Source organism: Sorex fumeus, unplaced genomic scaffold, assembly GCF_029834395.1.
Source record: "Sorex fumeus unplaced genomic scaffold, SorFum_2.1 ptg000129l, whole genome shotgun sequence".
NCBI lineage: Eukaryota > Metazoa > Chordata > Mammalia > Eulipotyphla > Soricidae > Sorex > Sorex fumeus.
Window position 1 is genome coordinate 8173359 of NW_026606186.1, and position 63401 is coordinate 8236759.

The window sequence follows — 63401 nt, forward strand, 5'->3', positions numbered from 1 at the left end:
TGGCTCTTAGAAAAGATGAAGTCATGAACTTTACATACAAGTGGTACAATATGGAAAGTATCATGCTAAGCGAAATGAGTCAGAAAGAGAGGGATAGACATAGAAAGATTGCATTCATCTGGGGGATATAAAGTAACAAAGTATGAGATTAATACCCAAGAATAGCTGAGATCAGCACCAGGAGGATTACTCCATAACTTAGAGGCCAGCCGGGTATCCTAGAGGAAAGGGCAGTTCAGATAGAGAAGGGAGCACCAAATAAAGGATGTTTGGAGGATCCTCCCAGGAGGGGAGATGCATGTCGAAAGTAGACTATGGACTGAACATGTTTGCCACTCAATGCCTCTTTTGCAGACCACAACACCCAAAAGGAGAGAGAGAACACAGGGGATTGCCCTGCCACAGAGACAGGGGGGATGGGGGGATGGGGGTGGGAGGGATATTATCCATGGTGGTGGAAAATGGGCACTGGTGGAGGGATGGGTATCTGATCATTGTATAATTGAAACCAAAGCACAAAAAATTGTAAATCTACAACTTTAAAAAAAATAAAATAAAATAAGGGGGGAAAAAAATAAATGCATGTGGGAAAAAAAAATACAATAAAGTAAAGTAAAGGCCCTCCCGTTGATCATCGATTTGCTCGAGCGGGCCCAGTAACGTCTCCATTGGAGACTTTGTTGTTACTGTGTTTGGCATATCAAATACATCATGGGGAGCTTGCCAGGCTCTGCCGTGCGGGCGAGATACTCTCGGTAGCTTGCCGGGCTCTCCGAGAGGGGCGGAGGAATCGAACTCGGGTCGGCCATGTTGGCTGCGTGCAAGGCAAATGCCCTACCGCTGTGCTATCGCTCCAGCCCAAATACAATAAAGGGGAAAAAAAAAGAAAGATAGCATTCATCTGGGGGATATAAAATAATAAAATATGAGATTAATACCCAAGAATAGCTGAGAGCAACACCAGGAGAATTACTCCATAACTTAGAGGCCAGTTGGGTATTCTAGGGGAAAGGACAATTCAGATAGAAAGGGGAACACCAAGTGGAGGGTGTTTGGAGGATCCTTCCAGGAGGGGAGATGCAGGTTGAAAGTAGACTGGACTGAACATGTTCGCCACTCAATGCCTCTTTGGCTGGTCACAACACCCAAGAGGAGAGAGAAAACAAAAGGGAATGTCCTGCCACAGTGGCAGGGGGGGATGGGGGGATGGGAGGATGGGGGGGGTGGGATATTATCTTGGTGGTGGAAAATGGGCACTGGTGGAGGGATGGGTATTTGATCGTAGTATGACCTAGATCCAAGCACAAAAATTTGTAAATCTACAACTGTACCTCATGGTGTTTCACTAATAAAAAAAAATAAAAAATAATAGACTGGCTTTATGTAGAACCGACATTTCAATGCAAGGGTTTTCATGCCCATCTATAGAATAATTAGTCAAGGCAGTGTTTGTTTAATGTAAAGTGTGATGTCTAAATGAGTGTCTTCTGTTCATCTAAGTGATCCAGCTGGGTTGGTCTATATTTTCATGTTACCTGAAGGATAATGAGGCAAATAACCCTGTCAAGAATCTATTTCAGCAAGAGCTAGCCAGCAACAACTTGAGATTATCATAAAAATTCTGGTGGTTGAGGACGTCAAAACCATGGTGGTCATTGGTGTTCCATGATATAGTAATGACAGCAACTGTGCACATCAAAGTGAGCTCAGAGGACAGCACAGTTCATAGAGTCTTGAGTTTCTAGAAGCAAGAGGATGTGAGACTTTTAGAAGATTTGTGGATTTTAGAAGAGTCTGTAAGGAGTCCAATGGGGACCCATTTTCTTGAGAAACTAGGGAGGTGGAGTCCTTGGAAATTATTTTTTATGAAATGGATGTCACTATATTCTTACAAGTTAAGAGGGTCAAAAATTACAGCATAGTTTTTCTCATGTCCATTTATGTATATCTGTGCTTGAACTTGTTTATTAGGTATGGGTAAGGAACTCAGAGGGCATGGCTAAAGACTTGTCCTCTGGGTGTTAGTAAGATTGGTTTTTAGGGGTTTCTGGAATGAGGGGAACTTTCCTTTGGAGGCTCTTCAAATGCCTTTAGTTATAGATCTGGTATCTTGAGATCCTAAGATCAAGTAGAGACAATAAACTGATTTTCATATATATATATATATATATATATATATATATATATAGCTTAAGTGATACAGAAGACTTAAGGTAGTCTGGTGTTCATAAACCAACCAACAGTTACATAGTTTAGGAGCATTACAATCACCTACCATTCCTTCTTTCATGGATGTGTTGGTAGATGGTTAGAGCAGACACAATCAAGTCCATGCAAACTCATGGGAAGGATACCTAACCCCAGCTTTTGCTAGGAAGCAAGCCAAAAACATGTACCCATGTTTACAAACAGTGCATTTATAACTGTGTAAACAAGTTTATTGAGTATATGGGTGATGTGTATTTGTATGTTGATATATAAAAAAGTATATTTGAATTTTGATACTTATAAAATTTCCAGTACTCATACTGTGTACAAGTACATATAGTATCATCAGATACTATAACATCTAAGTTCTCATAGTGTCAAAGGGTCACTAAATCAGATGCTACCATATTTAAGTATATTAAAGAACTCTGTGACATTATTTTGTTGCTAGCCTCATTTCTCCAATCTGATTCTTCTGATGTCTTTATTTGAGAATTTGCATAACTCTAAGTACAAAGGATTTTATGATGCATTCATGATTTCCCAATTTGATTCCATAATTTCCAGATTTGATAAATTAGATTAAATTATATTAGATTCCTGTATTCTTTTCCTATACTTTTGACTGGGCTGGAGCGATAGCACAGCTGGTAGGGCGTTTACTTTGCAAGTGACCAACATGGCCGACCCGAGTTCGATTCCTCTGCCCCTCTTGGAGAGTCCGGCAAGCTACCGAGAGTATCTCACCTGCACGGCAAAGCCTGGCAAGCTCCTCGTGTCATATTTGATATACCAAACACAGTAACAATTGTCACAATGGAGACGTTACTGGACCCACTCGAGCAAATCAATGAACAATGGGAGGACAGTGACAGTGACATACTTTTGACTATCAAGATGAGAAGCTTAGAAATATAAATACAATAGATAACCTCAAAGTGATCACAACAAAAAGATAAAACACTCAAAGAGACATTCATCAAAAGCAGCATGTGCAGTGAATCTAGGTTTTCTCTTGCAAGTATTTAAATGTCTGTCCTTGTAAATGGAGACAACTTTTCTGGTCTACTTATCTATCTGAATAAACCATACCAAGAGAAAAAAAAATTGCTCTCCACCAATAATTATCAGGAAGATGCAAATATAAACAATGAGATATCATGTCACACCACAGAGACTGTCACACATCATAAAGTACAAGAACAATTAGTGCTGGTTCAGATGCAAGGAGAGAGGGACTCTCTTTGATTATTGAAGGGAATGACAACTGGTCTGGCCTTTTTGAAAAACAATATAGACATTACTCAAAAAATCTAGAATTTGGCCAAGCAATAACACTTCTGGAAATATATCCTAGAGATCCAAAAACACGCAACAGAAACACCATATGCACTTCTGTGGTCATTGCAGCACTATACAAAATAACCGGAATCTGGAAACAACCGGAGGGCCCCAGAACAGACGACTGGATAAAGAAACAGTGGTACATCTGCACAATGAAACACTGTGCATTGGTTAGGGAAAGTGAAGTCGTAAAATTTGATTATAAATTGTAAATTGATGGACATGGAGCATATCATACTGCAAAATGAGTCAGAATGAGAGGGACGGACGTAGAATGATTGTGTTCATTTGTGGAATATAAAAAAAGCAAAGTACTATGAGACTAATATCTATGGCCAGAGAAAACAGGGCCCAGGAGGCTGGCCAATGGCTGGAAGTTTGCCATAAGAGTGGGGAAGGGGATGGCAGGACAAAGGGCAGTTAGAAGAGAGAAGGGATCAGTATGACAATAATCATTTGAAATGATCACTCTGAACAAGGATTGAATGTTGAATGTAGGTAAATGAATGTAAATGACGGCCTTTAAATATCTGCATTGCAAAACATAGCACTCAAATGAAAAGAGACAGACAGACAGACAGACAGAGGACAAAAACAGAGACGGAGACAGAGACAAAGAGAAGAGAAGTGCCTGCCAAAGAGACATCAAGGTGGAAGGAGGGGAATTGGGGACAATTAGTAGTAGAAAATGGACTCTAGTTAAGGTATGGGGTTCTAACAGTGTATGACTGAATCATAAACAACTTTGTAACTGTGTATCTCACTGCAATTCACTGTCACTGTCACTGCCCTCCCATTGTTCATCGATTTGCTCCAGCGGGCCTAGTAACATCTCCATTGTGACAATTGTTACTGTGTTTGGGATATTGAATACTTCACGGGTAGCTTGCCAGGCTTTGCCGTGCGGGCGAGATACTCTCGGTAGCTTGCCGGGCTCTGCAATTCAATTGAAAAAAATTTTTAATGTGGTAGAATTACTCATTTATTTAAATTTATTCCACTATCATTTTATGCTATATAAATAAAATAGAACAAAGGTTTGAACTAAGTAAAATCATTTGTTTCTATTATCTCCCTCTTTTCATGAAAACAGCTAAAAGAAATGAAATAAATGGCATTCGGGAAGAGGCATCAGGGTTGAGAACTCAGTGGACCTTCTCTCTAGACCAAATGAGCCACAACTACAAATCTGACATCCCAATACGGCTCCTGAATATTCAAGCTAGTGCTACGTGATTGGGGAGTGAGGGGGAAATTAATTTCATAACTTCTCTTAAAGTGCATTATGTGAGCAGACATAATAAAGAAGTTTCTTTTACACTGAAAGACATATTAATGTGTCACAATAACTGGGGATGGGAGTGAGTTGAACAAATTGTGTTGAAGGAAAACTTGAGAACGATCATGTACTTAGAACCTCTTTCTGAGAAGAGTGAATGAAACTCTGATCTGCCTCTGACAATAAGGTGTGTGTTAATGCTTGTTAAATACTTGTTAAATATTGGAGGGGATGTTATTGTGCTGATGATTTACTGAATGTTTGTGTCACATAGATGTGCTGTTGTATGAGGACAGCATAAGTAACTCAGCAGTTAACAAATGAAGATTATATTAATCAATTGGCAGCTCCATTCAATCACTATCAATTCTGAATCAATAGCAGTGACTAAGGTATTGAATGATCTTTTGCTAAAATTTGTGAAATTTATTATAACAGTGGACCTATATTGTATGCCTATGTTTCTTAGCTTACATGATCTAATAAAACAATAATAAAAGTTTATAATGACAGAAATCATTGTCTAAAGTACACTTCTCTCAGCTTTCTGAAACAAGGCTGAGGGAAGTTACTTTACCTCTTTAGGGACAATTAGGAGTGTCTGGTAGAGACCCAAAACCAGCCCTTTCAGACATGTGCATTGGCTTCATTGGTATTCGGAAAACATCCCAACCATTCCTGTGTCTAGACGGAACTTAGCATGTAGTTCCATTTTAGCAGTCCTTGATACCTGGAAACTCTCTCTGGTGGCCTGAGCAACTCTGCTCAAGAACCTCCCCAAGGTTTAATTGGACTGTGGCAATTACCTTCCTTTCTTTAATCAGGAGCTTAGGGACTTTGACTTAGTCCTCTATGAGGTTTATAAAATGGTTTCTTTATTGATTTGGAGTTCAAGGACAGACACAGAAAGATCAGGAGATTATAGACTCACAGAAGTTTCCATCCTACTGTTTTGTTCCTCCTAAGTCCTACAGAAGTTGAAGAATTGCAGAGTGGATGAGGAGGCTCTTGACCTACCAAGAGTGAAGATATCAGAGTGGGCTTATAAGTGTAGGACAGAACGTTCTGTCTCTGTGTGCCTAGAAGGATGTATATGCATCCCACATGCATACACTGTGTGATGATTTCTTTCTTGTATAATATGATAAAATGTATGTTTCTTCAACAGGTGTCTGTTTCTATGTGATACTCTGACCATGCAGTAAGAAAATTAGATATAGAGGAGCTTCAAAGATAGGATAAGAGGTAAGATATTTGTCCTGCAAATACCTGGTTCAATCCACAGCATTGCCTAATGGTTCCCAGGCACCACTAGGAGGGACCCCCCACCCCGATCAAAGAGCCAGTAATAAGCTCCTAGTACCATTCAGTGTGGCTCAAAAACAAGTTTTTCTTTGTTTTCATTGAACCATCATGAGATAGAGCACCAATGTCTCCGTTTTCATTCTGACACCCACACTCCCAGTATGCATCTACAGCAGACATCTTTCTTCTATCTTTCTCTCTCTATATATATATATCCTTCTCTCATTCTCTCTTTCCCTTTGGGTATTATAGTTTGAAATACAGGTACTGAATAATTTGCCTGTATTTATCACCTCTCAACAATCAGTTCTTTCCACAGTGATCATTTATAACGATCATTGTCCTAGTGGTCACATCTCTATCCTAACTACCTTCTCCCCACAACTTGTGGCAAGTTTATACTTATGGACCAGTCTTCCTGACCCATGTTCCCTCTGTAAATGAGTCAAAATGCAGGTCAGATACAAAATGATTGTAATCTTTTTGGAATATAAGAAACATAGTATGAGACTAATACTCAAGAACAAGTTTAAAATAACAGAGAGAGACTGGGATAAAAGGCAATATCTAAAAAGTTATAACTAAAACTACATGTAACTTTAAGATTCTTTTCCATAGACCAGTGGACAAAGCATCATAGAAGTCCCAGGAAGCAAGTGTAGAGCACTCTGAGTGTGATTTGGACCCTCATTACCAAATATCTATCCTGCCCTTGTTCAATCTCTTCAACATTCTCAACTTTATAAACAGATATCAAAATGAAGTAATTAGACTGTTGAGTCTGAAGAGACTTAGATATGCTCATCAATAAGAAGGAGAAATTTCCTGAGTTTACCATGGTCACATAGGAGAGTTTTGAAATCCTAACTCAATGATGCAGTGATGCGTAATCTGATTTTTTTATGTCTCATGTTATCTCTGCATGTCATCCAAGCTCTCTGCTTTTATTAGTTATTAATTATGTCTGATAATGCAGTATTTCTCTGATGGCATCTGTGAGTAAGTGGGGCCCATCTTTTTGCCCACAGACACTCAGAAGTCTGTCAATGATGGCAACATTATCGCACTGAGCAGGCAGAATCGGGTACATTTCTTCCTCTAGGTATGTATACAAACTTCTTCCTTTGATTCCAGTATCTCAATAGGTCATGAATGGTCTAATCCACAGTCTGGAAATGCTGTTTGTCTCTTATATTCAGTTTCCAGTGGTAAATAAAGGATGACTTAGTCATGATCACACGCTATATTGAGATTTTAAATTGAAAAGTATTCACTAATTATTCAGCCCTGTGCCTGGCAAATAATCAGTGTTGAGTCTACAAGAGAGATTATAATAATTTTTTCACAAACTAAATGTTTTTGTCATAAACCTCCAAGGTTCATAAATCTCCAAATTCTAAAACAATATTTATAGAAGTTTTATGAAGTAAGCCTGTATAAATAGGTATCTCACACTCTTTGTAAACATGGTCCGTTCATCTTTTCCTGGGTGAAGGACCACAATAATAGAAAGTTAAATCCTATGAAAGTCAAGGTTCTCTATTTTTTATAGTTAATTAGTTTATTGTGGTGTCTCCTCACATGCTCAGTCACTATTCACCTTTGAGAATTTGGAGAGATAGCACCAGTGTCCCTGAGCAGTTCAGTCTTTAAGAAATACTTGCAGGGCTGGAGTGATAGCACAGCGGGTAGGGCGTTTACCTTGCACGCAGCCAACATGGCCGACCCAGGTTCGATTCCCAGCATCCCATATGGTCCCCCGAGCACCGCCAGGAGTAATTCCTGAGTGCATGAGCCAGGAGTAACCCCTGAGCATCGCTGGGTGTGACCCAAAAAGAAAAAAAAAAGAAGAAGAAAAGAAAAAAAAAGAAATACTTGCCATCCTGCTGTTTATCTTGAACACAAAGGACAGCAAAGACTCCCTCCTTTAACTATGTTGAAGTGATGTCACTTAGCATGTCGGGACATGCTAAAAAAGAGGAGGAGGAGAGCCAGTGTATTGTAATTAAGAGACAATTTCCGGTTAGATACAAGTTGTCATTCCTTTCATTGTTATCTGTAGCATCAATGCAACTTTGCACACGTACATGTTATGATTTTCTACACTCCTTCAACACTGAGACTTGCATTGCTTGTTTATTCTTGCATATAGCACTTTGTGTAGATCTTTGTACAGTGCATGAGTCAAGCTGTTGTTCAAAGTATTTTTCCAGATTAAGAAAATATCTTATAAATTGCGAAGATGTGATGTACTATTAGAACCCGAATGGTACATGGTGATTCATGCATACATACATGTGAGTTGTGAACAAACTCTACTTTAAAAATAACAACACTTTCATGTAAAAAAAAGTTACTATAATATGCCTATTCAGGTTCTGAACGTTTCTTTTTTTTTTTTGACTCCCATAAGAAAGAGGAGCATCATGAAGAGACAGAATGAGACCAGAGTTTCTGAATTCCTCCTCCAGGGTCTCCCTGTACCACCAGAAGAACAGGGCTGGTTCTTGACACTCTTCCTGGTGATCTACCTAACCACCGTATTGGGGAACCTGCTCATCATCCTACTCATCAGGATAGACTCTCGTCTCCACACACCCATGTACTTCTTCCTCAGTATCTTGGCCTTCAATGACGTGTTTTTATCATCTGTTACGGTTCCCAAAATGTTGGTGGACATGCAGAGTAATCACAAGTCCATCCCCTATTCAGGATGCATTTCTCAGGTATACTTTTTAATATTTTTTGCTTGTACTGACAATTTCCTTCTTGCAGTGATGGCCTATGACAGGTATGTAGCCATCTGTCAGCCACTCCACTACACCATGATCATGAGGCAAGAACGATGTATCTCATTAGTAGCTTGGTCCTGGATCTTCAGTTTTTCACACGCACTGATGCATACCCTGCTCACAACCCAAGTGTCCTTCTGTGATGATATTACCATCCCCCATTTCTTCTGTGAACAAACTGCGTTGCTGGAGCTAAGCTGCTCAGACACTTCACTCAATAACATAATCTTACTCATTGAGGGAGGAATGATTGTAGGTATCCCATTCACTTTTATCATGGTATCGTATATCTGCATATGGGCCACTGTCCTAAAAAATCCTTCTGCTAAGAAATTCTTCAAAGTCCTTTCTACCTGTGGTTCCCATCTCCTAGTAGTAGCTTTATTCTATGGTACCATTGCAGAAGTGTACTTATTCTCCTCACCGTCCATGTCCAGCGGTAAAGAAATAGCTGCTTCTGTGATGTATATGATAATCACCCCCATGATGAACCCTTTCATCTACAGCCTGAGAAACAGAGATATAAAACAAGCACTAAAATTGTTTGTTAATAAGATGATGTTCTTAAGTCAAACAACTTAGTCCGAATGAGATAACAAATATATATGTTATCTCATATATATATACATATATAAAAGGAAACTATTGTACAATAATTGATGTTCTGAGAACTCGGTTAAATCTGTTTACACACATACATCTCAGAGAGCTTGGTATTCCCATATCCCACTCTGCTGACATAAAACAGGTTTTATTAACCAGACTGACCAGGAAAGAGAATGTTAGAAGAAGAAAGGCTTACATAAATCATGTTTTCAATTTTATTTTATTCTCACATTACCGTTATAAGCTTTTAATGTTTACTTTTCATTTCCTCTTAAGTATGGATTCATGCCCTTCCTCAGAATATCTATCTTGCCATCAGATGACTTTTTTTTTCAGTTCATCACCACCCAAGAATAACTGGGATTCCCCACGCCCCCAGAACTGGAGATATCCACTACAATAATTGTAAAGTTTTTAATGATTTAAATTTTTTATTAAATAAACTTCAGGACACAATTTTGAAAACTTTCTGTCTATAATAGTTCAGTTACTTCTTCAAAATTAATTCTGATAAGGTGTGAGAAATGTTTTCTGTCTCGATCAGGTGGCTATTTAATGCATGCATTACCTGTCTAAATATTGAACATGAAATGCTTTTTAGGTTTATGCACTTTCTTTATGCTCTGACACAACAGTCTAAAAGTGAATTAGGAAGGAATTAAAATAATCCATAGCTTCTGAAAGGTCATTATGAAATACCTACATATATATGTAAATTACATAAATAATGGAACTTTTGTATTTTACAGTAGACCTATGTGACATGTAAAATATAAAATGTAAAAAAATAAAATGTAGACACATATGTGAGCATATTCATGCATAACCATGTAAAGTTATAAATTACGGTCTTTATATCATGTATACATAGATAGAAAATGAGTCCCATTGTCATGGTGACCAAATGTTTCCATTTATTCACTTGATTGTTTTTCTCTCCTTTCTAATAATTTCCGGGTTTTGTTTTCATTCTAAGTCATTTAGACAAAAGTTCTCTCTCTTCCTGCATCACTATTAAACATTAACAGGGATACCCTCTCCAAATCCATCACTCTAAAGTATGCAAGTTGGCACAAGTGCGAGTGATAAATTAGACTATAGTCTGAGTTAGCAATGCCACTGTGAGCTGTTCAGAAAGTAACTTACATGCAAGAATAAATAAAGACAAATTTTTGAGGGACATGTAAGGGACAAAACTGTGTAATGACACTATATGCACTAGTAACTAATATAGATACAATATAGTCTAGAATGAAAACAGATCATTAAAAAATTACATATTTATGACATTTTAACAACACCTATATAACTAAAAGAGCTACAAAGAACACAACAATCACAAAACCATGAGATTTTAAAAGTGTTTCTCATCATCCAGTGACAAACAAACCATGTTACAGTGAGTGGGGGCTTGCTTTGCATGCATTGACCTTGGTTTTCTTCCCAGCCAGACTACAATATCCCAAGCACTACCTGGAATTATCACAAAGCACAGAGTCATGAGTAAGTCCTTACAGTAGCTCGGCGTGCCAAAACCAAAGAGAGGGTGGGAGAGAATGAGAGAGAGGGGGAGAGAGAGAGAGAGAGAGAGAGAGAGAGAGAGGCAAGCTATGCAGAAGGACCAACAAAAGGAGCCCAACCCGGTCAGGAGTAAGGAAATAATAAAACTCAGAGCAGAAATAAACAAGATGGAAATCCAAAAAACAATCTGAGAGATCAATGAAAGCAAGAGCTGGTTCTTTGAGAAAATAAACAAGATCGATAAACCTCTAGCAAGACTCACAAAAAAAAATGGAGAAAGAAAACCCTAATAAACCGAATCAGAAATGAAAAGGGGCACATTACAACAGAAACTACAGAAATTCAAAGGATCCTCAGAGAATATTTTGAGAAGCTTTATGCCAAGAAACAAGAGAACCTCGAGGAAATGGATAAATTCCTAGATTCATATAGCCTCCGAAGACTGAACCAAGAAGACCTGGAATAACTGAACAGACCCATCACCATAAAGGAAATTGAAATGGTAGTAAAAATTCTTCCCAAGCACAGAAGTCCTAGCCCAGATGGATTCACTAGTGAATTCTTCTAAATCTTTAAAGAGGACTTACTCCCAATCCTCTTTAAGTTTTTCAAGGAAGTTGAAGTATCAGAAATACTTCCAAACAGTTTCTATGAATCAAATATCACCCTGATACCAAAAGCAGACAGAGATACCACAAAGAAAGAGAATAACAGACCTATATCCCTGATGAACACAGACACAAGGATCCTCAACAAAATACTAGCAAATACAATCCAACAACTCATCAAAAACATCATACACCATGACCAAATAGGATTCATCCTGGGTATGCAAGGATGGTTTAACATTCTCAAATCAATCAACATAATTCATTATATCAATAAAAGAAATAATAAAAACAATATGATCATATCAACAGATGCAGAGAAAACATTTGACAAGATCCAGCACTGGTTTATGATTAAAACTCTCAGCAAAATGGGCATCCTCAATATAGTCTAAGCCATCTACCACAAGCCCGTGGCAAATATCATTCTCAGTGGGGAAAAACTAAACCCCTTCCCTCTAAGATCGGGCACAAGAAAAGGTTGCCCACTTTCACCACTCCTATTCAATATAGTACTGGAAGACCTGGTCATTGCAGTTAGGCAAGTGAAAGGGATCAAGGGCATACAGATAGCAAAGGAAAGGTCAAGCTATCACTATTTGCAGATGATATGATACTATACTTAGAAAACCCTAAAGACTCTACAGTAAAGCTCCTAGAAACAATAAGTCGGTTTAGTACAGTGACAGCCTACAAAATCAACACCCAAAAGTCCACGGCTTTCTTATATACAAATAATAAAAGAGAAGAAAGAAACATTTTCTAAAAATCCCATTCACAATAGAACCTCAGAAAATCAAGTACCTCGAAATCAGCTTAACCAAAGAGGTGAAGGACCTATACAAGGAAAATTACAAAACACTACTTCAAAAAATAAAAGAGGACACTAGGAAATGGAGACACATCCCCTGCTCATGGATAGGGGAGGATTAGCATTATCAAAATGGCAATACTGCCCAAAGCACTATACAAATTTAATGTGGTCCCTATCAGGATACCTATGACATTTTTCAAAGAAATAGACAAAAAACTCCTGAATTTTATATGGAACAATAAACCCCCAAGAATAGCTAAAGCAATCCTTGGGAAAAAGAAGATAGGTGGCATCACCTTCCCCAACTTCAAACTATACTACAAAACAGTAGTAATTAAAACAGCATGGTATTGGGCTAGAAACAGACCTGCAGACCAATGGAACAGAGTTGAATATTCTGTCACATACCCCCAAATATATGACCACTTAATCTTTGACAAAGGAGCAAGAAATGTGAAGTGGAACAAGGAAAGCCTATTTAACAAGTAGTGCTGAAAAAACTGGACAGCTACCTGCAAAAAAAATGAACTCTGAGCTCTGTCTAATGCCAGACACAAAAGTCAGATCAAAGTGGATTAAAGATCTCAATATCAGACATGAATCCATAAGGCACATTTAGGAAAATGTAGGCAGAACTTTCCACGACATTGAAGATAAAATTATCTTTAAGAATAAAACAGCACTGACTATGCAAGTGAAAGCAAGCATAAACAAATGGGACTAAATCAAACTAAGAGGCTTCTGCACTTCAAAGTAAAAAGTGACCAAAATACAGAAAGAGCCCACAGAATGGGAAAGAATATTTACCCAATACCTATCTGATAAGGGATTAATATCCAGGACATACAAGACACTAGCAGAATTGTACAAGAAAAAATCCTCCAACCCGATCAAAAAATGGGGAGAAGAAATGAACAGAAGTTTCCTCAAAAAAAGAAATGCAGATTCATTCATGTACCCACCCAGCGGCAGGACCCCTTCCTGGGGCTGTGCATCTAAGTAGATGCCCTGAGAATGGCTGGTTTTCACCTTTGGTCTGCAGGGGACAGGAATTGAGGCACACTGCGGGAAAGCAAAGCTGAACCGTTCTGGGCACACTCTGCTCATTCATCCAGGTACCCACCCGGTGGCAGGGCTCCTTCTCAGGGCTGTGCATATAACTAGATCCCCTGAGAACGACTGGTTTTCACCGTTGGTCTACGGGGAACGGGAATTGAGGCACACCACACAAAAGCAAAGCTGAACCGTTCCGGGTACCCTCTCCTCATTCATCCATGTACCCGCCTGGCAGCAGGGCCTTTTCCCAGTGCCTCAGCCCTTAATGCAGCCACGAGTTATTCTCTCCCTACATATATCATAGAAACCATGAGATACCCTCTTAGATGGAACTTTCACTAGGTTTGCTTAACCATCAGAAACACATTAGCCAATAATTTATTAAGCCCATCTCAATTCATTCTGCATCTCAAGCAGAATAGTAACAGTGAATGTGAAGGTCTAAACCACACATCACAATGATAAAGAAACGCAGAAGCCCACCAAACTTACTTATTGAAGAATATAGCCCAGAATACACCAACAGTAATGAAGTGCTAGACAACCTCTCTGACAAGAAATTTAGAAGGGAGCTACTGAGGACACTTAGGGAGCTAAAAGAAACAATGCAAAGCAATGCCAATAAAAGACAAGAGGGTTTGAAGGTAGAAATTAGGAAAATGCAAACAAAATTAGAAACAGAAATCTCAGACCTGAAAAACTTGGTAGACAAATTGAAAAACTCAGTGGAAGGCTTCAGCAGCAGAGTAATAGCTGCTGAGGACAGAATTGGTGAGCTCGAAGATGAAGTCCAGAGAAGCTACAGAAAAGAGCAGAAAATGGAAAAGAGACTCACAATTCGGAACAGATGGCAAGAGAAGATCGTTATGAAGCCAAGAGGAGTAACATAAGAGTTATTGGAGTCCCAAAGAGAACACGAGAAAAAGGAAAGATATCCCCTGCTCATGGATCAGGAGAATTAACATTGTCAAAATGGCAATACTTCCCAAAGCATTCTTGGGAAAAAGAAAATGGGAGGAATCGACTTCCCTAACTTCAAACTCTACTACAAAGCAGTAATAATTAAAAAGCATGGTACTGGAACAAAGGCAAAACTGCAGAACAATGGAACAGAGTTGAATATACAGACATCTCCCCCAAACATATGATCATCTAATCTTTGACAAGGGATCAAGAAATGTGAAGTGGAGCAAGGAAAGCCTCTTTAACAAATTGTGCTGGCAAAACTGGACAGCTACATGCAAAAAACTGGGCTCAGATCTCTGCCTAACACCATGTACAAAACTAAGATCAAAATGGATTAGAGACCTCCACTGGAATCTATAAGGTACATTGAAGACAAAGTTGGCAAAACCCTCCATGAATTTGAAGGTAATAATATCTTCAAAGATGTCACGCCACTGGCCAAGCAAGTGAAAACAGAGACAGACAAATGGAACTATCTTAAACTAAGACACTTCTGCACCTCCAAAGAAACAGTGACCAAACTACAGAGACAGTCTACAGAATGGGAAAGTATATTCTCCCAATACACATCCGACAAGGGGTTGATATCAAGGATATACAAAGTACTGGTTGAACTCCACAAGAAGAAAACATCCAACCCCATCAAAAAAATGGGGCAATGAAATGAATAGAAACTTTCTCAAAGAAGAAATCCGAATGGTTAAAAGACACATGAGAAAATGCTCTACATCATTAGTCATCAGGGAGATGCAGATCAAAACAACAATGAGATATCATCTCACACCACAGAGACTGGCCCACATCCAAAAGAACAAAAGCAACTGGTGTTGGCGCAGATGTGGTGAGAAAGGGACCCTCTTTCACTGCTGGTGGGATTGCCGACTGGTTCCGCCCCTTTGGAAAACAGTATGGATGATTCTCCAAAAATTATAAATTGAGTTCCCATTTGACCCAGCAATACCACTCCTGGGAATATATCCCAAAGAGGCAAAAATGTATAGTCTAATTGACATCTGCACTTGTTTGTTCATTACAGCACTGTTTATAATAGCTAGAATCTGGAAAAAACCTGAGTGCCCAAGAAAAGATGACTGGTTAAAGTAACTTTGGTACATCTACACAATGGACTACTATGTAGCTGTTAGAAAAGATGAAGTAATGAAATTTACATACAACTGGTTGTACACGAAAAGTATCATGCGAAGCAAAATGAGTCAGAAAGAGAGGGACAGACATAGAAAGATTGCATTCATCTGGGGAACATAAAGTAACAAAATAGGAGGCTAACACCCAAGAATAGCCTATATAAGTACCAGGAGGTTCACTCCATGGCTTGGAGGCCAGCCGCACATGCTAGGGAAAAGGCAACTCAGATAGAGAAGGAAGCACCAAATAAAGGTGTTGAGAGGATCCTCCCATGATGGGAGATGCATGCTGAAAGTAGACTATAGACCAAATATGATTGCCACTCATTGCCTCTTTTGCAAATCACAGCACCCAAAAGGAGAGAGAGAACAAAAGGGAATGCCCTGCCACAGAGGAAGGGTGGGATGGGGGGATGGGAGATGGTAGGGATACTGGGATCCGTGGTGGTGGAAAATGGGCACTGGTGGAGGGATGGGTACTCGATTTTTGTATAATTGAAACTCAAGCACAAATATTTGTAAGTGTACAACTGTACCTCATGGTGTTTCACTAATAAAATGTTTTAAAAAAAATTACTAGAAGGCACGTGGCATAGAATTCTTTAATTCATGACAAGCACAGATTTCTAAAAATTTATTGTAAGTTGTGTGTCAGGAATTCTATTATGGGCAGCTTGTAAATCATGGGCCTAAATCATTTTTCATTACTTCTAAAGTAAGAAAATACATTCCATTTCTTTTAAATGGAATTTATTTTCTTATAGAAATGAATAAATCAAGATTTATCAAAGAAAGCTTTGAAATTTGGGTTGATAGAATCATCATTACATCATTCTGAGTAATATTGTTGAAAAATTAAAAAAATCAAAATAGGGGAGAGGACGCTTCTAAGCAATATATGAAATCAAGGTCTTGTATCCAAAATATATATATAGAACTCTACAGTGTATTGTGATTTAATAAAATTACTGAACTCCCACCTTTAAAAAATGTACAAAAATTTTTCAAGAACTCACAATAAAAATATTGTTTTAAATAATCTAAGAGGGGCAAGAAATATATTACAGAGGGTGGACGCTTACTGTGCTTTGGGATTGCCAGGAGTGAACCCTGAGCTCAGAGCTATGAGCAAGCCCTGAGCACCCTAGGATGTGCTTGACGTTACTGGGCCCGCTCGAGCAAATCGACGATCAACGGGAGGGCCTTTACCTTTACCTTTAAAATAAAGAAGAATTTTAAATAGGCAAAAGATTGGAAAAGATGTTTGGTGTAGATATATAGGTGTTCAGTATATTAGTTATTAAGTAATGGCAGCAAAATTATAAAACTATCACTACAATTTCTACATGGAGCTGGAGAAGTTCTATAAAGAAGACCACACCTTCTACAAGATTCTTGTCGGTGGTTTTAGTGCCAAGATAGGACTGAGAAGATCAACCGAAGAACTCCATATCCCATGGTCTAGAATGGAATGAACAGGGTGAGAGACATCTGAGTCCATCATGTTGACCAAGACCATCCATGGTAACTCACAGTTCCAGAAGGCCGAATCTAAACGTTGGACCTGGGAGTCTCCCAGTGGACGGTTCCACATGAAATTGACCACATCATATTCAATTGACAGTTTTGCCTGATTGTACAAGAAATGCCAAGAGAGAGAGATAGCCACAAAAAAGACTCCTGTCTTTGAAAACTCTTGAGCTCATTCGCCAACATGGCTTGGCACAAACCTCAGGAAACCGCTAGCGAACATCCAAGCTTGCAAAGCAGTTCAAAGAAGAGATAAAGGAAGACCTCAAAGAGAGAAGAGCAGCAGTGCTGGCAGATGAGGCAGAAACTGGGGAAAGCATTCTCAACGCCTGCCAGTCCTTCACTAACTACAAGACCAAGAGGACAGCCCTCCAATGTCTTGATGGATCTATCACATCTTCCAGTAGGTCAATGGAGAAGATTATCCATGACTTCTACTCGGATCTTTTTGATAGCCACCTCCACCTGCTCAGATACAAAATTCCGCAGGATGGAAATGTCATTCCCAACGTTCTCCCTTCCAAAATCCAACCTGCCATTTTGTCAGTAAAGAAGCAAACAGTACCCAGCCCAGACAAGGTCAGAAACAAACACCTGAAGAACCTGCTGTCAGTACTCATCAATACACTGGCTCAGTTCTTCACATGCTACATGTCTGAATGCAATATTTCGTCCCAATGGGAAACCAGCAGGACTGTACTACTGTACAAGTTGGGAGATATCCACGACATTGGTAACTATCACCCGATCTGCCTGTTCTCGGTTGTCTACAAGCTGTTCACTCAAGTCATCCTCAATAGGACTGGCAGAGCACTAGATGAAGGACAACCAAACAAGCAAGCCGGGTTCCGAAAAGGATTCAGCACGATGACCATGTCCAGACGGTAACCAAGCTCATTGAGGTTTCTTGGGAGTTCAAGATGCCACTCTGTCTAACATTCATTGATTTAAAGAAGGCCTTTGAGTCTGTTGAGATGGAAGCAGTCAATGAAGCCCGAGTCAAACAGGTCATTCAAATTCAATACATCAGGATCCTCCATGACCTGTTTTACAGATTCATCACCAGGATCTCACCTTTCTACAAGGAAGTGATCATCGATGTCAAGAGAGGGGTTCGGCAGGGTGATACCATTTCACCGAAACTCTTCAGTGTCACCCTCGAGAACGTCATGCAACAACTGGAATGGGAAGAAATGGGAGTGAAGATAGACAGTCGGCAATGACACCACCTCCACTTTACTGATGACATCATTCTAATAACACCAAACATTAAGCCAAGTGGCACAAACGCTGGCTTATTTCGACCATGAGTGTGAAAAGGTCACACTGCAGCTGAATCTCATGAAGATAATGTTTATGAGAAACGGTCACGTTCCTGACATTCCATTTGCTCTCAACGGGATGAACATCTCCGAATGCAACACTTATATGTACCTAGGTTGAGAAGTCAACATGACAAATGACCTGGCACCTGAGTTGTGCAGGAGGAAGATAGTGGCTTGGAATGCCTTCAAGAACGTCAAAGAAAAAGCTAAGAGGACGAAGAATCTCTGGCTCTGGGCACATCTCTTCAATTCCACTATTCTTCCTGCATTAACATACACCTCAGAGACGAGGGCTCTCCAAAAACAGGATAAGAACACTATTCAGGTCTCCCAAAGAGGAATCAAAAGAGCTATGCTTGTTCAGAGAGATGCAGATCAAAACAACAATGAGATATCATTTCACACCACAGAGACTGGCCCACATCCACAAGAACAAAAGCAACAGGTGCTGGCGCGGATGTGGCGAGAAAGAGACCCTCCTTCACTGCTGGTGGGAATGCAGGCTGGTCCAACCCTTTTGGAAAACAGTATGGACGATTCTCAAAAAATTAGAATTTGATCTCCCATTTGACCTAGCTATAGCACTCCTGGGAATATATCCCAGAGAGGCAAAAAGGTATAGTCGAAGTGACATCTGCAATTGTTTGTTCATTGCAGCAGTCTTTACAATAGCCAGAATCTGGAAAAAACCTGAGTGCCCGAGAACAGATGACTGGTTAAAAAAACTTTGGTACATTTACACAATGGAGTACTATGTAGCTGTTAGAAAAGATGAAGTTATGAAATTTACATACAAGTGGTACTACATGGAAAGTATCATGTTAAGCGAAATGAGTCAGAAAGAGCGGGATAGACACAGAAAGATTGCATTCATCTGGGGAACATAAAGCAACAAAACGGGAGACTAACACCCAGGAATGGCTCAGATTAGTACCAGGAATTTTGCTCCATGACTTGAAGGCCAGCCACATGTGCTAGGTGAAAAGGAAGCTCAGATAGAGAAGAGAGCACCAAATAAAGGGTGTTGTGAAGACCCTCCCAGGATGGGAGAGACATGCTAAAAGTAGTCTATAGACCAAACATGATTGCCACTCAATGCCTCTCTGGCAAAACACAGTACCCAAAAGAAGAGAGAGAGAACAAGGGGGAATGCCCTGCCACAGCGGCAGGGTGGGACGGGGGGGGAATGGGGGGGTGGGAGGGATGCTAGGACCCGTGGTGGGGGAGGATGGGCACTGGTGGAGGGATGGGTACTTGATTATTGTATAACTGAAACCCAAGCACAAAAATTTATAAGTCTATAAATGTACTTCATGGTGTTTCACTAATAAAAAAAAATGATAAAAAAAAGAGCTATGCTTGGAGTATCACACTTCACTCAAGTGAGAGAAGGAATCTGGAATTCCAACCTCCATCAACAATCAAGAATCAGGGATGCTGTCTCGTTTGCCAAGGCATCAAAAATCAGAGGGGCTTGACATGTAATGAGAGTTGGAGACAACCGCTGGACTAGAGCCATTACTGATTGGATTCCACGGGGTGTCAAAAGATTGCGTGGCTGCCCACCTAAGAGATGGTCAGATTTCTTCGTCAAGACCCTGAATAATCGGTTTGAAGTTCTTTGTTTTCTTAGAATGAGCAGTTGCCATTGGGTTACACTAGCACACAACAGGAATGAATGGAGATGTTACTGGAGCCCACTCAAACAAATCGATGAGTAACGGGATGTCAAGTGATCAAGTGATCACTAAAATTTACTGTAATGTTAAAATTATAAAGTTAGGTCATTGTAAATATTGATCACACCTATGAGAGTGTTGGTTTCAATACCAGTGAGCTCCAAAAGTTATCTGATGGCATTCAAATTCTACTACAATATTTTCAAGCATGGAGAATGAGATGATGAATATGAAAAATGAAGGAAGTTATTTAGAACTCTTATCAAATATGTACCATATGATCTAACTCCTTCATCTTAAATGTGTACCCATAAGACAGAAAGCTAAGATCCTATAAACTGTGATTTATACAGCCACAATTTGATTTTTGTGGACCCAAACCAGAAACAAGAAAATGCAAAGCAAACTCTGAATGGACCCAATATGATGGATCTCAAAATAACACACCAGTGAAAACTTAGGCATTTCATAGCAAGTACTACTGTCATTCCATTAATATAAATTCAAGGGAAAATTACTCTGTTTGATAGAAATAAAATAGGAGTGAATGCCTGGCAAATGTGAGGTAGAAAGATGTTGCTAAACAGAATCTCAAAGAAGAATAAGGTGATTTTCAAGTTGGAGCCTCTTATCTCCAGTTTGATTGAACCAGTGCCTGATGAATGAATGTATATCCAAAACTCGTCATGTTGCACATTTAAAATACCTTAGGTTATTGCCCTGAAACTTAGTGCTTGACATCAGTCTGTCTTCTGAACTTAAGTTGGTTCCTTCAGAGCCAGACCTGACCCTCCCTGACCTGAAACCCCAGGCAGTTACTTGTCTGCAATCCTGCTGACCCCATCCTTCTTTTCTGTGCCACTGCATCCTCCCCTCGGCCAGGGATTGGCCCTGTCAGTAATCAATATATCCCCCAAAACCAAACCTTTATAGATTCACCATCATCCTTGTGAAACCTCCACCATTAACGCCCATAAAACTCTGAGAACAATGGCAAAATCAAGGAACTCAGCTGCAGTTGAAGATAGTAACAAAAAAACTGGACAAAAATAGTCGGAAGCCTGCCTCACGAGCTAATAGAATAGAGAACCTATAATAGAGCAGCTATACTAGAGAAGGGATCACTAAGACAATGATGGTGGAATTGTTAAGGATGGGAGATGTGTGCTGAAAGTAGATAAAGGACCAAACGTGAGAACCTCTCATTAGCTGTATTGCAAACCATAGTTCCCAAAAGTAGAGAGAGAGTATAGGGGAGAATTGTCTGCCATGGAGGCAGAAGGAGGGATGGAAAAGGGGTGGGAAGTATACTAGGGACCTTGGTGGTAGAAAATGTGCACTGGTGGAGGGATGGGTATTTGATCATTGTATGACTGAAACTCAAAGATGAAAGCTTTGTTACTGTATCTCTTGAGACTCAATAAAAATAAATAAATGAATAAAATTTTCTTAATTCTTTTTTATTTTGAGTCCATTTTTCTTGGTATTTCTTTTTTTTTAAATTTTCTTAATTCTTGCACAAAAAAGTCCCCAAGCCCATCAAAACGTTTGACCCTGGTCGATGAAGATGTAAAATCAACAATCATCATATTGGCAATTGAACTTCATCAAGAACTTGCCAGTGAAATTGAATAATCACTAGATAGAGAAATTCAACAAACTCCAAGAAAAACTTACAGAGAATAAAATATTTCACACAAATTAAATTTAAAAAGCTAAAGAACACACTAGCAAGTTATAGTACAAAAATCTCACAGTTAACTGAACTGGAAGACAAGATACAGGCCATCATTGAAAAGGAAGTCAAAAAATAAAAGAGAAACAAAAGAATGGAAGAAAATGTAAGATACTTAATGGACAAAGTTGGGAAGAATAATCTTCGAATTATAGCAATATCAGAAGGTGAACAAAAAAATAAAAAGGTGACAAAAGAGTTCTGGGAGAGCCAATAGCTGAGAACACCCCCACTTTCTGAAGGGACACAGCTGCAGATTCAAAAGGAAAAAAAACTACCAAACAAAGTAGACTCAAACATATAAAGACACAGAGAAACCAAAGAGAGAGAACTTCTTAAAGCAGATGGAGAAGAGAAAATGTTAATACAAGGGAGGTAACAGAAGAATGACAACACATCTCCCATATATAAGGGTACAGGCAAAAAAGGACTGGAATGTCATATTCAAGTCACAGATTGGAATAAACTTTGAACCTGGAGTTTATATCACTGCAAAACTCTTGTTTAGTTGGGAGGGAAGCATAAAAACATTTTCAAATGAACAAGAGGTAGTCACATTTGTGATAACAAAACTGACCCTAAATGAATTACTGAAAAGACACTTATATAAACCAAAGAGTCAATTGTAGAAGCAAAAACCATACACAGTAAAATGATAACTAAGCCCTTTATAGCAATAACATCTCTAATGTCAGTGGACTGAACTCACATCAAAAGGCAGAGTGACAGGATGGACCAGGAGAAAAATTCCATCCTTTGGCTCCTTACAGGAAACATATCTAAAAATCACAGGATAGACACAGGCTTTGAGTGGAAAATAAAACAATAATACAAGCCAATGGTTAACAAACAAACAAAAATTGCCAGGAGAGCCGCACTCATATAAGACCAAATTGCATTCAATCTATAGAAAGCAATTAGAGATAGGGCTCTACACTGCTTATTGATTAAGGGAATAATAGACCAAGAGGTGTTAAAATTAACTAATATATACAAACCAAATATTGAATCAACAATGTTTGCAAGGTTTTACTCAAATACCTAGAGAAGCACATGCTTGGAAACATAACAGAAGTGGGAGATTTCAACATGCACTATCACCCTTGTTAGATTTAATAGACAGAATATCACTAAAGACAAAAGAGCCCTAAATGAGCAACTAGGAGATCTAGGACTAATGGATTTATAGAGAGCCTTTTGTTCTGAAAAAGCCTAATACATGTTTATCTCTAGTATCTATGGAACATTCTTTAGGATAGATCACACTTTAGGACATAAGTATAACTTACATAAATTTACAAACATAGGAAACATAGCAAACATCCTATCAGACCACAATACAACAAAAATATACATTAACCATAAGTAGAAGATGTGGAGTAACTCTAATACATGGAGAATGAACAATATGCTACTAAATAATAGCTGGATCAAAATGGAAATTAAAAAGAAATAAAAATATTGCTTGAGACTAATGATAATGAAGAAAGAAATTACCAATATCTAGGGGACAACGCAAAAGCAGTACTTAGGTGGAAACTATAACATTCCAGGCTACATAAAGAAAGAAGATAAAGATGAAATCAATAGCCTAAATTCACACATTTAATGCGTGGAAAAACAAAATAAATTAAACCAAAGAATAGTAAGAAAATAATAAAAACCAGATCAGAAATAAATGATATAGTAACCAAGAAATCAATACAAAGATCAATGAAACCAGAAGCCAGTTCTTTGAAAGAATAAACAAAAGAGACAAACCATTGGCTAGAATCATAAAGGGGGAGAAATAAAATCCTTAAATAAATAGAATCAGAAATGAAAGGGAAGAAATTCCAATAGAAGCCCTAAAAATACAAGACACCATGAGAGCTTACTGTGAGCAACTTGACTCTGTTAAGCAGAAAAATGTAGAGTAAATGGACAGATACCTAGAAACATATAATCTCCCAAAACCTAAAGAGCAGAAGACCTGGATATCCCAATGGCAAGCAAGGAAACAGTAATTAAAAAATAGCCTCAAGAACAAAATTGCTGGCTTACTTGAGTTTATGGGAGTTTCATTAAACCTGATTCCCAAAGCTGACAAAGATATTACGAAAATAAAACAAAAAATGAGACTCTCAGACCTATCTCCTTGATAAAAATTAATGAAAAATAGTCAACAAAAATCTTAGCAAGCAAAATAAAAAATCACATAAAAAAACAATATTACACCATAATCCCTGGGATGAACCCAGAGATTCAAGGATGGTTCAATATGGAAAGAAGATGGCAGCAGTGCAGCTTCAGGCACCAGGGCTGGCGGAGCTGTGGCAGCTCTCAGCCCTATGAACAGTGGACTGCTGTGGTCACAGATTCTCTGAGTCAGTGAATGTACACGTCATTTAAATGTTCTCTCCACAAAAGTGCTTTACAAGCCCAATTCATCCCTGGAGCTGCCAAGGAGCCCCTGCTTCCCGCCATGATAGACTGACATGGGTGGCCCCAGCAACTCGCTGCAGGCTTGATGTCCCTGAAATACCTAACACCGCCACTGCTGTCCTAGCTCAGCCCTCGATGCTGCTGTCACCCACAGTATGTCTCGGAGGAAAATGTTGTCAGAGTCCTTCAGCTCCCTGAGCTCTGGCTACCTGGAGACCAAACTCCAGGACAAGGGCAAACGCCCCCGGTCAGGCTCTACTGGAATGGTAGCAGCAACTTCAGAGGACCAGAATCATGAACTGCTGCCACTCTGATCCTGGCCCGTCCCCTAGCCATGGCCCTGATCCTGTCCAAGCCACAGTTCAGCCCTGGCTACCACCACCACATGCAGCAAGTCTCGGAGGAAAATCTTGTCCAAGTACTTCAGCTCCATGGACTCCAACTCCCTAGAGACCAGATCCAAGGATGAGGTCAAGTGCCCCCTGGCTGGATTCTACTGAACTGGTAATGGTGGCCCACCTACAGAGCTTGAGCCATGCAAGGCCACCACCCCAGTCCCAGTCCTGGCCATGGCCACCACCACAACAGCTGGGGCTCAGAGGGCATAACACCACCAGCGGGTCAACCTGGACTTACTAGGTGAGAGAATAAGCCGCATGATGGTACCCTCAGGCTTCCTGAGATCCCAAAGTCACCACAGTGCCTCCGTCAGGACTCCATCAACTCAGGATCAAGTTTTTCAAGAATTAAAACTGCCAAAAAGTTTGGTATTCAGGAGTCATGCCCATGAACCACCTCTGGTGCCATTATGTAAGTTCATCTACCGGCCTTGCCCCATATGCTTATAAATAAATCTCGAAAGATATAAAGACATAGAAAATCTTTTCAGATACCCATTTATGGCTGAGTCATCTGGGGCACCTCATAGGGGTGCGGGCTAGCCCAATGTCTGCCCAAACACAGCCACCAGCAGCCGTTTGCTCCCACAATCCAAAATCACCTCCGTGCCCCCAGCCGGGCTCCCATAATCTCAGGACCGATCTCATTGAGAAATCAACCTGCTGAAAATTCAGGTATGTGGGTTTAGAGACTGGAATCTCCAGGCATTCAAGGATTTTGGGATGGGCTACCTCCACCCACTTCCCTGTACTGCTAAAACTCCAGGCAGTCACACCCACAAACTACCTCTGGTAAACTCATCAACTGGTCTTGTTCCAGAAGCTCATAAATCTCAAAAGAGATCAAAAGCTTCAGAAAAATGTTTTGGACACCCATGCATGATCAAATCATCCAGAAAACCTCATAGGGAGTGAGGGCTAGACTAATGCCCACCCAAACAGCCCACACAGCAGCCACTTGCTCCCACAATCCAAAATTGCCACCATGCCCCCAGCCAGACTCCAGTTGAACTTCACCAAGAAATTGACCTGCTGCAAATCCAGGATACGGAATTTGTGACTGAAATCCCTATGCTTTAACAGAGTGTGAATGGGCTACTTCTACCCACTTTCCTGTACTTCTGGAAGCCTCAATATTCATATCCACACCCCAAAGATGCCGCCCAGTTAAAAAAAAAAAGCTCCAGCTGTACCTAAAAGGTAAAACTAATGAACTTCCCGACATCTTAAACTCAAAAACATTAATAAACCAGTAGTTTACCCAAGACTCCAGGTGCTCCAGGCTAACTCGCCCCTCTCTAGAGTGCCGTAGATGTCTCAGCCAGAAGTGAGTTCTGAAAATATTTTCTGTGGCTTGTTGATCTCTTTTGAGATTGGTTTACAAGTTTCTGGGATAAGGTCGGTAGATGAGCTCACATAATGGCATCAGATCCAGTTTATGGGCATGACTACCATATAGACAATTGGAGAAGGCAAACCATATAGATTAATTAAACATAAACACAGAAAGCTTAACCTGTAATAACATCTTAGTAATCTCTTGTTCAGGGACTTAATGTCTCCATGATGAGATACAACAATTTATTGGCATGGTTGGAAGCTTGCCTCATGTACTAGGGGAGAAGGCAGTTGGAATAGAGAAAGGACTATTAAGATAATTATAGTTAAAAATGATCACTCAGGATAAGAACTGTATGCTGAAAGTAGGTAAAGGAACAAACATAATGATCTTTCAGTACCTGTTTTGCAAACCATAATGCCCAAAAGGAAAGATAGAGACAATGACAGAGAGACAGAGAGTAAAAGTGCTAGCTGTAGAAGCAGGCTGGGAGAATGGGTTGGTGGGATGAAAACTGGGACATTAGTGGTGGGAAATGTGGAAACCTACACTTTTGGAATGATTGGTGTTGGAACATTGTATGACTGAAACTCAATCATAAATGGCTTTGTAATGGTGTATCTCACGGTTATTCAACAAAGAAATTTAACTTTTAAAATAAAAAGAATAGTTTTGTAGAGCCAGTAGGCAGCCAAGCCGGGTTTGATCCCCAGCATTCCATATGGTCCCCTAAGAATCACCAGGAGTAATTCCTCAGCACAGAGCCAGAAATAACCTCTGAGTATAGACTGCTGTGACCCATAAAGCAAAAAAAAATTTAACAAAATAAATTAAAAGATAAGAAAGAATCATTCTTTCTTATCTTTTAATAAGAAAGAGGCAGGGTGGGATGGGGGAAATGGGGGGTGGGAGGGATACTGGGATCAGTGGTGATGGAGAATGGGCACTGGTGGAGGAATGGGTACTCAATCATTGTATAACTGAAACCTAAGCACAAAAATTTGTAAGTCTACAACTGTACCTCATGGTGTTCCACTAATAAAATTTCTTTTGAAAATTTTTTTAAAAAATTAGATTGATGCTGCCATAAACTAGCTCATATGGTAAATAAATACTCCACAATAGAATCCTCCCCCCAAAAAAACAATGATTCTGTATATTGAAATCAATTTTCATAATATACAACATCAGTAAAAGAGAAGATTGAAACTATATGACTATATGAATTGATGCATAAAAAGCTTTTGACAAGAGCCAACACCCACTCATAACCAAAAAAACAACATTCTCAATAAAATAGGTGTGGAAGGAATCTTATTCAAGATTGCATCACCTATCTATTCAAAGTCCATACCAAATACTATTCTTAATGGTGAAAAATTGAAAACATTCCTGCTGAGCCCAGTCACAAAGCGAGGATATTCACAATCTCAACTCTTATTCAACATTGTACTAGAATTGCTAGAGAAAGCAATCAGGCAAGAAAAAGAAATCAAAGGGACTCTAAATGGAAAAGAGGAAGTCAAATTATCTCTATTTGTAGATGACCTGGTGGTATACATTGAAGACCCTAAAGAGTCCAGAAAAAAATAAAAACTCCTAGAAATAATAAACCAATATGCAAGGTGGAAGGCTTCAAAATCAATACACAAAAATAATTTTATCCCTATATACAAATAAGAAATAAGAGGAGAAAGAGATAAGAGCATATCCAATTTAAAATAGTGACCCCCTATATTAGACTAAGAAGCTTCTGCACCTCCAAAGAAATAGTGACCAAAATACAAAAATCTACAGAATGGGAAAGGATATTCATCCAATACCCATCCGATAAGTGGTTGATATTAAAGCACTGGTTGAACTCCACAAGAAGAAAACATCCAACCCCATAAAAATATGGGTATGGGGTGATGAAATGAACAGAAACTTTCTCAAAGAAGAAATCCGAATGGCTAAAAGAAACATGAAAAAATGAGCTACATCACTAATCATCAGGGAGATGCAGATCAAAACAACAATGAGATCATCTCACATCACAGAGACTGGCCCACATCCAAAAGAACAAAGCAACTGGTGTTGGTGCAGATGTGGCGAGAAAGAGACTCTCCTTCACTGCTGGTAGGAATGCTGACTGGTTCAGCCCTTTTGTAAAACAGTATGCACGATTCTCAAAAACTTAGAAGTTGAGCTCCCATTTGATGCAGTAATACTGCTCCTGGGAATATATTCCAGAGAGGCAAAAAATATAGTCAAAATGACATCTGCACTTCTATGTTCATTGCTGCACTGTTCACAATAGCCAAAATCTGGAAAAACCCCAAGTGCCCAAGAACAGATGACTGGTTAAAGAAACTCTGATACATCTACACAATGGAATACTATGCAGCAATTAGAAAGGATGAAGTCATTAAATTTGCAAAAAAGTGATTCTACATGGAAAGTATGATGCTAAGTGAAATGAGTGAGAAAGAGAGGGACAGACATAGAAAGATTTTTAATTTCTCATTGTAGCACAGCGGGTAAGGCATTTGTCTTGCACGTGGCTGACCCAGTTGGCCCAGGTTTGATTCCTCCGCCCCTCTCAGAGAGCCCGGCATACTACCGAGAGTATTTTGCCATTCCGCAAAGCCTGGCAAGCTACTCATGACATATTCGATATGCCAAAAACAGTAACAAGAAGTCTCACAGTGGAGACGTTACTGGGCCCGCTTGAGCAAGTCAATGAACAATGTGAGGACAGTGCTACCTTCCAATTGTATTTTTATCAAGTCAATAAATGTTCAGGATTATGTTATAATAGCACAGCGGTAAGGTGTTCGCCTTACAAGCGGCCAACATGGCCAACCCGAGTTCGATTCCTCCGCCCCTCTCGGAGAGCCCGGCAAGCTACCGAGAGTATCTCGCCCGCACAGCAGAGCTTGGCAAGCTACCCATGACATATTCAATATGCTGAACACAGTAACAAGTCTCATGATGGAGACGTTACTGGGCCCGCTCAAGCAAATCGATGAACAATGGGAGGACTGTGACTGACTGTGACATCTCTGCTATTTTGATCTTTTAACAAACCTTTTATGATTGATTTGTGGTTTCATCAGTACAGAAAATTTGCCTGATTTAAGTTTTCTTTTCTCATATTTTTTGAGAATTGTTTTCTGTCCCCACATAGGCTTTCTCTGGTGACTATTCCAGAAACTCATGAAAAGAAGGTGTGTTTTGTTGCTTAATTTTGTGCACATGGAATTTGTCACCCTAGGTGATGCTCTGGGTCTATTCCTGGCTCTGTGCTCTGGAGTGTTCCCTGGTGGTATTTCAGGGACCAAACCTGGGTCAGCTGTCTGCAAAGTAAGTGCCTAGCCTCCTCTATTATTTCTTTATGCCACTCGGTAGTATATATATGTATATATATGTATATATATATTTGTTTAGGGACACACCATAATATTCAGGGGTTAATTCCAGGCTGAGAACTCAGGAATCAGTCTTTGTGGTACTCAGTCGACCATTTGGAGTGCTGGGAATTGAACCCAGCTCAGCCACATGAAGGCAAGTACCTAAGAAAGTTGTACTCTCAGTCTGGTCCCTAGTCCAGTGCTTTTTAAATAAAAACTTATTGACGTGACTTTGGTAGCAAGAGAATAAAAATTCTTACATGCTTATCTTATATTGTTTCAGAGAAAATGTTATTACACCCTGCCAGCCACCGGAACACTATTCTTTGGATGAAATGTTCTGCACCAATAGTATATTCATTTAATATGTATTATCTCTTTAATGCATCACTCAGATAATTATTTTCTTGTTAAGTTTCTTATGTATTATTCAGCCTTTGTTATAAATTCACTTAAAATCCCTGCTTTTGTATTACTATAAATATTCCGCTCAATGTAATTCAATAGTTGTTTACTTTATTTTGTGTTCCTATAATGATTACATATATTTTAATAAACTATATCTTGGTAGTTGCAAGCTTTATAAATACCTGGTTTCCATAACTTTCTCTTGCTACTATATTGTGCTGAAAGTATATCTTATGATATAGCTTCTTTAGCTTTTCTTTCATTATCATTCACTTTGTAGACCTTTCACTTTTCACCTTTCACCTTTCAATGGGTCTATGATTGTTTATAGCACTGTGTTTTGGTTGTTGTAAATAGTATACGGCTTGCCTCTCTCTCTTACTCTCTCTCTCTCTTTCTTTCTCACTCTCTCCCTTGCTCTCTTTGGTTATGGAACACCTAGCTATATTAGGACTTACTCCTGATTCTGTGCTTTGTAATATTTCCAGGTGTTGCTTGGGATATTGTAGTCTGGCTGGGAAGCAAACCCAGGTCAGATGCAAGCAATGTAAGCCCTGAACTCACAGTAACATTGCTCTGGATAAAGAGAAACACTTTTAAAATCGCATTGTTTGGTGATTGTTGTGTTCTTAAGAGTTCTTGTAACTATATAGGTGTTCTTAAAATGTCATGAATATGTAATTTTTCAATGAAATATTTTCACTCTAGACTATATTGTATCTTTATAATAGTTATTAGTGCATATAGTGTCATTACACAGTTTTGTTCCTTACATATCTCTCAAAAATTTGTCTTCATTCATTCTTGTAGGTAAGTTAGTTTCTGAAGAGTTCACGGTGGCTTGCTAACTCAGACCATAGTCTTAATTATTACTCACACTTGTGCCAACTAGCATACTTTAGAGTGATGGATTTGGAGAGGGTATCCCTGTTAATGTTTGATAGTGATGCAAGAAGAGAGAGAACTCTTTTTAAATGACTTAGAGTGAAAGCAAAAACCTGAAATTATTAGAAAGGAGAGAAAAACAATCAAGTGGATAAATGGAAACATCAGTCATGATAACAATGGAACTCATGTTTTATCTATGTATAAATGATATAAAGACCTATAATTTATATCTTTACATGATTATGCATGAATATACTCACATATGTGTCAACATTTTATTTGTGTACATTGTTTTCATATATTACATGTCACAGATGTCTATTGTAAAATAAAAAATTTCCATTATTTATGTAATTTAAATATATATGAAGTATTTGATAATAAACCTTTCAATAAGAAAGATATGGGTTGTCTCAATTGCTTCCTAATTCATCTTTATACTGTTTTTTCAGAGCATAAAGAAAGTGTATAAACCTAAAAAGCATATCATGTTCAATATTTAGACAAGTAATGCATATGTTAAATAGCCACCTGGATCAAGAAAAAAACATTTCTGATACCCCCTTAGAATTAATTTTGAAGTAGTAACTAAAATATTATAGAGAGAAAGCTTTCAAAATTGTGTTCTGAAATTTATTTAATAAAAAATTGAATTCATTTAAAACTGTACAATTATTGTAGGGGCCATCTCTAGTCTGGGGAGTTGGGGAATCCCAGTTGTTCTTGAGTGGGGATGAACTGATTAAAAACAGTCATCTGATGGCAAAATAAGATCCTGAGGAAGGGTATGAATCCATACTTAAGAGAAAATGAAAAGTAAACATTAAAATTTTATAATGGGAAGGTTAGAATAAAATAAATTTGAAAATATGATTTATGTAAGCCTTTATTCCTTTCACTTTCTCTTTACTGTTCAGTCTGGTTTATAAAACCTTTTTATGTCAACAGGGTGGGACATGGGAATACCAAGCTCTCTGAGATGTTTGTGTGTGTGTATGTAAACAGGTTTATCAGAGCTCTCAGAGCATCTATTATTGTGTAATAGCTTTCTTATTTATTCATATACGTTGTTATCTTATTCAGGCTAAGTTGTTTGACTTATAGAACATCATCTTATTAGAAATCAACTTTAGTGCTTGTTTTATATCTTTGTTTCTCAGGCTGTAGATAAAAGGGTTCAGCATGGGGGTGATTATCATATACATCACAGAAGCAGCTATTTCTTTTGCACCAGATATGGCTGGTGAGGGTAAAAAGTACACTTTCGTAATGGTTCCATAGAATAAAGCTACAACTAGGAGATGGGAACCACAGGTAGAAAGGACTTTGAAGAATTTCTTAGCAGAAGGATTTTTCAGAACGGTGGCCCATATGCAGATATATGATCCCATGATAAAAGTGAATGGAATATATACAATCATTGTTCCCTCAATTAATTTTACCAGGTTATTGAGGGAAGTGTCTGAGCAGCTTACCTCCAGCAATGCAGTGAGTTCACAGAAGAAATGGGGGATGGTAATAACACCACAGAAGGACACTGGGATCAAGAGCAGGGTGTGGATCAGTGCATGTGAAAAACTGAAGATCAAGGACCAAGCTACTAACGTGATACATCGTTCTTGCCTCATGATCATGTTGTAGTGGAGTGGCTGACAGACAGCTACATACCTGTCATAAGCCATCACTGCAAGAATAAAATTGTCAGTACAAATAAATAATATTAAAAAATACATCTGAGTAACGCACCCTGAATAGGGGATGGACTTGTGAATACTCTGCATGTCCACTAACATTTTGGGAACCGTGACAGTTGATAAAAACACGTCGTTGAAGGCCAAGACACTGAGGAAGAAGTACATGGGGGTGTGGAGACGAGAGTCTATCCTGATAAGTAGGACAATGAGCAAGTTCCCCAACATGGTGGCCAGGTAGATGACCAGGAAGAGCATCAAAAACCAGCCCTGTTCTTCTGATGGTATAGGGAGACCAAGGAGGAGGAATTCAGAAACTCTGGTCTCATTCTGTCTCTTCATGATGCTCCACTTTCTTCTGGGAGTCAAAAAATAGGAAATGTTCAGAACCCAAATAGCCATATTATAGTAACACAATTTTTATATGAAAATGTTGTTAGTCTTTAACTAGACTTTGTCCACTACTCACATGTATGTATGCATGAATCACCATGTACCTTTCAGGTTTGACTAATACATCACATATTCACAATTTATAAGGTATTTTCATAATCTGGAAAAATACTTTGAACAACAGCTTAACTCATGCCCTGTACAAAGCACTATACAAGGTGCTATATAAAATAGTAAGCAAGCAATGCAAGTCTCAGTGCTGAAGTGGTGTACAAAATCACAATATCTAGGTGTGCAAAGTTGCAGTACTGCTACAGATAATGGTGAAATGGATGACCACATGTATCTAACCAAAATCTGCTCTTAATTACAATACACTGGCTCATCTGAGCTGAGACGTGGCAGCTGAAGGCCTCCGGAACCAGCCACAGCCATGCTTAAGACCACTCTCCACATGTTTGGGTGAACCTCATGCATGAAGAAACTGTCAGAGGAACTCAGGTGTGCAGGACCCGGGGCTGAGATCTCCAAGCCTGCTCGGATCGGGACTGGGCCTCCTCCACCCAGATCCCCCATATTCCAGTAGCTAGGCATTACACCCACCAACTGCCCCTGGTGCCATGTTATTCCATCAATGGCCAAGACCCAGGGACTATAAAACCCAGCTCCCGGAAATGCGACTGCATGACCTCTTAGCCTGGCAAGCTCCCCGTGACGTATTCGATATGCCAAACACAGTAACAACAAAGTCTCCAATGGAGACGTTACTGGGCCCACTCGAGCAAATCGATGATCAACGGGAGGGCCTTTACTTTACTTTTACTTTACATTCTTCGAGAACCCGACAGGCTACCGAGTGTATTTTGCCCACATAGTAGAGTCTGGCAAGCTCTGCGTGGCATATTCGTTATGCCAAAACCCAGTAACAATGATAGATATCATTCCCCTGACCCTGAAGGAGCCTCCAGTGTGGCACTTGCTAAAATCTTAGGGCTAGGACAAATGGAGACTTTACTGGGGCCTGCTTGAGGAAGTCGATGAACAACAGGATGACAATGATACAGTGATACAATGGCTCTCCTACTCCTCATTTGTCAGCATGTCCTGACATGCTAAATGACATCACTCCAACATAGTTGAAGGAGGGAACCTTTGATGACCTTTGTATTCAAGATAAGTAGCATAATGGCAAGTACTTCTTAGAGACTGAACTGCTCAGGGACATTGGTTCTATCTTTCTGTGTTCTCTAAGGTGGATTATGACTGAGTATGTGAGGAGACACCACAATAAACTAACAAACTATAACAAACAGAGAGCCTTGATTTTCATAGGATTTAACTTTTGATTTAATGGCCATGCTGGGACCACGCTCCATATGTCCGGACGGGCCTCATGCATGAAAGAACTGGCAGAGGAACCCAGGCATGCAGGTGTCGGGGCTGAGGTCTCCAAGCCTACTCGGATTGGGACTGGGCCTTTTCCAACCAGACCCCCCCATTTTAAAGTAGGTAGGTGTCACACTCACTAGCTGCTGACAGCGCCAGGTTGGTCCCATCAATGGCCAAGATGCAGAGACTATAAAACCCAGCTCCCAGAAGAGCAAGGCCGCAAGTGTGGCCGCACGACATCTTATTATCTTATTTTTCCTTTGGAGAACCTGGCAGGCTACCAAAATATCCTGCCCGCACGGCAGAGTCTGGCAAACTTCCCGTGTCGTACCCAATATGCCAAATACCAGTAACAATGATGGGTCTCATTCTCCTAATCCTGAAAAAGCATTGAAATGGCTGTTTTAAAAATCTTAGGGCTAGGAAGAAGGAGACATTACTGGTGCCTGCTTGAGGAAATCGAGGAACAACAGGATGATCGTGATTGTGATCATTAACTTTTGATTATTGTTGTCCTTCACCCAGGAAAAGAGGAACAGACCATGTTCACAAAGAGTGTGAGATACCTATTTAGACAGGTTTATTTCATAAAACTTCTATATGTATTGTCCCAGAATTTGGAGATTTATGAACATTGAAGATTTACAACGAAAACATTTAGTTTGAGGAAAGATTATTAAAATCTGTCTTGAGACTCTACACTGATTATTTGCCAGACACAGTGCTGAATAATTAGTGAATACTTTTCCATTTAAGATCTCAATGTAGCATTGTGATTGAGACTAAGTCACCTTTCTTTACCACCGGAAACTGAACATAAGAGACAAACATAGCAGTTCCAGGCTGGATTAGACCGTTTCTGACCTATTGAGATACTGGAATCAAATTTGTATACTTACCAGGAGGAAGAAATGTACCCACCTGATGGCTCAATGCAGTAATGCAGCCATCACTGACAGACTCCTGAGTGTCTGTGGGCATAAAGATGGGACCCAGTAGTCACAAATACCACCAGAGAAATATTGTAGAAATCATACATAATTAATAACTAATAAAAGCAAAAAGCTTGGGTGACATGCAATGATAACATAAAAGACATAAAGAAAAAAAGATTACACATCACCACATGATTGAATTAGGATTTTAAAACTCTCCCATGTGACCATGGGCAAATTCAGGAAGTTTCTCTTCCTTGCTGGTGAGCATATCCATGTCTCTTCAGACTTGGCAATATCATGACTTAATTTTGATATCTGTTTACAAAGTTGAGAATGTGGAAGAGATCGAAAAAGGACAGGGTAGATACTTGATAATGACGGTCCAAATCACACTCAGAGCGCTTTACACTTGCTTCCTGGGACTTCCCTAATACTTTTTTCACTGGTTGTATAGAAAAGAATCTTTAAGTTCCATATAGTTTTAGACATAACTTTTTAGATCTTGCCTTTTCTCCCTGTCTCTCTCTGTTTTTTTAACTTTTCTTGAGTATTAGTCTCATAATATGTTTTTTTATATCCCAAAATGTTTGCAAGCATTTTGTGTCTGACCTGCATTTTGATTCATTTACAGTAGAAACATGGGTCAGGAAGACTGGTCCATAGTTGTAAATTTGCCACAAGCTGAGGGGAGAGGGCAGTTAGGGTAGAGTTGCGACCACTAGGACAATGAGAGTTGGAAATGATCACTGTGGAAAGAACTGATTGCTGAAAGGTGATAAATATGCGCAAATTAGTCAGTACCTGTATTTCAAACTATAATACCCAAAAGAAAAGAAGGATAGTGAGAGAGAGCTAGAGAAAGAGAGAAGAAAGATGTCTGCTGCAGATCATTACTGGGACTGTGGGTGGCAGAATAAAAATGACGACATTGGTGCTCTATCTTATGTTGGTTCAATGAAAACAAAGAAAAACTTGTTTTTGAGCCACACTCAATGGCACTATGAGTTTATTACTGGCTCTGGGATTGGGGTCCTTCCTCTTGGTTCTTGGGAACCTTAGGCAATGCTGTAGATCAAACCAGGTATTTGCAGGACAAATATATTACCTTTTATCCTATATTTCAAGCTGCACTCTATCTGTTTTTCTTACTGCATCATCAGAGATATCACACAGTTACAGACACCTGTTGAGGAAACACATTTTATCATATTACAGAAGCAAGAAATCCTCACACAGCATATACACATGGGATGTATGTACATCCTTCTTTGCACACAGAGGCAAAACTTTCTGTCCTACAATTTTAAGCTTACTTTGATATCTTCACTCTTGGTACGTCAAGAGCCTTCTCATCCAGTCTGCAAGTCTTCAGCTTCTGTAGTACTTAGGAGGAACAAAACAGTGGGATGGAAACTTCACATTATGTCAGCCTATAATCGCTTGAGCTTTCTGTGTCCATCCCTGACCTACAAGTAAATAAAGATATAATTTTATAAACCTCATAGAGGACTAAGTCAAAGTCCCTAAGCTCCTGATTAAAGAAAGAAAGGTAATTGCCACAGCCCAATTAAACCTTGGGGAGATGGTTGAGCAGAGCTGCTCAGGCAGGCCACCTGAGAGAGCTTTCCAGATATCAAGAGCTGCTGGAACGGAACTACTTGCTAAGTTCCTTCTGGACACAGGAATGTTTGGGGTGTTTTTCAAACACCAATGAAGCCAATGCACATGTCTGACAGGGCTGGTTGTGGGTCTCTAACCAGACACTCCTAGTTGTCCCTAAAAGGTAAAGTAACTTCCCTAAGCCTTGTTTTAGAAGGCTGAGAGAAGTATATTTTAGATAATGATTTCTGTCATTATAAATCTTTTATTAATTTTTATTAGATTATGTAAGCTAAGAAACATAGGCACACAATATATGTCCACTGTTATAATAAACTTTACGTATTTTAGCAAAAGATCATTCAATAGCCTTGTCACTGCTATTTATTCAGAATTGATAGTAATTGAATGGAACCTCCAATTGATTAATACAGTTACTTACACTCTCCTCACACAAGAGCAAAACTTTGTGACAAAAAAATCCAGTAAGTGATCAGCACAATAACATCCCCTCCGTATTTAACAAGTATTAACACACAACTTATTGTCAGAGGCAGATCAGCGCTTCATTCAGACTTCTCAGAAAGAGGCTCTAAGTATGTGATCTTTCTCACGTTTTCCTTCAATACAATTTGTTCAACTCACTCCATCCCCAGTTATTATGAGACATTAATATGCCATTGAGTGTAAAAGAAACTTCCTTATTATATCTGCTCACATAATGCACTTGAGCAGAAGTTATAAAATCATTTCCCCCTCACTCCCCAATCACTAAGCACTAGCTTGAATAATCAGGAGCAGTTTTGGGATGTCAGATTCTGAATTGTAGCTAGTTTGATCCAGAGAGAAGGTCCACTGTGTTCTCAACAGTGATGCCTCTATCTGAATGCCATTTATTTCATTTCTTTTAGTTGTTTTCATAAAAACAGGGAGATAAAAGAGACAAAGGATTTTACTCAGTTCAAATCTTTGTTCTATTTTATTTATGTAGCATAAGCCCGGCAAGCTACCGAGAGTATCCCGCCCACACGGCAGATCCTGGTAAGCTCCCTGTGGCGTATTCGATATGCCAAGAACAGTAACAACAACAAGTCTCACAACAGAGACATTGCTGGTGCCCGCTCGAGCAAGTTGATGAACAACAGGACGACAGTGCATTGCTACAGTGCTAAGCTGATAGTAGAGAAAGTTTAGTGAAACGACAAATTCTACCATATCAAAAATTTTTTGATTGAATTGCAGTGAGATACACAGTTACAAAGTTGTTTATGATTCATTCATACAATGTTTCAACCCCATAACTTCACTAGAGGACATTTCCCACCATCAATGTCCTCAGTTTCCCTCTCTTCCCCCACCCTGATGTCTCTATGGCAGGCACTTCTCTTTCTCTCTGTCTCTGTTTCTCTCTGTCTCTCTGTATCTCTCTCTCTCTCTCTCTCTCTTTCTCTTTCCTTTTGAACATCATGTTTTGCAATGAAAATATTGAAAGGCCATCATTTACATTCATTTACCTACATTCAACATTCAATCCTTGTTCAGAATGATCATTTCCAGTGATTATAGTCATACTGGTTCCTTCTTTATCCTAACTGCCCTTTGTCCCGCCACTCCCTTCCACAGCTCTTGTAGCAAGCTTCCAATCATTGAACAGTGTTCCTGGGCCCTATTTTCCCTGGCCTTAGATATTAGTCTCATATTACTTTGCTTTTTAAATATTCCATAAATGAATGCAGTCATTTATATCTGTCCATCTCTCTCTGACTCATTTTGCAGCATGATACTCTCCATGTCCATCAATTAATAATCAAAATTTATGACTTCACTATTCCTAACCAATGCACAGTATTCCACTGTGCAGATGTACCATTGTTTCTTTATCCAGTCGTCTGTTTTGGGGCACCAGGGTTGTTTTCAGATTCTGGCGATTTTGAGTACTGTTGCAATGACCATAGAAGTGCACATGGTGTTTCTGTTGCGTGTTTTTGTTTTTTTGGGTTTTTTTTGAATTAGAAGACAGAATGTTTTATTTATTTTTTCCTGTTATCTTTTATTTATTTATTTTTTAAATTATATTTATTTATTTTTTAATAGTGAGGCACCATGAGGTACAGCTGTAGGCTTACACATTTTTGTGCTTGGGTTTCGATTATACAATGATCAAACACCCATCCCTCCACCAATGCGCATTTCCCACCACCACGGATCCCAGCATCCCCTCCCCCCCCAGCCCCCATCCCACCCTGCCTCTGTGGCAGGGCATTTCCCTCTCTCTCCTTTTGAGTGCCATGGTCTGCAAAAGAGGCATTGAGTGGCAATCTTGCTGGTCGACAGTCTACCCTCAGCATGCTCTCCCATCGTGGGAGGATCCTCCCAACACCCTTTATTTGGTGTTCCCTTCTCTTTCTGAGCTTCCCCTTCCCCTAACATGTGTGGTTGTCCTCCGGGTCATTGAGTAAAATTCCTGGTACTAATCTCTGCCATACTTGGGTGTTAGTTTCCTATTTTGTTACTTTATGTTCCCCAGATGAATGCAATCTTTCTATGTCTATCCCTTTCTTTCTGAGTCATTTCACTTAACATGATACTTTCCATGTAGTACCACTTGTATGTAAACTTCATGACTTCGTCTTTTCTAACAGCTACATAGTACTCCATTGTGTAAATGTGCCAGAGTTTCTTCAACCAGTCATCTGTTCTTGGGCACTAAGGATTTTTCCAGATTCTGGCTATTGTAAAGAGTGCTGCAATAAAGAGCAATTGCAGATGTCACTTCAGCTATACTTTTTTGCCTCTCTGGGATATATTCCCAGGAGTGGTATTGCTGGGTCAAATGGGAGCTCAATTTCTAGTTTTTTGAGAATCATCCATACTGTTTTCCAGAAGGGCTGGACCAGTCGGCATTCCCATCAACAGTGAAGGAGTGTCCCTTTCTCACCACATCCGCGCCAGAACCGGTTGCTTTTGTTCTTGTGGATATGGGCCAGTCTCTGTTGTGTGAGGTGATACTTCATTGTGGTTTTGATCTGCATCTCCCTCATGATTAATGATGTGGAACATTTTCTCCTGTGTCTTTTAGCCATCCGGATTTCTTCTTTGTCAAAGTTTCTATTCATCTCCCCATTTTTGATGGGGTTGAATGTTTTCTTTTTGTGGAGTTGAACCAGTATTTTGTATATCCTTGAAATTAACCCCTTATTAGATGTGTAGTTGGCGAATATCCTTTCCATTTCAGTTGACTGTCTTTGTATTTTGGTCACTGTTTCTTTTGAGGTGCAGAAACTTCTTAGTTTAAGATAGTCCCATTTATCTATCTCTGTTTTCACTTGCTTGGCCAGCGGTGTGACATCTTTGAAGACACTATTAGCTTCTATGTCATGAAGGGTTTTGCCAACATTTTCCTCAATGTATCTTATAGATTCCAGTCTAATGTTGAGGTCTTTAATCCACTTAGATCTTACTTTTGTACATGGAGTTAGGCAGAGATCTGAGCCCATTTTTTTGCATATAGCCGTCCAGTTTTGCCAGCATAATTTGTTAAAAAGGCTTTCCCTGCTCCACTTCACTTTTCTTGCCCCCTTATCGAAGATTAGATGCTCGTATGCTTGGGGGGGGGGGGGGGACGTCAGTATATTCAACCCTGTTCCGTTGGTCTACAGCTCTGCCTTTGTTCCAGTACCATGCTGTTTTAATTATTACTGCCTTGTAGTAGAGTTTGAAGTTAGGGAGGTTGATTCCTCCCATTTTCTTTTTCCCAAGAATTGCTTTAGCTATTCGTGGGGGCTTATTGTTCCATATGAATTTCAGGAGTGTTTGCTCCAATTCTTTGAAGAATGTCATGGGTATCCTAATAGGGATTGTGTTGAATTTATACAGTGCTTTGGGAAGTATTACCATTTTGACAATGTTAATTCTCCCGATCCATGAACAGGGGATATTTTTCCATTTCCTCGTATCCTCTTTTATTTCCTGAAGTAGAGTTTTGTAGTTTTCTTTGTACAGGTCCTTTACTTCCTTAGTTAAGGTGATTCCTAGGTACTTGATTTTCTGGGGCACAATTGTGAATGGGATTGTTTTCTTCATGTCTTTTTCTTCTCTTTCACTATTTGCATATAGGAAAGCCATGGACTTTTGGGCATTAATTTTATAACCTGCCACTTTACTATACAAGCCCATTGTTTCTAGAAGTTTCTTGATAGAGGTTTTAGGGTTTTCTAAGTATAGTATCATATCATCTGCGAATAGTGAGAGCTTGATTTCTTCCTTTCCTACCTGGATGCCCCTAATATCCTTTTCTTGCCTAATCGCTATTGCAAGTACTTCCAATACTATATTGAACAGCAGTGGAGAGAGTGGGCATCCTTGTCTCGTCCCTGATCTTAGAGGGAAGGCTGTCAGTTTTTCTCCATTGAGGACGATGCTTGCTGTAGGCTTGTGGTAGATGGCTTTAACTATATTGAGAAAAGTCCCCTCTATCCCCATTTTGGCTAGGGTTTTCGTCATAAATGGTGCTGGATCTTGTCAAATGCTTTCTCTGCATCTATTGATATGATCATATGATTTTTATCTTTTCTTTTGTTGATGTGGTGGATTATGTTGATTGATTTCCTAGTGTTAAACCAGCCTTGCATCCCCGGGATAAATCCTACTTGGTCATGGTGTATGATCTTTTTGATGAGTAGTTGAATTCTATTTGCTAGTATTTTGTTGAGAATCTTCGCATCCGTGTTCATCAGGGATATCGGCCTGTAGTTTTCTTTTCTCGTGGTATCTTTGTTTCCTTTAAGTATTAGAGAGATATGGGCTTCATAGAAACTGTTTGGGAGAGTTTCCGTTTTTTCAATTTCCTGAAAGAGCTTGAGAAGGACTGGCAGTAGGTCCTCTTTAAATGTTTGGAAAAATTCGCTAGTGAATCCATCTGGGCCCGGGCTTTTGTTTTTGGGAAGGCTTTTGATTGCAGTTTCTATTTCGTTGATGTTAATAGGTCTATTCAGATACTCCAGGTCTTCTTGATTCAGCTTTGGGAGATTATAGGAATCCAGAAATTTGTCCATTTCTTCTAGGTTCTCTTGTTTCGTGGCATACAGACTTTCAAAGTAGTCTCTGATGATCTTTTGGATTTCTTTGGTTTCTGTTGTGATATCCCCCTTCTCATTTCTGATTCGGTTTATTAGGGTTCTCTCTCTCTGTTTCTTTGTGAGTGTTGCGAGTGGTTTATCTATCTTGTTTATTCTCTCGAAGAACCAGCTCTTGGTTTCATTGATCTTTCGGATTGTTTCTTTGGTTTCCACGTCATTGATTTCTGCTCTAAGTTTTATGATCTCTTTCCTTCTGCCTGATTTAGGTTCTTTCTGTTGATCCTTCTCTAAGGACTTGAGCTGTGAGGTCAAGTTGTTTATGTGCACCATTTCCACAGACCTAAGATATGCTTGCAGAGCTATAAATTTTCCCCTTAATACAGCTTTCGCTGCATCCCATAGGTTCTGGTAGCTCGTGTCTTCATTCTCATTTGTTTCCAGGTATCTTTTGATTTCGTCCTTAACTTCGTTCCTGACCCATTCATTGTTCAGCATCGAGTTGTTTAATTTCCAGGTGTTTGATTTGGTTCTCCGTGTCTGTGTGTGATTCACTTCTATCCTCAGTGAATCATGGTCTGAAAAGATGGCTGATACTATTTCTATCTTCCTTATATTGTTGAGGTATGTTTTGTGTCCTAGCACATGATCTATTTTGGAAAATGTTCCGTGTGCACTGGAGAAGAATGTGTATTCTTTCTTTTTGGGGTGTAAAGCCCTGTATAAATCTATAAGCCCTCTCTCTTCTATTTCTTCTTTCAAAGCCAATGATTCCTTGCTGGGTTTTGTTCTTGTTGATCTGTCCAGAGGTGATAGGGCAATGTTGAAGTCTCCAAGTACTATTGTGCTGCTTGCAATGTCCTCCTTAAAGTCTGTTAGCAGTTGTTTTAAATATTTGGCTGTTCCCTCATTAGGTGCGTATACATTTAAGAGTGTGATTTCTTCCTGTTGTACGTATCCCTTGATGAATAGAAAATGGCCTTCACTGTCCCTTCTAGCCTTTTTCAGGGTGAAATTAATGTTGTCAGATACTAGTATGGCCACCCCAGCTTTTTTACAGGAACTGTTTGCTTGCAGGATTATTTTCCATCCTTTGACTTTGAGTCTGTGTTTGCTCTGAGTGTTGAGATGAGTTTCTTGTAGGCAGCAGAATGTTGGTTTCTGTCTCTGTATCCATTTTGCCACTCTGTGTCTCTTCAATGGTGAATTGAGACCATTGACATTGAGAGAGAGTATGGTTATGGGGTTTTGTGTCATGTTTCTGTGCGGGTGTGTTGTGGTTGTAGGGTTTGTCTTGTCTTATAGTAGCCCCTTTAGTCCTTGTTTTAGGTTTGGTTTTGAGTCTATGAAGTTCCTGGGCTGCTGTTTATCTAGAAAATAGTGTAGCTTTCCATCTATTTGGAGTGAGAGTTTAGCCAGATAGAGTATTCTTGGTGAAGCATTCATTTCAGTGAGTTTTTTGACTATATATCGCCACTGTCTTCAGGCTTGTAGAGTTTCCTCTGAGAGGTCTGCTGTGAATTTCAGGGGTGCTCCTTTGTATGTGATTTCCTTTCTTGCCCTTGCTGCTTGCAGTATCGTGTCTCTATCGGCAGCATCGATCATTCTAACTATAATATGTCTTGGGGTGTTTCTGTTGGGGTCTCTTTTAGCTGGCACCCTTCGGGCTTCTTGAATCTGGATGGCTGTATTATGGAGCTCTGGGAATTTTTCGGCAATAATGTGTTTCAGCATGGTTTTTTCATTGGGATTGTTTCCTTGAGCTTCTGGTAGTCGAATGATTCTAATGTTGTTTCTTCTGGAATCATCTCGTAGGACTCTGATTTGCTCTTGAGCTATTTTGAGGTCTCTTTCCATTGTTTGCTGTTGTCTGTTGGCTTGGTGCAGCTGATCTTCCAAGTCACTGATTCTTTCCTCAGCTGTGGTCGTTCTATTTTTGAGGGCAGTGAGTGAGGTTTTGACTTCATCTATGGCATCTGTGATGCATGCCATTTCTGTGTGGAGCTTTCCAATTTCGGCTCTCATTTCTTGCTGTATTTTGTCAATTGTGCGATCGATTGTTTCTTTCATGTCCTCTTTCAGTTTAGCGGATATGTGTGTGACTGTTTCATCGAGTTGATTGAACATCTTGATGACTTCATATCTGAATTCCTTGTCAGAGAGGTCCCTAAGGTGGCTAGCACCTACTGAGGCTTCTACACGTATTTCCTCATGGTCTTCCTGTGGTGGGGATTTGCGTTGTTTCCTCATGTTGTTGTGTATGTAGAAGGGTAATATTTGTTGGTTTGAGTGAATCACCTGCGGCCGCATTAGCGGCCGCCCACCGAAAATTAGGCCACGCCCACTTTTAAAGCCACGCCCACCTCTGAAGTGACCACGCCTCACGGATACCTGGTTTTTGTCCAGGAAGTAAAGACTGGGTGGGGGACAAGGGAGCAGCTCTGATGGGCGGCCGGACCAAAGGGACAGGCAGAGAGACGAAGATCCCCTTTTCCTCCCAGTGTAGGGGAGGGGCGCCTGCAGACACTTGTGCGGTGGGGTTCCAGTCCCAGGTCAGAGGAGAGGCGCAAAGACCAACCTGGGGGATGGGGGACAAGGAAGCAGCTCTGATGGGCGGCCTGAACAAAGGGACAGGCAGAGACGAAGATCCCCTTTTCCTCCCAGTGTCGCGGGGAGGGGGGGGGGGCGCCTGCAGACCACTGTTGCGTGTTTTTGGATCTCCAGGGTATATTTCCAGAAGTGTAATTGCTGGTCAAATTCTAGATTTTTTTGAGTAATGTCCATATTGTTTTCTAAAATGGCCAGACAAGTTGGCATTCCCGTCAACAATCAAAGAGAGCCCCTTTCTCCCTGCATCTGCACCAGCACTGGTTGTTCTTGTACTTTATGATGTGTGCCAGTTTCTGTAGTGTGAGATGAAATCTCATTGTTGTTTTGATTTGAATCTTCCTGATACTTGTTATGGAGGGCACTCTTTATATGCGTTTTGGCCATTTGAATTTCTTCATTAAGAACATATTTGTTCATCTCTACTCCTCATGTTTTGATGGGGTTGGATATATTTTTCTTGTAAAGTACTACCATTGCCTGATATATATTTGATATTAACCCCTTATCAGGTGAGTATTGTGTAAATAATTTTTCCCATTCATGGGCTGTCTTTGTGTCTTGGGCACTGTTTTTCTTGAGGTGTAAAAGCTTCTCGGCTTAATGTAGTCCTGTTTGTTTATATATGCTTCCACTTAGTAAGCAGTAAGTGGTGTTTCATCTTTGAAGTTGTCTGTAGTTTGAATGTCATGAGGGGGTTTGCCAATGTTTTCTTTGATGTATCTGATGGATTCGGGTCTGATAGTTAGGTCTTTAATTCATTTTGATCTGACTTTTGTGGATGGCATTAAATAGAGGTCTGAGTTCATTTTTTTTACAGTTTTACAGTTTTTACCCAGTTTTCCCTGCACCACTTATTAAAGAGGCTATTGTTGCCCCTTACCAAAGATTATATGACTATATATCTGAAGGACTGTGTCAAGATATTCAATTCTACTCCATTGGTCTATGGGTCTGTCTTTATTCTAATATCATGCTATTTGAATTAGTACGCTTTGTAGTGCAGTTTCAAGTCAGGGAAGATGATGCTTCTCATATTCTTGGTCCCAAAGTTTGCTTTATCTATGCATGGGGGTTTATTGTTCCATAGGAATTTTAGAACTATTTGGTCTATTTATTTGAAAAAAGTGGATATTCTTATAGGGACTGCATTGAATTCATATAATGATTTGGGGGAATACTGCCATTTTGACAATGGTTAATTCTCCAAATCCAATAGCAGGGTACGTTTCTCCATTTATTTGTGCCATCTTTTATTTCTTAAAGTAGCATTTTGTAATTTTCTTTGTACAGATCTTCTATCTTCTCGGTTAAGCTGATTCTGAGGTACTTGATTATTTATATACATATATATATATATATATATTCTTTTTAAACCGGTAATGTTTGCCTTCTACTTGACACTCCATTAAATGTGGTGTGCTACTCTTGGTACATCAGTGATGTGGAGAATGAGATGTCAGGCAGCGGTATTTGCGGCTACACATTCTAGGAATTCTAACATTTTAAATAGGATCATACAACTGAGGCTAATTTAATTTAATTTAATGAAAAAAACCTGAATGGTACCTTTGGAGTCCAGAGTCATTTCTGCTGTGTTTTCCTCTATTCCGAGATTTATTTGTGAATCTCTGGATCAGGCTGCTAATGAGCTTACAGGTCGCCAGAGGCAGATTGTGGGTGTGATTGCCAGGGTCCCGGAAAAACAGGGAGATGGCGGGTGTTCGCCCATTCCCAACTCTGTGCAAGCCTGGAGGTTTTGTTCACAAAACTTGCATGCCTGAGGTTTTCAGAAAATTCACTCAGGGATGAGGCTCGTCCAAGACTTCGGAGATGGGTTGTGAGCATAGAGGTGATTGAGTCCTAGAGGTTTTCTGCTTCCCCTAACCCTGTTGGGGCAGGTGTAAAGACTCTGGATCATGGTCTCTGGATCATGGCCATAAATGAGCTTATATGCCAGCTTTGATTTCTTATATGTGGTTATCCAATTGTCCGAAAACAATTTGTTGATATCTTTATCCCAAAAATGCCTCAGTTTCTTTGCCTAAATATGGCATGACCATCTATCTTTGGATGGAGACATCTTTGGGTGTCTATTCTTAAACATTGTTCAGAGTCTTTAATCTTGTACCAGTCTATTTTGATCACTATGGCTTTATAGTATAGTTTCAAGTAAGGTAATGAGAAGCCTCTGAATTTCTTGTTTTTCACTATGATTTTGGCTATCTGGGCCTTTTATAACTCCACACCCACATTATAGTGGATTGTTCAAAGTTTTTTTTCTAATTTAGATGATATTGCATTGAATTATATATATAGTATTATTGGTATGATCCCTCCCTCCACTAGTGCCCATTCTCCATCATCAATGTTCCCAGTATCCCTTCCACCAGCACCCCCTCTGCCCTCCCCCCTCCGACTCTGTGGCAGGCACATTCGCAACTTTTCATCTCTCTCTCCTTTTGGGTGTTATAGTTTGCAATAGAGGTATTGAGTGGTAATCATGTTCGGTCTATAGTCTACTTTCATCATGCATCTCCCATCCCAAGTGGGCCCTCGAAGCATCCTTTACTTGGTGATCGCTTCTCTATCTGAGCTGCCTTGTCTCATAGCATGTGAGGCCAGCTACCAAGCCTTGGAGCAATCCTCCTGGTCCTTATCTCTACTATCCTTGGGTGTTAGTCTCGCATTCTGTTACTTTATATTCCACAAGTGAGTGTGGTCCTTCTATGTCTGGACTGCTCTTTCTGAATAATTTCACTTAGCATGATACTCTCCATGTTGATTCATTTATATGCAAATTTCATGAATTCATCTTTTCCTACAGGTAGTAGTATTCCATTGTGTAGATGTACTAAAGTTTCTTTAACCAGTCATCTGTTCTCGGGCAATAGGGATTTTTTTTCCAGATTCTGGCTACTGTGAACAGTGCAGCAATGAACGTACAAGTGCAGATGTCATTTCAACTATACTTTTTTGCATCTCCGGATATATTCCCAGAAGTGGTATAGCTGGGTCAAATGGGAGCACAATTTCTAGTTTTTCGAGAATTGTCCATATTGTTTTCCAAAAGGGCTGAAGCAGTCAGTATTTCCACCAGCAGTAAAGGAGAGTCCCTACCTCCCCATATCCATGCAATAACCTGTTGCTTTTGTTCTTTTGGGCCAGTATCTGTGGTGTGAGATGATATCTCATTGTTGTTTTGATCTGCATTTCCCTGATGATTCGTGATGAAGAGCATTTTTTCATATGCCTTTGGGCCATTAGGATTTCTTTCAGAAAGTTTCTGTTCATTTTATCGCCCCATTTTCTGATGGTGTTAGATGTTTTCTTCTTGTAGAGTTCAACCAGTGCCTCGCTATCCTTGATATCAACCCCTTATCAGATGGGTATTGGGTGAATATCCTTTACCAGTCTGTAGACTGTCATTGTATTCTGGTCACTGGTCACTGTTTCTTTTGAGGTACAGAAGCTTCTCTTTTTTTATTAGTGAAACACCATGAGGTACAGTTGTAGATTTACTATTTTTTGTGCTTGGGTTTCGATTATACAATGATCAGATACCCATCCCTCCACCAGTGCCCATTTTCCACCACCATGGATAATATCCCTCCCACCCCCATCCCCCCATCCCCCCCGCTTTTGTGGCAGGGCAATCCCCTGTGTTCTCTCTCTCATTTTGGGTGTTGTGGTCTGCAAAAGAGGCATTGAGTGGCAAACATGTTCAGTCCATAGTCTACTTTCGACATGCATCTCCCCTCCTGGGAGGATCCTCCTAACACCCTTTATTTGGTGCTCCCTTCTCTATCTGAACTGCCCTTTCCCCTAGAATATCCGGCTGGCCTCTAAGTTATGGAATAATCCTCCCGGTGCTGATCTCAGCTATTCTTGGGTATTAATCTCATATTTTGTTACTTTATATCCCCCAGATGAATGCAATCTTTCTATGTCTATCCCTCTCTTTCTGACTCATTTCGCTTAGCATGATACTTTCCATGTTGGAGGTACAGAAGCTTCTTAGTTTAAGATGGTCCCATTTGTTTATCTCTATTTCCACTTGCTTGGTCAGCAGCATGTCATCTTTGAAGATACCTTTAGCTTCAATGTCATGGAGGGTTTTGTTGACCTTGTTTTCAATGTACCTGATGGGTTATGGTCTGATGTTGAGGTCTTTAATCCATTTTGATCTGACTTTTGTGCATGGTGTTAGGTAGATGTTGGCCCACTTTTTTTTTTACTTAACTGTCCAGTTTTGCCAGTGCCATTTGTTAAAGAAGCTTTCATTGCTTCAGTTCATATTTCTTTCTCCCTTATCAAAGTTCAGATTATTATATATTTGAAGATATTCCACCCTGTTCCATTGGTCTTCAGCTCTGCCTTTGTTCCAGTACCATGCTGTTTTAATTATTACCACTTTGTAGTAGAGTTTGAGGCTGGGAAAGGTGATGCCTTCCATCTTCTTTTTCCCAATATTTTCTTTAGCTAGTCGTGGGAGTTTATTCTTCTATATGAATGTCAGGAGGGTTTGATCCATTTCTTTGAAGAATTTCATTGGTATCCCTACTGGGATCGCATTGAATCTGTGCAATGTTTTGGGGAGTATTGTCATTTTGATAATGTTAATTCTTCCAATCCATGAGCAGGGGATATGTTTCCATTTCCTCGTGTCTTCTTTTATTTTGTGAAGTAGAGTTTTGTAGTATTTTTTGTATAGCTCCTTTCCCTTCTTAGTTAAGCTGATTCTGAGGTACTTGGTTTTCTGAGGCATGATTGTGAACAGGATTGCTTTTTCCATGTCACTTTTTACTCTCTCATAATTTGCATATTGGAAAGCCATGGATTTTTGAGTATTGATTTTATACCTTGTGACTTTACTATACAAGTGTATTGTATCTAGGAGTTTCTTGGTGGAGGCTTTAGGGTTCTCTAAACATAGTATCATATTATCTGCGAAAAGTCAGAGCTTGATTTCTTCCTTTCCTATTTGTATGCCCTTAATATCTTTTTCTTGCATAAGCACTATTGCAAGTATTTTCAGTACTGATAGCACAGCGGGTAGGGCGTTCGCCTTACAAGCGGCCAACATGGCCGACCCGAGTTCGATTCCTCCACCCCTCTCGGAGAGCCCGGCAAGCTACCGAGAGTATTCAATATGCCAGACACAGTAACAACAAAGTCTCCAATGGAGACGTTACTGGGCCCGCTCGAGCAAATCGACGATCAACGGGAGGGCCTTTACCTTTACCTTACATATTAGATAAATGACTGATATCCAGGATATATAAAGTATTCACAAAGATAAATGAAAAAATATCTAAGAACCTGATTTAAAAATGGAAGAAAATGGGAAGAAACATCTCAGAAAATGGCCAACAGATGTTCAATAGGCACATAAAAAAACTATGCATCATCACGTATTATTAGAGAAATTCAAGTCAAGATGACAATGAGACATCATCTTAAACCAGTAAAAATGACACACATCAAAAATACTGGGAATAATTTGTGTTAGCAGGGATGTGGTGAAAAAAGAACCCTTGTCTACTCTTGGTGGAAATGTTGTGGAAAACAGTATGTAGAGTTCTCAGTAAACTCAGAATTGAACTGTCATATTATCCAGCAGTTCCATTTTGTGGTATATATCTCCAGGATAGAAAAACATTCATTCAAAAGAATGTATGCTCACATTTACTCATTGCAACACTCAGTACAACGGCTAAGATTTGGAATCAACATAGATTCTAATAACAAATAAGTAGATCGTGAAGATGTGGTACATATAGACTGCAATACTCCACAGCTGTAAGGAAAGATGAAATCATGCAATTTGACTAAACATGGATGGAACTGAAAGATATCCTGTTAGATGAAGTGAGCCAGAAGAAGAAAGCTGAACACAGGTGCTGTGTTCAGAAAGAAAGCTGATCACTTATAAGTGCTATCTAGAATAACTAGATGAAAGTGCAATATTTTAAAGGGAGGTATGCCTACATCACCTTTGGCCACAGAATAGAGAGAGAAGAAAATAAATAAGTGGAGGGAGGGGGAAAAGAGATAAATGAGAAGTGATGGGGAGACAGAGTTCAAGGGGATTCAGGTACATTAGTGGTGTGAAGCCCCAAAAGTTAACAACTGAACTTTATTTTTTTTAATTTTTTTTATTGGTGAAACACCATGAGGTACAGTTGTAGACTTACAAGTTGTTGTGCCTGGGTTTCAGTTGTGCAATGATCGAGTACCCATCCCACCACCGGTGCCCATTCTCCACCCCCACCAATCCCAGTATCCCTCCCACACCCCCATCCCCCATCCCACCCTGCCTCTGTGTCAGGGCACTCCCCTTTGTTCTATCTCTCCTTTTGGGTGCTGTGGTCTGCAGAAGAGACATTGGGTGGCAATCATGTTTGATCCATAGATTACTTTCAGCAGGCACCTCCCATCCTGGGCAGATCTTCCCAGCAGCCTTTATTTGGTGCTCCCTTTTCTATCTGAGCTGACTTTACCCCTGGAGTGTGCGGCTGGCCTCTAAGCCATGGAGTGAACAACCTGGTATTTATCACAGCTGTTCTCGGGTGTTAGTCTCTTATTTTGTTACTTTATGTTACCCAAAGGCCCTTCCGTCGATAGTCGATTTGCTCGAGCGGGCCCAGTAACGTCTCCATTGGAGACTTTGTTGTTACTGTGACTTACCCAGATGAATGCCATCTTTCTATGTCTGTCCCTCTCTTTCTGACTCATATCGCTTAGCATAATATTTTCCATGTAGTACCACTTGTATGTAAATTTCATGACTTCATTTTTTCTAACTGCTATATAGTACTCCATTGTGTAGATGTACCAAAGTTTCTTTAACTTTGTACCAAAGATGTACCAAAGTTTCTTTAACCAGTCATCTGTTCTTGGGCACTCAGGTTTTTTCCATATTCTAGCTATTGTAAGCAGTGCTGCAATGAACAAACAAGTGCAGATGTCACTTCGACTATACTTTTTGGCCTCTGGGGTATATTCCAGGAGTGGTATTGCTGGGTCAAATGGGAGCTCAATTTCTAATTTTTTGAGAGTCGTCCATAGAGTTTTCCAAAAGGGTTGAACCAGTCGGCATTCCCACCAGCAGTGAAGGAGGGTCCCTTTTTCGCCACATCCACGCCAACACAGGTTGCTTTTATTCTTTTGAATGTGGGCCAGTCTCTGTGGTGTGAAATGATATCTCATTGTTGTTTTGATCCGCATCTCCCTGATGATTAATGATGTAGAGCATTTTCTCATGGGATATCCATGACATTCTTCAAAGAAATGGAGCAAACACTCCTGAAATTATATGGAACAATAAGACCCCTCGAATAGCTAAAGCAATTTTGGGGAAAAAGAAAATGGGAGGAATTAATCTCCCTAAGTTCAAACTCTATTACAAAGCAGTAATAATTAAAACAGCATGGTACTGGAACAAAGACAGAGCTGCAGAACTATGGAACAGGGTTGAATATACTGACATCTCCCCTCAAACATATGATCTTCTAATCTTTGATAAAGGGGAAAGAAATGCAAAGTGGAGTAAGGAAAGCCTTTTTAACAAATGATGCTGGCAAAACTGGACGACTACATGCAAAAAACTGGGCTTAGATCTCTGCATAACACCATGTACAAAAGTAATATCAAAATGGATCAAAGACCTCAACATCAGGCCAGAATCCATAAAGTACATTGAAGACAAAGTTGGCAAAACCCTCCATGACATTGACGCTAGTGGTATCTTCAAAGATGTCATGCCACTGGCCAAGCATGTGGAAACAGAGATAGACAAATGGGACTATCTTAAACTAAGAAGCTTCTGCACCTCCAAAGAAACAGTGACCAAAATAAAAGACAGTCTACAGAATGGGAAAGGAAATTCTCCAAATACACATCCAACAAGGGGTGATATCAAGGATATACAAAGTACTGGTTGAACTCCACAAGAAGAAACATCCAACCCCATCAAAAAGTGGGGCAACGAAATGAACAGAAACTTTCTCAAAGAAGAAGTCCGAATGGCTAAAAAACAGCTGAACTTTAAAAGGTGCCTGTCATGATCACAGTCTGGCGCCAAGGTCAAGGCCACTCTCCGCACGCTCAGACAAGCCTCACCAAGAGGGGGCCGGCAGAAAGGAGCAATAGCACAGCGGTAGGGCGTTTGCCTTGCATGCAGCCAACATGGCCAACCCGAGTTCGATTCTTCTGCCCCTCTCGGAGAGCCCGGCAAGCTACCGAGAGTATCTCGCCCCCACGGCAGAGCCTGGCAAGCTACCCATGACGTATTCAATATGCCAAACACAGTAATAACAAGTCTCAAAATGGAGACGTTACTGGGCCCGCTCGTGCAAATCGATGAACAACGGGAGGACTGTGACTGTGACATGCAGGAACCTAAGACTGAGATCTCCAAGCCCGCTGGGATTGGCCTCCTCCCCCAGCTCTCCAGTTTTCCAGTAGTTTGACAGTCACACTCACTGACTGCCCCAGCGCCATGTAATCTCATCAATGGCCAAGACCCAGAGACTATAAGCTAAAGATCTGGGAAGAGAGCTCTGCAGAATTTCCTGAAGCACGGCCGCAGGACCTCTTACGCTCTACCCCACTTACTTATTAAAAGTAGCACACATTTGTTTGGTTTTAACATACTTGCTTGTATTCTCTTATCGACAGGCTTAAATGGTGAGATTGGTGTTAGAACATTATCTGTAATAAACTATTGTAAACTACTTTTGTGAAAATAAAATATATTTAAAAAAAGATCACAGGCTGGGATGCAAGGCATGGGCAGATGCTAGGAACGCTGGTGGAGGAATGTTGACAATATTGGTGGAAGTGATGCTGGAATATTGTGGGTCTAAAATTCATCTATGAGTAACTTTGTAAATCATGATGATTCAATAAATTTTAAGTGATATAGAAATAACTAAAAACGTTCAATTAATTTAAAAACCTGCATCTTCTGGTGTGAACTATTTAAAAATAAGGTCATAAAGGGAAAATAGAATGTGATACAATTCACTTAGATAGTTCTATAACCATTGAAGAAATTTAAAATATTCCTGCAGAAAATTTTCAGAATAAATGGCTTCACTGGCAAATTTTGTCCAAGATTTTAAAAAAATAAATAGTCCAAATATATATTAGCTGCAGCTGGTAGGAAAAATACTGGTTATTGTTTTCTAGATAATTTCTTTCTGTAGTTGTCTTTTTGGATCAAAATTTGGTAGAATTAGTCATTTGATTAATTTAACTTCATTATTGTTTCGGAGAGCCCGGCAAGCTACCGAGAGTATTCGATATGCCAGACACAGTAACAACAAAGTCTCCAATGGAGACGTTACTGGGCCCGCTCGAGCAAATCGACGATCAACGGGAGGGCCTTTACCTTTACCTTTTTACCTTATTGTTCTGGGTCTGGGGCTGGAGCGATAGCACAGTGGTAGGGCGTTTGCCTTGCATGCAGCCAACATGGCCAACCCGAGTTCGATTCCTCCGCCCCTCTCGGAGAGCCCGGCAAGCTACCGAGAGTATTCGATATGCCAGACACAGTAACAACAAAGTCTCCAATGGAGACGTCACTGGGCCCGCTCGAGCAAATCGACGATCAACGGGAGGGCCTTTACCTTTACCTTTACCTTGTTCTGGGTCTACAAAAATAATATGGATCAAAAGTTTGAACTAAGTAAAATCCTTTGCCTCTATTATCTCCATCTTCCCATAAAAGCAACTAATAAATAAAGAATTTATTAATCAATTGGCAGATGCATTCAATCACTACCAACTCTGATTCAATAGCAGTGACTAAGTTGTATGAATCTTTTGTTCTAATATGTGAAGTTAATTGTAATGGTGGACATATATTGTGTGCCTTTATGCTTTAGTGTGCATAATCTAATGAAACAACAAATGGTCTAAATTACAGAAATCGTTTTTTGAATTTTATAGCTACCTAAATAAGGCTGAAGGAAGAAACTTTACTTGTTTAGGGACAACCACAAGTGTCTGGCAGAATCCCACATCCATCCCAGTCTGACCTGTGTATTAGCTATATTGCTGTTTGGAGAATGGCTTATCCATTCCTAAGACCAGTTGGAACTGAGCAAGAAGTTCAGTTCCAAGGCCCCTTCTACCAGGGACACTCTCTCAGGTAGCCTGAGAGCTCTGTCCCTCCAGTCTCTTCTCAACCTCGTCCCCAAGGTCTAATTGAGCTGAGGCAATTACCTTTCTTTTCTTAACCAGGAGCTTAGGGACTTTGACTTAGTCCTTTATGAGGTTTATAATATGGTTTGAAGGTCAAGGACAGATACAAAAAACTCAGGAGATTATTGGTTACAATTCTTCCTTCCACCGTTTTATTCCACTTAAGTACACCAGAAGCTGATGACATGCAAACTATATTAGAAGGTCCTTGAGTTACCAAAGAGTGAAGATAACATAGTAAGCTTAGAATCATAGGACAGAAAATTATGTCTCTTATGCATAAAATTTTATATATGCATCCCACGCATAAATGCTGTATAATTTCTTGTTAATGTAGTATGATAAAATGTGTTTCCTTAGTTGTTGTATATATATATATATACATACATATATATTATATCTCTGTTGACTTAGTAAGAAAGGCAGGCATGGTGGGGATTGGAGATCTAGGATAAAACTTAAAGCTCTTGCCTTGCATGTGGTAAATGCTGATTTGATCTCCAGCACTTCCTATGATTCCTGGGCACCAGCAGGAGTGTCCCCTGATCATACAGCCTGGAAGAAGCATTTAGTAACACTGAGTGTGGCTCAGAAACAGTTAAAATCAGAGACAGAGAGACACAGAGACAAAAGGCAAGAACCAGATAGAAGTCAGAAAGAAAAGTGTATGTGACATAAAGATTATTTTTTTCCATGACAAGAGGACACAGCACAAAGTTCCCACTAAGCAGAGTATGATTTGTACTCTCATTACCAAATATCCACCACACTCTATTACAGTCTCTTCCAAATTCTCAACCTTGTATACAGACATAAAAGTTAAGTCATAAGATTGCAGAGTCTGAAGAGACACAGTTATGCTCCCTAGTATGGAAGATAAATTTCCTGAGTTTACCCATGGCCATCATGGGAGAATTTTGAAATCCAAATTTAGTGGCATAAAGTTGTGTGATCTTTCCTTTCATTTATGAGTTATCTTTGCATATATCCAACGTTTCTGTGTTTGTGCATTACTAATGATATCTGGTCTACATAGAACTTCTGTGATGGTATCTGTGAGTGAATGGACCCTATCTTTATGTCCACAGCCATCTTAGAAGTGTGTCAATGGTGACCACATCACTGCACTGAGCAGGCAGCATCTGGTACCTTTCTTCCTCCAGGTAAGAATCACACACTTACTCCTATGAGTCCAGTATCTCAGTGGGTCAGAAGTGATCTACTCCACAGTCTGGTACTGCTATGTTTGTCTCAGTTTCCACTGGTAAAGAAAGAATAACTACTTAGCCTCAGTCAAAATGCTCTATTGGTATTTAAACTGGGAAGTATTTACTAACCATTCTGCATTGTGCCTGGAAAATCATAAGTGTCTAGTCTAAATGAGGTATTTTAATAATCTTTCCCTAAACTAAATGTCTGTCATAAATCTCCAAGGTTTATAAATCCCCACAATCTGGGACAATACATATAGAAGGTTTATGAAATGTATCTCACATACTTTGTTACTACTGTCTGATCTTCTGTCCCTGGTGAAAGACCACTGTCTTGACAAATTAAACCCTATATAAATCAAAGCTCTCTGTTGATTATAATTCACTAGTTTACTTCTGGTATCTACACACACTATCTGTCACCATCACCTTACAAGACCTAGAATGATAGAATTAGTATCTCTGAACAGTTCATGTCCTCTAAGAAACAGTTGCCATCCTGCTATTAATTTTAAAGGCCAGCAAAGATTTCCTTCTTCAGCTATGTTGCAGTGATGTCACTTAGCATTTCTGGAACACTAAATAATGAGGAGTAGGAGAGCCAGTGTGACATGATTAGGAGGCAGATTTTGAACAGATACATGTTGTCATTGCTTTCAGCTGTTATCTGTAGCAGTGATATAGCTTTTGACATTTAGATAGTGTGACTTTTGTTCCTCATAACTGATAAATGATTAATTTTTATTTTACCTGAATATTTTTAAATTTTATGTAAAACATATAAAACAGTGCCTGAAACAAAGTTTTCTAATGGTCAATATTTGACATCAAAAGTAATTTTTATGGGCACATTAGTTGTCAAGAAATAAAATCTCTGAAGTAGTTTAAAAGAGAGACATTTATACTGTAGTTAATTTATTTCAATGTAGAAAGTCTCCTATCATATCATGGGAAATGCTAATACCTAGCTGCAAATATTCATGTCTTTGTCATAATAAATTATTGAAAATGACATGGCATTATGAAAATGTGTAAACTCCTTAAACACCAAGACCATACATTTCTCATTTAATTTTGTGTATAGTACTTTGTACAGAATTTGAATTAAGCTGTTCAAATTATTTCTCTGGGTTAACAAAACCAAAATCTTATAAATTGTGAAGATGTGATGTGTTATTAGAACCTGAACGTACATGGTGGTTCATGAATCCAAACATATAGGTTGGGAACAGAAGTCTAGGTAAAATTCAACATTTTCATGTTAAAATGGTGTTACTATCCATGTTCAATGCATTTCCCTATCTCTCACTACAAGCAGAAAGAGGAGCATCATGAGGAGACAAAATGAGACCAGAGTTTCTGAATTCCTCCTCCTGGGTCTGCCTATACCACCAGACCAACAGGGCTGGTTCTTGACCCTCTTCCTGGTCATGTACCTGACCACAGTGTTGGGGAACCTGATCATCATCCTGCTCATCAGGATAGACTCTCGTCTCCACACCCCCATGTACTTCTTTCTCAGTGTACTGGCTTTCAATGACATGTGTTTCTCGTCTGTCACGGTGCCCAAAATGTTGGAGGACATGCAAAGTAATCAGAAGTCCATCTCCTATTCAGGATGCATTTCTCAGGTATATTTTTTAATATTTTTTGCTTGTACTGAAAATTTCCTTCTTGCAGTGATGGCCTATGACAGGTATGTAGCCATCTGTCAGCCACTCCACTACACCATGATCATGAGGCAGGAGAGATGCATCGCATTAGTAGCTTGGTCCTGGATTATCAGTTTTTCACATGCACTGATCCACACCCTCCTCTTCTTGCAAGTGTCCTTCTGTGATGATATTACCATCCCCCACTTCTTCTGTGAACTCGCTAAGTTGCTGGAGATTAGCTGTTCAGACACTTCACTCAATAACCTGATCATATTAACAGAGGCAGCTGCAATTTTAAGTATTCCATTCATCTGTATCATAGGCTCTTATATCTGCATATGGGCCACTGTCCTAAAAAATCCTTCTGCTAAGAAATTCTTCAAAGTCCTCTCTACCTGTGGTTCCCATCTCCTAGTTGTAGCTTTATTCTACGGGACCATTGCAGAAGTGTACTTATTCTCCTCGCCATCCATGTCCAGTGCTAAAGAAATAGCTGCTTCTGTGATGTATATGATAATCACCCCCATGCTGAACCCTTTCATCTACAGCCTGAGAAACAGAGATATAAAACAAGCACTAAACTTGTTTGCTGATAAGGTGATGTTCTGTAAGTCAGCAAGTTAGAATGAACGAGATAAGTATATATTCAAATGAACAAGGAATCTATTATTCAAACTATAATCTAAGGATAGATATTCTGAGAGCTCAGCTGATACTATCTGCGCACAAACCTCAAAGAGTTTAAAATTCCCATATCGCACTCTGCTGACATACATCAGGTTTTATTACCCAGACTGACTTTCAGTTACTCTAAAATCTTCTTACCAATAGTTAGAAGTCTGTGATGCCTTGTTTAAATATATCTAGAAGTTGTGGATAGGAGAGTGATTAAAAACCAATTTCAGGAATGGAAGAAGAATGTCTCCGTATCCACCAGCTTCAAGAGAAGCCAGCGTTTCTCTCTTCATATTTTCAGCATCAAGGAAAGAAAGAAAGTAAAGAGAATGTCAAAGAAAGAAAGACTTGCATAAATCAGGTTTTCGATCTCTCTATTTTGTGATTTCTATTATAAGCCTTTAATGATTGCTTTTCCTTTCCTCTTAACTATGGACTTATACCAGTTCTGAGAACTTCTGCATTGCCATGGAGAGCAGTTTATGGTCAGGCTCATCTCCAGTGAAAAATAACTGGCACTCCCTTGCCCTCAGAATTATTGGAGGTGATCCCATAATAAATGTATGGGTTAAATGAATTTTTGTTTCTCTTCTTAAATAAGATGAATGATGTAATTTTGAAAAGTTTCTGTCTCTATAATATTTTAATTATTTCTTTGAAATTAGTTTGTAATGGGGGTGGTAAAATGTTCTTCATCTTGATCCAGGTGACTGTTACAATGGATCTATACATGTGTATAAATAGAACATGATATACATTTTAAGTTTATGTACTTTGTTTATGCCTTGACATAACAATATGGAAATGGATGATGAAGGAATTATAACAAACTATAACTTTATGATTGGAAAGGTTATGGTGACATGTATACATATTTGTATAAATTACATACATGTTTGGGCCAGAGTGATAGCATAGCAGGTAGTGTGTTTGCCTTGCACGTGGCCTACCTGGGTTTGATTCCTCCGCCCCTCTCAGAATGCCCATCAAGATACCAAGAGTATTCCTCCCACATGGCAAGGCCTGGCAAGCTACTCGTGATGTATTCAATATGCCAAAACAGTAACAACAAGTCTCATAATGGAGGCGTCACTGGTGCCCGCTCAAGAAAATGAATGAACAATGGGAGGACAATGTTACAGTGCTACATACATTTAAAATTTTTTGTGTTTTACAATAGGTATATGTCACTTTAAATATAAAAAATAATTCACACAAAATATCTTGACACATATAGTATATTCATACATATAAAGACATGCATATATATTCTTTCATTTATATGTAGATAAAAAGTGAACTCCATTTTCTTGGTTTCCAAATATTTCCAGTGTTCCTACTTGATTTTTTCTTTCCTTTCTAATTGTTCCCGGTTTTCACTTTCATTTTAATTCTTTAAAGCAAAAAGTGTTGTCTCTTCTTGCACCACTGTCAAACATTAATAGATTCCTCTCCAAATCCACCGCTCTGGAATATGCACAAGTTGGCACAAGTGATGATTACATTATTTTGCGGAGTTAGCAAGGCCTCTCTGAGTTGTTCAAAAGCAAAAGGAACTGGAAGACTTAATAAAGTCAAGTTTTTGAGGGATGTATCCGTGTCAAGAATGAGTAATGATTGCATACACAATAGTAACTCTTTAATAAAAAGATATGAATAGTCTAGAGCCCGGCAAGCTACCGAGAGTATTCGATATGCCAGACACAGTAACAACAAAGTCACCAATAGAGACGTTACTGGGCCCGCTCGAGCAAATCGACGATCAATGGGAGGGCCTTTACCTTTACCTTTACCTTAGAGTGAACATAGAGAATTGAAAAATTAAATAATACATTTATGACATTTCAATAACTTAGATTATTAAAAGAGCTCTCTTAAAACTAACAATAATCACAAAACAACTCAATTTTAAATGCTTCTTTTGTGCCAGAGAAACAGTACAGTGAGTGGAAAACTTGCTTAATATGCCTCTGAACTGGGTTTCAGTCCAGTCACCATACTGGGTTTCATCCAGTATCCCAAGCACTGCCTGAATTTATCCCAAAACATAGAACCCAGAGTAAGTCCTTACTATAGCTTGGATTGCTAAAAAGTGAGAGAGAGGGGGAGAGAGAGGGAGAAAGGGAGAGCAAGTTAGGTCAGATAAATGCTATTTACAACAAACAAACAGCAGTTCTAGAAACAATCATAACTCAGTAAAAGTAAAGGAAGATCTACAAAGTAAATAATAATCAAAGAAAGCAAAAGAAACTATATTCATAAGATAAACTTTCAGCACAATACAGTGACAAGAGAAAGTTACAGAAACCATGTAATTATAAAGATGGCACTCCATCAATATATGGTGGTCCTCCCGTTATTCATTGATTTGTTCAAGCGGGCCCAGTAATGTCTCTATCGTGAGACTTGTTGTTACTGTGTTTGGCATATTGAATACGTCATGGGGAGCTTGCCAGGCTTTGCCGTGTGGGTGAGATACTCTTGGTAGCTTGCCAAGCTCTCTGAGAGGGGTGGAGTAATCGAACCGAGCTCGGCCGGATCGGCTGCGTGCAAGGCAAATGCCCTACCACTGTGCTATTGCTCCAGCCCATCAATATATAATTTATCAAAATATATAGGGACACAAAATGTATTAAACAACTATTGACCTACCTCAAGGGAAATATGTGTAGCAACATAAAATCAGAAAATTAAATCTGTTTACATCAATGGATGCATAATCCATGGAAAATTTAACAAGGAAATAATGATCTTACTGATGCATTAAGTTAAATGCATGTAACACTGATGCACAACATTTCATCCAAAATTGGTACTTCGGTCATGGGCAAGGTGTGAAAGCATATACATTCTGAAATAATAGTATAAAAATATATACACATTTATATTATTGCTACCAAAGTCACACCAATAATTTTTTTAAGCAACAGATTGGGAACCACAGTGATAGTACAGCTGGTGAAGTGCTTGCCCTTATGTGGCTGACCTTGTTTCAATCCCTTCATTCCATATTGTGGCAGTGGTCCATGATCACAACCAGGAGTAATTCCTGAGTTCTGAACCAAAAGTGCTGAGTGCTAAGCCTGAGTGCTGAGCCCTGAGCATCACTGAGAACAAAACAATCAAAAGCAACAGATTGGTTGAAAAGATAGTACAAAAAGCTAAAGACTCTCATTGCATGTGCTGACTCAGGTTCAATCCCTGGCATTCATATGGTCTCCCAAATACCTCCAGGGACACTCCTGAGCACAGAGCCAGGAACAGTCCCTGAGCATCACCTGGTATGGCCAGGTCCACACACACAAAATTAAGCAACAGAATACACCTTCTTCTCATGTATATGTGGAATAGTCTCAAGGATAAAGCTTATGTTGGAACACACAATTCTCAGTGAATATAAGAATAGTGAAATCAAATCAGGCATATTTACAGGACCTATAAAGACACAATTGAATCACAAAAGGTTGGTGACAAATCACAAATAGTGGAGATGACGAGTAGTTGGCTTGATTAAAACACAATGAGAATTTTTTTAAAACAGAGGCAATTGAAAGTGACTGCTCATGTCCTTACTATCTTGAAAAAGGAGCTAGGTACATGATGAGAAACTGAGAGAACATCTATAATAAATGGAAGAATAGGATAGCCACATTTTTAAAAAGTAAATAAAAATTTGGATCCCTCATTACCATACATAATATTAATTAAAAGTGGATTAAAGATCTTGATATTTGACCCAAAATCAGAAAGTAAATCAAGGAAAACATAGCATAACTCTTCCTGATATTATCTCAGAAAGAAACTTGACTCAAAAGCAATGTGGAAAAATAGAAACTGAAATCATACAAGAAAAGTAAATTAAAGGGATAAAAGGTAAAGGTAAAGGCCCTCCCGTTGTTCATCGATTTGCTCGAGTGGGCCCAGTAACGTTTCCATTGGAGACTTTGTTGTTACTGTGTTTGGCATATTGAATACATCACGGGTGGCTTGCCAGGCTCAGCCTTGTGAGCAAGATCCTCTTGGTAGCTTGCCGGGCTCTCCAAGAGGGGCGGAGGAATCGAATTTGGGTCGGCCATGTTGGCTACGTGCAAGGCAAATGCCCTACCGTTGTGCTATCACTCCAGCCCAATTAAAGGGATAAAAATTGGAAAAAAGGAAGTCAAGCTATCTCTATTTGCAGGCATGATGATATACTTTGAAAACCCTAAAGAGTCCACTCATATGCTCTGAGAAACAATAAATCTATATAGCCAAAATGGCTGGCTACAAAGTCAACACACAAAAACTGGTTGCATTCCTATATACAAAAAATGAATCAGAAGAGAAATCAATCAAAGAATCTATCACATTTAAAATAGTGTCCAAAAACATTTAGTGCCTAAGAATCAATATAACAAAATAGGTAAGATACTTAAATAATGAAAACTTCAAAACACTCAAGAAAGATATTGAAGGAGATTTTAGGAAATATAAAAACATTCCGTGCTCAATAACTGGAAAAATCAACATTGTTAAAATTACCACCATATCTAAACTACTATATTCTTCAAATACTTAGAAGAGTCAATTATAAAGTTAGTGTGGAACCATAAAAGACCCCTTTTGGTCAAAATCATACTGAAAAAAAAGCAAAGAGAAGCCACCAACTATCAATTTTGAATCTATACTATAAAGCCATTGTGATCAAAAGACCATAGCACGAAATAAAGAATGACTCTGACCATTGGTTCAGAATAGAATATCCAATGGCAAACCCCCACATATATAGTCAGCTAATTTTTTACAAAGGAGCTGAGAGCATGAAATGGAATAAAGAAAGTCTATTCAACAAATGGTGTTGGGAGAATTGAATAACCATGTGCAAGAAATTGAAGCTGAATCCATATCTCACACCTTAATGGCAAAAGTCGACTCAAAGTGGCTCCAAGACGTTGAGATCTGAATCTATAAGTATCCATAAAGTACATCTGAATCCATAAAGTACACTGAAAAACATATAGACTGAGCGCTTCAAGACCTACACCTCTAGAGAGTCTTCAATGATATGATGCTATTAGCAAAGGCTAGAGAATCAAAACTAAACAAATGGGACTACATCAAACTTAGAAGTTTCTGTGTGAAAAAGAAACATCGGCTAAAACAGGTAAGTAAGAGAAAATATTTGTACTCAACATATCAGAAACAGGTTGATATC

At 39.4% G+C, this 63401-nt stretch overlaps 1 protein-coding gene across 1 annotated transcript; it reads left to right on the top strand.

The window, feature by feature from the left end:
* Positions 1–8562: 8562 nt before the first annotated feature.
* Positions 8563–58156, top strand: LOC130045740 (olfactory receptor 1J4-like). Its single transcript, XM_056138576.1, has 2 exons — positions 8563–9059; positions 57205–58156. The coding sequence occupies exons 1-2, from the start codon at positions 8563–8565 to the stop codon at positions 58154–58156; spliced, it is 1449 nt and encodes a 482-aa protein (XP_055994551.1).
* The last annotated feature ends 5245 nt before the right edge of the window (positions 58157–63401 follow it).

Excerpts from the sequence above, each read along its gene's own strand:
- LOC130045740 (XM_056138576.1), top strand. The coding sequence starts at position 8,563 with ATGAAGAGACAGAATGAGACCAGAGTTTCTGAATTCCTCCTCCAGGGT. Across the intron at positions 9,060-57,204 it reads ACCCTGCTCACAACCCAAGT|CATCATGAGGAGACAAAATG; the intron begins GTCCTTCTGTGA and ends CAGAAAGAGGAG.